This window comes from Haliotis rubra, unplaced genomic scaffold (genome assembly GCF_003918875.1).
Source record: "Haliotis rubra isolate DU_JTF1 unplaced genomic scaffold, ASM391887v1 Scf445, whole genome shotgun sequence".
NCBI classification, from domain to species: Eukaryota; Metazoa; Mollusca; class Gastropoda; order Lepetellida; family Haliotidae; genus Haliotis; species Haliotis rubra.
Window position 1 is genome coordinate 799,716 of NW_025767130.1, and position 72,089 is coordinate 871,804.

A 72,089-nucleotide genomic window follows, 5' to 3' on the forward strand; every position below is an offset into this window, starting at 1 on the left:
TGGTATGGGCAGGTATTGAGAGACTAGGGCCAGTTGTGTTTCAGAACACTGGGAGGGGGAATGGTGTGAATGCTCAGCGGTACATTGATCAGGCTCTCCAACCCCATGTTGTGCCATTTTTTGCCAGACATCAGAACCACATTTACCAGCATGATAATGCGAGACCGCATGTTGCAAGGGTAACACAAGAACATCTGCAACATCACAACATTGCTGTTCTGCCCTGGCCATCCATGCGTCCCGACCTAAACCCAATTGAACATTTGTGGGACGAAACTCAAAGACGACTGAACCAAGTTCGTCCAAGGCCAACAAATGCTGTTGAACTTCGAGCAGCAGTGCTACAGGCAGTTACCAACATCCCACTGAACTTTACCAAGAATTTGGTGCATTCCATGTACAGGTGTTGTGCTGCAGTGGTAAATGCAAATGGCGGCCATACACGGTACTGACTTTTGTGACCTTGATGCCTGTTCATTCAAGTCTCCGTGAATGTTACGGCACTATCCCAAACATTTGTCAACCAATCGATCCAGAACTATGCCAGTTGACTGGTTTAATGTACATAGAACACATAACTTTAATTAATTATGAATATGGTCTCTGAGAGGATCCTACCTCCAGCTGAATACAAACTAAATAAACACATGAAATAGTGTAAATGTTATTTTTCAAGCAGTGGAAATGAACTTTACTAATGTTTATGATGTCAATTTGTCGCACGAGAAACTTAATAAATACTCAACTTTATGGTTCTGGATAGCAAACACTGGTTTTGACCTACAGTTGCAAACAGACTTGACTTACCTTTGCTTCTCGGCATGCATGAACGAAGCATGAACTTTGTCATTAAAAATGACCATTTCCGTGTATTCGTCCTTCTAGCACTGGAAAATGCCATTGAAATATTCAAGATTTGTCCTGCTTGTCTTCACAGGTGAAATGGCTTGGATGTAGCCAGTGTAATTTTGATTTTCTTCCTGTTCATGTTTTCTCTATTGAACTGATTTATCTTCCATTGTGATTCGATACAGTCGGAGTCTGTCCTGTATAATCAGTTATCTTTACGTTATTTCACCTTTTTTTACATATATTAACCAACTCTACTGTGTGAACTTTAGCATGTGAAAAGACCATAGCATATCCTGATCGATTTTTACCCACTAGTTTGATTTGATAAACATGATTAAATATGCAATGGATGAATATTTACATAAAAGTTACTTGCACTAGAATAAACTAGACTTCTCACAAAGCAGCCTTGGGACTATTCTTGCCATACATTCTTCATCTAGAGACTCTCATGTTTCCAAGTCTTGGTACATTTCGTGCAATATCAAAATCATGCATTGCGTAATACTAAACCAATGTTTTATTGCCATTTGTCATGTCTGAAGATACTTTTGTTCAGTTATTTATTTATTTGAATAAATATTCACCGTGTTTTCTGTATATGGATAAATTTTTCAATAGTCAAATCCAGTTGATCACATGTCAGTGATGAGTGAGTGAGTCAGTTAAAATTTGATATTGAAATATTCATCCCTTATGATGGAGAACATGTCAGTAAAGGTTACATTTCATAAACTGTTAGTCCTTTCAGCTTTGGACAAAATGAATGCATATCTTGGTTGTTTAAGTGCACTGAATTAATTTTGTACAAAGTAGGACATTAGTTTTGTTCAAAGTAGGATATTGATGTGTGTCAGCTGTAAAACTGTTGTAAATATATCTTATGTTCATATAAGATGGCTGCAGTTTGAATAAAAACATTGACATTTCATTTTGTTAAGCCACATCATACAAATCCATCACATTTTACAGACTGTAACTTACAATATAGTATTATTGGAATCAGTGCTGAAGACGTTCGTAACATACCATTTTAATATTTGGAAAGGATAAGGACAAAGTTTTGTTAGGTGGCTGTAATAATAAATGTGACCTTAAGAGTTTCACTTTGCATACCTAGCTGGTGTTTGGAATATATAAATGGACACATTATTATTATGTTTTGCAGATGAAGATGCAGCTGAGAGGGTTTGGGTGATCTTGGCACAGTCAGTTTGGTAAGGCTCATCATCAGCTCAGGGCCCTTGACCCCTTTTACACACAGCCCAGACAGCAAAAGGGGCCTCTCCCAGGAAACACTGCCTTATCAAACCCACCAAGAACTTTCCGGAGAATATGTAGATTCCCCAACACTGCAGCCTTGTAGCATTACGCTCAGTGTCAGAAGGGCTGTATTCCTGGAAGGAAACCCGGCACTCTCCTGATCTGCGCAAAGAGATCAGAAGGTACCAAACCAAGGGCACCGAGACCATGTCAACAGTCTTCTTGGGATGCATGCAAGACATTTCAAATGTGAGGTCCGCATATTCAGCATGCTTTTCCTGATTCTTTCCGATCATGTTGCTGTCATAGGAACAGAAGATTCAATGTTATAAAGAAATTCAGTGGCTTTATCGTAAAGGACAAGATTAGGTTTGTCGGCGGGAGTCAACACCAGAACCCTCTCTGATGGAGCCAATTATTATTATTAGTTGGTTATGTTTTGTTTTGAAAGACTCAATTTATCAATATTTGCTAAATTATTGAAAAACAAGTTTTCGAAAATATATGGTCAACTGTTCAAGCGCTCACGCGGGAGAACATATCTTTCAGATTTGTTGCATCATAATGTGAGTCCCTTGCAGACGATCAGTCCACGCATTCAAGCAGAATATGCTTGATGGTGAAAACTCATCGCAAGAGACACACATAGGGGGTCGACTTGCCACCTTCAAGACCAGACTGCAAGCTGGTGACTTGTCTGACAGAGTACACAGATTGTGTATCTAATCTCACCGGATACTAATGTGTAATGTGTGGTGTGTGAACTGATGTGTATATAAGATGATGTATCTATGATGACTTAAGATGATGTATGTGATAGTATTTAAGATGATGTATGCAATAGTTTTTACGATGTATTTAATATCTAGATTATATATAATACTGTAAACTTTGAAACCTTTTGATTTAAGGAATGACTATGACAGAATGTTGATCGAACACGTTTATTTTTACACGACACATATTAATAATTTACTTACATCCGTATATATATAAGATTTTAAGTCACATCGGCAACATTTCAGCCATATCGTGACTAGAAAAATTATAATTTCACAATAAATTAAGGTATTTTAAAGAAAACTGTCAGCGAAGAACAGTAAAATTAACTGGAATATTACAGATATGAATTTCAAACTAGTATGTAAAATCTAAATCATTTTAATGACAAAGTGAGTGAGTGAATAATTATCGTCAATATTTCAGCCATATCGTGACGAAAGCAATTAATTATTGTATTATAGAACAATAAAATTGCTAATTAAAAGCCTGTTGACGAAGAACAGTAAAACTACCAGTGTATCACAGGTATTAAAGTAAAACTAGCATGTTATCATAAAACGGTATTTTTAAAGAGAATACAATTTAAACAAGAAGACAAAGTTATCAATATCCCCCCGCAATGGTAAAATACTCTTCATGATTATGTCTACGAGTTATGATTATGTCAAATGTTTAGGTGTGTATATAGAAAAGTGGAAGGAGAGTATTGAAAGGTTTTTAAAGTTCTGCTCCAGAATGGAGCACTATCATCAATTTCAGTCTATGTCAAACTTGTTGTCATGGAAATGCCAAAAATATTTTATTCAGAAATCCCAAACTACCAAAAGGCACCAGTACACCACAAGATCTATCTATGTGCCAAGTTTGGTGAAGAAATAGTGAACGGTTTGAGAGTTCTGCTCCGGAAAAGAGCACTACCACTAATTTCAGGCTAAGTCAAAACTTGTTGCCATGGAAACAACAAAACTGTTTTATTCAGAATTCCAAAACTACCAAAAGGCACCAGTACACGACCAGACCAATCTATGTGCCAAGTTTGGTAAAGAAATAGTGAACGGTTTTAGAGTTCTGCTCCGGAAAAGAGCACTACCACTAATTTCATTCTAAGTCAAACTTGTTGCCATGGAAACGCCAAAAATGTTCTATTCAGAATTCCAAAACTACCAAAAGGTACCAGTACACCACCAGATCTATCTATGTGCCAAGTTTGGTGAAGAAATATTGAACGGTTTTAGAGTTCTGCTCCGGAAAAGACAAATGTGCACGGACGGACGCACGCACGCACGCACGCAGGGACAGAGTCCAGTTTAATACCCCCCGCAAAACGCGTTGCGGGGGATAAAAAAGGCTATAGGCTACTAAGTACCATGGGGAATGTAACTTGAAACCACCGAATGTATGTATTTATAATAACCACAAAAAAGCGTATCTTTAAATAGAAATACATTTTCCGGTCAATGACTAGTTCCAAAGCATATACCTTTCCGCGAAGCGATGTGTGTTTGGGCGAATACTCCCACAACCATGAACGCATATCTGCTTGTTGCAGGAAACTAACATTCCGCGAAGCGATGTGTGTTTGAGCGAATACTCCTACAACTAGGAACGTTATGTTTTTCTCCAGAACAAAGAAATCCTGATATCAATTAATGAATATGATATGATTTTAGGAACTTCAAAAACCATTTTGATAGGCAAGGTGTAGATGGGCCTAGATGACCGAACGCCGATTAAAATTACTTCGACTTATCAATAAATCAATCCATCAATGTAAATATTTTAATAAACAACGATAGAAGTTGGCTCCAGTTCTTATTGCCCGATAAGAAAGGTTTGAAGAAATGCGTCACTGGCTTGACAATATTATACTTGTATATGTCATACGCATTTGTTTTGAGGCAATAAATTTTAAAGTTCTGTTTTCCCGCGTCAGGGTGCACCTGAATGTTAATTACTTAAAAGAAATGTGTGTGTAGCATAAACTGTAACTATGTAAGTGTTTGCAAAGAATTTTGGAGTGTAGGAATATGCATTTTAAGAAACTACTTTAAACACTTATAATGATTTATGTATATTTGCTGACATGGTCCCGTCACTCTGTGGCTGAAATAATCCCGATGCTTTGTAAAATGTAACTCACTCACCCACTCGCTCTGACTTAGAAATTGTAATTGTTAAATGTGTATGACAAATTTCCTTTTTTGAAAGTTGGTATTATTTTGTCTGTTCATTTAAGAAACTTCTTTCAAATTAGTACTTGAAATCGAGGATTACGTAGTAGGGAAAATAGTGCGGTTCAGAGACTGCGAGAGACAATCAGGAGTTGTACGTTTAAAGTTCCTTCGGATCCGCCACGGAAAACTGTAGGACTCGTCATCAGACTTCAGAGTTTTTAAATGAGTGAATGAGTATATTTTTACGTCGCTTTTAGCAATATTCCAACACTATAAAAGCGAGGGACACCAGATATGGGCTTCTCATATTGTACCCATGTGGGGATCGAACCCGTGGTTTCGGCGTGACGAGCGGACGGTTTAATCATTTGGCTACACGACCGCCCCAGCTATAATGAAAGGATTAGCATAGCAACACAGGATATGGATATTGGTGGGGTTTATTACCGGGAAGTAGACATTTGTGATGTTTGTAACAACAAATAAGGGCGGCACGCATAAGCATGCGGGTAACACTAAATTCGCAAATGGAAAATGAAAGAAATTGTACAACGAAGTGATATACATAAAATAAACCAGATTTTAGAGAATATTTTACGTTATTAATGATATGACAACAAATCCAAATGTAATTTAATTGAATGGACACCTTAGCACAAATTATTTTAATCAGTTTATTTTGTACTCATTGTTTCATGATACAAAGTACACATCCAGTCTTCGCTGTAGTTTCATTAATTATGAAACTGCGTCTGCGTACGCAAGTACACTAAGTCTGCCAGACAAATCATCCTTCAAAATGTCTATTCTGCTGTTAATGTTGCAGTACACTGGACTGGGCGGATTTCATTCCGTTCCTGTTCTGACCTCAGAGAAGACAACATCTCAAACACATTTGGATGAGCCGATCTTCTTAAGACGTCCATGCCACCCTTCTGTATAACTGCTGGTGCCAAATAAAGTCCTGTACATAATGTCTGCGGCACACAAATGTTCGGGGTTGGCGATGGTCGTCATCCCCAGGATGTTATCGTCATCACCGTCAGTTATGAGGACGAAAGGTTCAGCAGCGTCTGTCACTGCATATTTGTCTGGAATTACGATCTCTTGTCGGGATTTTGGGATCAGTGTCAATCAATGTCAGTCAATGATTGTCCAAAAAACTATGTGAGTTCATATCAGCTTTAATGATTTCAGACATATAAGTGAAAACACGACATATTTCGTAAAGTAGTTCAGAATTTAGTATAACCCAGAAAGTTAATCCCTTAAAACAACAGTCCTCCGGAGAGGGTACGTAAGTCCCAATACATTCAAAGTGGATTTAAACCTACTACCATTTTAATCGTAGAATATCTGTTCGTTTAATTTGTGGCTAGATTTTCTAAAATTGCTAATAGCTGAAGGGATGGTGTAAATCCAGCTAGGGTCCATGCAGGAAGCAAATGTACTGTAAGTCCCCATGGTCTCTAGTATGGTGATCTACCTTCAGCTGTTGGCGATATATAGCCTCTTTTTATATTGTGTTGTCACCTATAGTTCAAATATAGAGATTTAATTACTAGTTTTACATGTCTAACTGTGATATTCTAGTTGTTTTACTGTCCTTCGTCGGCAGGTTTTTATGATATAGATATATTTCGTTTCAATATTAAATGTTCTCGTCACGATATGGCTGAAATATTGCCGATGTGACGTAAAATATTAACTCACTCACTCACTCACTTAAAACAACATGCACAGTCAGCCCCCCCCAACATCAAAAGATTTTTACTGTAATAAGAAATGTCTACTTCCCGGTAAGACACCGTTGGTGGCCCTTGTATAAGTAGTGTCTGCAGCTGTGCACGGTGAAGAGTTATGAGGACGTGTTTTTGTTAATTGTAATGACACAGTGATGAACTTTTAGTTGTTACGGGTCATAAAAGTTTAAAGCGCTGAGCGTGGATTTGAATTCACATCTTGAAATCGACAGACCAACTCTGATGATTTGTCTCATAATTTTGAACACCCACAAAACTTGTTTAACAGACGATCATTATTTGGTCGTCTCATCCCGCTTTTTTCTACGAGGGGTGATCCCTTGTTGGTAGAGCAGCCATGTAATCAACAAGCGTGTGTAGTGAAATTTGAATTTCACATGTGCATATGGCTGTTATAAAAGCAAGTGGACCCTCCCCTCACCTCAACACCACCCCCCACCACCCCCCTCACAACACCCTTCCACCCCTCGTATAAAATAGCGAAAGGTGTCGACAACAATCAACCGGACTGTAGGTCGCTCAGCCAGGTGTGACCACTGACCGTCGACTCAACCGGCATAAAATCCAAATGCTGTCGACAGGCACAAGGGGTCATCTCCAAGATATTTTATGCTTTTTATTTGTGTTGAATGTGTCTTATCTATTGATAAACATCTTACGTGTAAAAGAGTATGACACCAAAAGAAAAGCTTAAATCAGCCATAGTAATAAATGTCTCAAAATATACAAGTGGCAGGACCACCCATGATCGACAGGACTGGATATTATTTGTAAATTGTTATGACATGCCGTTTACTTCCACAGTTTAAGTCCAGTTTAGCTAATAAACATATAATACTCAATGAAACGCTGATCATAATCAAAACATCAACCAACTCTGTGATTTTTCTGCAGAATTTATGTCCTCAAAATAAAAAAAAGTTGTTTAATAAACTATCATAAAAATATTTAACACAGTCCACAATTTGTTACGAGGGAGGAGTGCAATGAGAGGAACAGCCAGGTGTGCGAGAAACGACGAAGACGGCACAGCACAGGTGAATGAATTAACTGATTTATAGGCACTTGCCTGGCGTACATCCAGCTGTTCCTCTCAAATACAAGGATATATAGGCTGCAAGGGAATCGCATTATGGTTGGGTAAATCTGAAAGACCTGTTTTCCCGTGTCAGCGGGCATCTCATTGTTAGCTATGTGAGGGAAGTTGACCTGTACCATAAATTGTAGCTATGTAATGTGAATGACGGGCTGCTTGTTTTTGAATTTGGTGCTATGACATTTTCTACTTGTAAATAAAAATGTAAGAAATATATATTTTTGAATTTGTATTTAAAATATGTATGAATTCAGACTTGAGTGTGTGTGTGGGGGTGGGGGGTGGGGGTAGATGTAGGGTCCTGTGTCGATGGGGTTGTGATAAGGGTGGGGTTAGGGTTCGTGTTATAGAGGGGTTTGGTTGGGGTCGTGTTGCGGAAGGGGAGGGAGTGGAGGTTGGGGTGGGGGTGGAGTTAGGGGCCGTGTTATGGAGGGTTTGGTTGCGGTAGGGGTGGGAAGGAGGTTGGGAAGGGCGTGGAGTGTTATGGAAAGGTTGAGGTCGTGTTGCAGTAAGGTTGGGGAGGGGAGCGGAGGTGGGGGTGGAGTTAGGGGCCGTGTTATGGAGGGGTTTGGTTGCGGTCGTGTTACGGTAGGGGTGGGGATGGGAGTGGAGGTTACTGTTTCAGTAGCGCGGTAGTATGTTTATGTTGCTATTTCCACGATTAATGTGGGCTTTTCTGCGTTTTTCTGCACAGTGGGAAAGTTTTCTTTCGTAGGCCTGATAATGTGTCTGAATGGGGTATCCATGCTTCACTGCGGCATGTATCTCAGTGGGCTAGCACTATAAAACCAGCTTAAGTCTGGGCTAGTACAAGCAGCCGCACATACACACACGCGCTTGCACGTCGTCATATGAGCGGAATATTCTCAAGCACGACGTTAAATCCAATTTCACCTCACTACTTTACCCTTTGAATAGACGGAACTGTTTTATTTCAAATTTATGATAACTGGATAATTCAATTGTTTTCGCAAAACATTTCAATGCAAGCATTATAAAACGTTATACAGTAATGTGATTTTGCACAAGTCAATTTGTTCATATTTAAAGCAATCAGAAGAATCCGGTGAACAAATACCCTTGCCTTGGCTCCATATTTATTTTAACCCCATCACCCTGTATTTGCAAAGTGATGGTACTGATAAAATACTGGTTTAGGGCCCTACGACAGTATGAAGAGCCATGTGCCGTGCATTGTAAATGTCAGCTCGCGACGTAGCGTGTGCACGTGAAACAGAGGCAGAGAATGCATTCCACGTGCATCACAAACCAAAATACAGGATACAAAGAATTGTGGTTTCTTTTTCAAGCACTTTCACCACGAGAATGATTTACGAAAGTTGAGATGTCAGTTAGAAAGGGAATATCTACGTAATTTTCAGTCCTACAAAATAATGGTCACAGCTTCGTTTCTGTCACGACTCTCTGTTGGAGGACATCTTCATAAAGGTAAGCGGGTTTGATCAAGTTTTGTTGAAAGAGTTCCTTCCATTTCCCCATATTGAAGATCCGGGGTAGAATAGGTCTTCAGCAACCCATGTGTTTGCCATAAAAGGCGACTATGCTTGTTGTAAAAGGCGACTAACGGGATCGGGTGGTCAGTTTCGCTGACTTGGTTGACACATGTCATCGGTTCCAAATTGCGTAGATCGATGCTCATGCTGTTGATCACTGGCTTGTCTTGTCCAGACTCGATTATTTACAGACCGCCGCCGCCATATAGCTGGGATATTGCTGAGTGTGGCGTAAAACTAAACTCACTCACTCACTCTTTCTTCCGCAAATTAACAGAGGTAACAACGCGGTTTCACCCTATATATTGTAATTAATGTTTGGTGTTTTAGTTATTTAGTTAGAGTTCTCTACCATTTGTTGTGTTAGGTTTTGTTAATAATTTTAGTGTATGTTCATTTATAAATATTATTTGGGATGGGGAAACCGGGATACCGTATGGTTAGAGCGTCCGCCCGGAGAGCGGAAGGTTGCGGGTTCGATCCCCTACCGCGTCATACCAAAACACGTTAAAATATGGTACTTGCTGGTCCCTGTAGCTTAAAGGTGGGCTAGTACAAGCAGCCGCACATACACATACACACGCATGCACGTCGTCATTTGAGCGAAATATTCTCAAACACGACGTAAAACCAAATATCACCTCACCTCACATAGTATTGCGATGTCTGGATGTGACTTTGTGGACTGTGTAGATGTGTTGACATAGTCTCGTGGCTGAAATAACGCAAGCGTCACACATGCATTACCGACCCGTGAAGATCCGAGTTAGAATTGGTCTTCAGAAACCCGTGCGTTGAAAGTGGGAGTGGGCTTAGCTATAGCTAGTCCGTTTGGCTCAAAAGCGGACCGATGATTTGCAATGTAACTCGAAAACTAACAAACAGGTGTTCGAGAAGCACGTTCACAGGCAAAGGTATTTATTCATTAACCTGTGCTGTGCCGTCTCATTCCGTTCTCGAACACCTGGCTGTTCCTTTCTCTGCACTCCACCCTCGTAACAAATAGTGAACGGTGTCAATATTGTAATGATAGATTGTTAAACAACTTTTCTATTTTTAGGACAAAAATTCTCCAAAAAAACTCGAGAGTGTGTATGATGTTTTGATAATGATCAGCGTTTCATTGAGTACTTTATGTTTATTAGTTTTCGAGTTAGATTGCAATTCATCGGTCCGCTTTTGAGCCAAACAGACTATAGGGTAGAGTGGTGGAGGTGGACGTAAGGGTTAGATATAGATGTAAAGTGGTGGTATGTCGATGGGGGTGGAGGTTAGGGTTAGATATGGGGGTAGAGAGGTGAGGTGGGGGTGGAGGTAAGGGTTAGATATAGGGGTAGAGGTAGGGTGGTGTGTCGATTAGGTGGAGGTAAGGCTTAGATATGTGGGTAGTGTGGTGGTGTCGATGGGGGTGGAGGTTAGGGTTAGATATGGAGGTAGAGAGGTGTGTCGGTGGTGGGTTGGGTGTGTGTGCGAGGTTTGATGTTATCGAAAATAATATGCCATTAAATCAATGGACTTGTGTAGGTGTGCAGACATAGTCCAGTCGCTCTATAGCTAAAGTAATGCCGATGTGACCTAAAATCTTCACTCACTCACTCTGAAAATGGCAGTGTAATACCACAGTCAAAATAGATATAATGCATGTTGGAATGAACAATTTAAATTTGTTACTAACTGAAAACTTGAAATGAAGACTATTTGCAGTCAAAAAAACATGAAGCAATTCAAGCACCTCGTGGTAAACGCTATGTTGAGTTGAATTGAGCTTTACATCAAGCATAAAGTGACGAGGTCAAGTCCTCTCTCTCACTCACTCACTCACCACTCACACACATTTTAAGCCCAAACTCTAATTTTAAGCATAAAGTCTAAATGAGATAGTCTAATCTGAAAAAAACCAAGCAATCCGTAAACGTTATGTAAGTGCATGACAAAGTTCCTGTTTTTTAATTTGGTGATATGAATTCCTTAATAGAAAATAATAGTGAAATGTAGAAATATGTCTTTTAAGAAAATCCTTTAAACTTTATAACTGAAATGGACGTGTGTATATGTGTTGACTTTGCCTGATTCATAGTGCATGTTGACTTGAATTTTAACATACTCACTCGCGCAAGTCTTCATTTAGGGCTTTAGGCTACATTGCAGGGATTGCTATGGTGTAGGGAAAATAATGTGGTTCGGGGACTGTGAGGCAGACTACATTGCAGGGAGGGCTAGGCAGTAGGGAAAATAATGGGGTTCAGGGACTGTGAGACAGACTACATTGCAGGGAGGGGTAGGCTGTTGGGAAAATAATGTGGTTCGGGGACTGTGAGACAGACTATCAGGCATCAACAAGGCGCTGTGTCGGCCCGGGAAAGCGACATTTCGATTTTTAGTATACCCGGTAAAGTGTCAAACCAGGTTGTGTCGGGTGGGGTCTCCTCTTTGTGCAGTCACATTTTGTTCATAATTACTGAAGCATTCAGGCATGTCAAATAGCCAAACAAAGGATCATTTAGGGGCCGTATCAGTATAACCTGTGACACAACGTTAAAACGTTTAATTTTCAATACAGTAATATATTCAACACGCACGCACACACACGTTTATGTTAGCACTGAAAAACATTAGAATTAAAATCCAACCGAATGTGACATGGAATCAGCAAATTCCATTGATATGTCGGGTATTGCCGGGAAAGTGTGATCACGATAGTTGCCAAGAAAACGAGTTGAGCGTCCATATGTCTGGTATGTTAATAAAACATGTGAGAATTAAAGTAAAGATATTGAAAACAAATAGTTTGAATGTTGTGTTGTGTATGGTTTGCATATGATGTGAATGTAGGTTGTGTGTGCTGCGTATGTTATGAATGTAAGTTGTGTGTGCTGCGCATGTTATGAATGTAAGTTGTGTGTGCTGCGTATGTTATGAATGTAAGTTGTGTGTGCTGCGTATGTTATGAATGTAAGTTGTGTGTGCTGCGTATGTTATGAATGTAAGGTGTGTGTGCTGCGTATGTTATGAATGTAAGTTGTGTGTGCTGCGTATGTTATGAATGTAAGTTGTGTGTGCTGCGTATGTTATGAATGTAAGTTGTGTGTGCTGCGTATGTTATGAATGTAAGTTGTGTGTGCTGCGTATGTTATGAATGTAAGTTGTGTGTGCTGCGTATGTTATGAATGTAGGTTGTGTGTGCTGCGTATGTTATGAATGGAAGTTGTGTGTACTGCGTATGTTATGAATGGAAGTTGTGTGTGCTGCGTATGTTATGAATGTAAGTTGTGTGTGCTGCGTATGTTATGAATGTAAGTTGTGTGTGCTGCGTATGTTATGAATGTAAGTTGTGTGTCCTGCGTATGTTATGAATGTAAGTTGTGTGTGCTGCGTATGTTATGAATGGAAGTTGTGTGTGCTGCGTAATGTAATGTTATGAATGTAAGTTGTGTGTGCTGCGTATGTTATGAATGTAAGTTGTGTGTGCTGCGTATGTTATGAATGTAAGTTGTGTGTGCTGCGTATGTTATGAATGTAAGTTGTGTGTGCTGCGTATGTTATGAATGTAGGTTGTGTGTGCTGCGTATGTTATGAATGTAAGTTGTGTGTGCTGCGTATGTTATGAATGTAAGCTGTGTGTGTGCTGCGTATGTTATGAATGTAAGTTGTGTGTGCTGCGTATGTTATGAAAGTAAGGTGTGTGTGTTGCGTATGTTCCGTGTTGGGTTTAGGATTCAGTATTTATAAATGTCTGTTTGCTTCTTTTCATTTGTCATCTCTGCAACATTCATCGATCTACACAAAGAAATATATGGCCATTTTATCAAATGTAAAGGAACATAAAATGTAAAGGAATTATTTTATTCATTTGATGTACGAAATCAGTCTTCTAATAACCCAGTGAACATGATTTGCAGCGAAATAAAGAAATTGTCATATATCAAATATATCAGTTCCAATATATGCTGAATTAATAGTATTTATTTATATTAACTTCGGCACGGTTAAAAAAATCAGATCATTCAAGTTCTTTTGTCTCTGTTGGTCGTACTCAGTGCCGGGAAAGCGAATTAAAAATCTCTGACCCCAGATTATGGCTAGTAAAGGCCCATATAATTCGAAATGTCGTTTTCCCGGCCCCTAACCGACAAGACAATTTACAAACCCAAACATTGCCAAATCGTCAGTCAACCTGAAGTCGCCCAAAACCCCTTCATCCCATTACCCCTACAGCCCAGTATTCCAACAATTAGTTAAAACAACACACAGCATTTACCTGGCATAATGAATCGACCCAAAAGGGAGATTACAGGGTGGAGTAGGCAGTGCGAGTCTGAGCTACATAGGGCATACAATGTATCACGTATCACGTATTACGGATCATTGGACATCACGTGATCATCTAGCTGGACCAGGTGTGCTTGTTCAACTAACGACACAGCGTAAAGATACCACGTTCTCGGCAACCCTCATTGTCACCAGTTGCTGGTCTCACCAGTCTGAGGCGAGCGGCGGGAAGGACGGTTGGGCTGACTGTTGTGTGGCTGCATTTCGTATTGAGTGTACAATGGCTGGTCCTACATTCAACAGTTATCGATGCAGCAGCCACGAATATTCATTATTTCCCCGACACGTTCTCTACCGTTCACGGCTTCCTATAAACAGTCTCTCCGCCTCACACCCGTGCCTGTAAGTATTGGACAAACAGGCAGCCATGCTGTATATTCCCGTATCGTCTAGACTTGCAGTGTGTATTCACATGGTGTAAACACGACTGTATTGTGCCGTACACGACTGTAATATACCGTACACGCCTGTAATGTATCGTATGGACTGGGCTGCGTGGTGGGGGAGGGAGTTATCTGTGTATATCACCAGGTAAAATGGCGGCGATCATTTAGTAGCGCGACTCGTGTGTTGAGTCGTCGTGACCTAAATACCCCCGCCATCAAGCCAGTGAGCTGGTTGTGTATTGTCGCCTGTGTCAACCTGTTGAGGCGCCTCTCATCATATCTCCCGAATTTGGACCGAGAACGTGACGGTCTCGGTGTATCTACAAATGTTTATTGTTTTTCTCGACGTGTTCACCACCATTCCAACTCACTAACTACAGACGCTCAGCCTCAAACCCGCGCCTGTAAGTACTCGACTAACAGGCAGTCATATTCTCGTCACGTGCACTGACAGACTTGTGTGTATTCGCATAATTTAACGACTGTAATGTATCGGGTGGACTGGGGACGGAGTTACTTGTGTATCACGGGCTAAGATGGAGGCGATCATTTAGTAGCGCGGCTCGTGTGTTGAGTCGTCGTGACTTAAATTATCCGCCATTAAACCGTTGTGCTGGTTATGTATTGCCGCTTGTGTCAACCTGTTCTCATAATTTGAAACGTAACAGAATATTCCATACAAAAGCAGACGTCGAAGTCCGCCTGTCCGCAAGTTAACATTTTCTACTGACATTGAACACTGTTGTCTCCTAACGAGCAGAAAAAATGCGACTTTGATAGTAGGAACGAGTCTACAGAGTAAAGTTTTTTGTCGCATTTTTTCTGCTCGTTACTATAAATGATCTGTTAATTTGAGATGTGTCATCGCGATGTTCCACCCTCTCATTAATTGTGTTTACACTAAAGTGGGGGAATCGCCGCATCAATCTTAACTGACATATCATCTGTGTCGAGGTCTATAAAACCAACTCTCCCCTTCCCATAAAGAGGAATTTGTACTTACAATGTTTATTAATGCAGACTTGTTCTCGCCACTATATGGCTGGAATAATGCCGATATGTTCCAGTTTACTAGCATCAGAATAGGAATTTGAAGCAACTTACCTCATGCCACCAATAGGAAATCCCTCCACAAACTTCGCACATATTTCCATGTTCCATGGACAGCTAGATCCACACATGAGGTATATCCAATGTTGAAAATAGGTGTAGATCCAACAGCATTTATCTCAGCCAATCTTGATGTTTTGATGGGTTGGGACAAGTAACCCATTTAAGTTAATACTATCTGAAGTTAGTACTATCTGAAGTTAGTACTATCTGGTGTAAATCTCAATACTTTTGAAAAAAATATTTTATAGATCGTTTTCATTTTTTTTGTAAATAAGTAAAATAAGGAAGCCCAAGGGTGGGCAAATGGTGTTCAACTTTTGTATGCACAGTTTCCATATGTGCCTAGTATAGTATGTCATGAATTATGGTAAAATCACTGAGTCACTTTGTTTTGCTTATATAAATATAGTTCATAATCTCGTATTCCAACCAAGGCCTACATCATCTAGTAATATGTTGGGCTAATATAAATATAGATTTCGACTCTGAAGATAGGATTAATATCATAATCATCAGTTAATACATACCCCGGTGTGTGGTGATATTAAACATGTCAATGTAAACATGTTTTGTCCATTGAGTGGTATGGCATTACAATCATGAACGGCAGGTTATACTCACAAAAATTGTCCTCTGTATGATCCCATCAGAATACAGAAGAACCCATCACCGAAATTTAACACATTTGTCTTGTTTAAACAATGAAAATTAGCTTCCCTCCATTTCTAACATCAGACAAAGACATCCCACGCACGTAGCTTAGGTAAAAAAGAGACAGCCTTGATGTCACTCTTGGTAAATGGGTACTTGGCCAAATCGTCTTGTTATACTTTAACGTGGCTCGTGATCTTCGACGGGTTAGGTCGAATCTTACACGTTCTCATTCTTCACTTTGTAACAAGGATTTATTTCACTCGACATGAGCAGAACGCTGATGATGTTCGGAACACTCTGATCTGCATAACCACCCCATTGATCAAGTAACGTTTAGAATCCATCAAATCTTCGTACAGAGGACCTTCCATATCTACAGTCTTACTGAGGTTCGTCCAAAGAGATCTGACCTGTGAAGATCCGGGGTAGAATAGGTCTTCAGCAACCAATGTGCTTGCCATAAAAGGCGACTATGCTTGTCGTAAAAGGCGACTAACGGGATCGGGTGGTCAGTTTCGCTGACTTGGTTGACACATGTCATCGGTTCCGAATTGCGCAGATCGATGCTCATGCTGTTGATCACTGGATTGTCTGGTCCAGACTCGATTATTTACAAACCGCCGCCATATAGCTGGGATATTGCTGAGTGCGGCGTAAAACCAAACTCACGCACTCACCCAAAGAGATCATTTGAAGAGTACGACGTTCTCCATTTACTTAGTCACGTCAGCATTGTCAGGACTGTCTTTGTAGTAAAGCTGAGACTGTAGGAGAGATGTTTTAACGTTATTGGTTTCGTTGAGAAGCACGTTGACATAGGTCTTGTACGGATACAGATTACTGGAGGTGGTAATGAGTTTTCCATTCAGGGATACGTCGACTTGGGAAAACAGAGACTGGAGAAATAGGTTGAGTGGTCCTGTATTTTCCTCATTCACGAGAGGGGTGCCGTCTACTTTCATAATTAAAGCCTTAACGTGAATTCGCGTATGCATGAGATCGATGTAATCCATGCCTTGTCCGGAAATGTTAAATTCGATAGGACTCGAACAGTCGTGGTAGTCTTACTGTATTCATCCCTAAGGCGCTTAACAAGCTGGAAACGTGATGCTTGAACACACACACAAAGTGATGCAGAGACTTCCCGAACGTTCTTGTCACGTAACAGAGAACGTGAGGTAGAGCCTATGATAAACGGTCAAATCGGTGTAGTGACATCGCAGATGGTGGGATACTTCTTAATATGTATCTAATCAACTGACATAAAACTCATATTGTAAAGTATCTAAATTAGGCTGAATGGCACGTTTGGTGTAGACCATTCTATAAGTTTATTTCCTGTCGTATATATTGGCTGAATATTTATCTCTGGTAATTTTCGACGGATTTACCACTTCTAAAGTTTTTTGTTTGGGGGAATTTTTTCTGTTGTCACAAAGCACCATGTCTTTGACAGTCAACATTGATCAATTGTGAGTTGGTAGAATTCAGTGTGAATCCTCTGACTTTGCATGTTTCTTTCCCAGATTTTGTTTGGCATAATTCTTTGGTCCCCTGAACAAAACATTTGAAAGTTGTCTCCTTCCAATTCATCTGCGAGTTCCCCAAATAATCCACCAAGGGTGGATTGACATCACCAGGCCTAAAGACAAAGATGACCGAGTCAGTGTCATGGTACAAGACACGTTGTTGCAGCATGTTCAATATTTTGTACAGTTTTAGTCTTGCATAACAGGTGGTAAAAGTGCCAATAAAGATGTTGGTAGTCTCAATCTGAGGGATAAATTCAGTGTCACGAGTCCACTGAAATTGGGCTACATTGTCATTGAGAATATGAAAATCGTGTAGTCTGGTGATCAATGATTAGAAGGAGGTGTGGGCGTAGGATTTCGTCACAGTAACGTTGAGCTGTCAGGTTGCCCTGGCTCATCACCAAATCACTTCTCCTACAGCAGGTGATCGCTCCCCACATCATAAGCGACAGCGAAACGTTCACATCGACGTCTGTACACCCGCTTTCTTCCATCTCGTCGTTCCAATAGAAATCGTGATTCATCACTGAACGAGATTCTACGCCATTTCGGTAGGTTCCATGCCTGAACGTTGGTGCACCATTGAACTTGATGTCGACAGGGTTGTTGTCGAAGCACAGGGCCAAAATAAGGTCTCCTGGCACGTAAACCAGCCTCTCTCAACCTTTTCCAGACGGCAGAAAGCCTCCTCAATCCGGGTATTTGTCGAGTGGTCCTGGTCGCTGTAGCTGTGCGATGACGCAGATGATGTACCCGGATGTAGCGATCCTGCGCCGCAGTGGTCGCTCGAACTCGCACATGAGGGGCATCTGCTACCGCATTCTGCCGGCGATATCTCTCCCGGCGATATCTCTCCCAGAGCTGTGAAATGGTGCTTTAGTGAACATTCATGCGTCGGGCAACTGGCATGTTGAGACGTTTAGGTGCGATATGAATAAAATATTGTCAAAGGAACTTTAAATCGTAACTCACTAAAGTAATAAGTGTGATTTTTTTAACGTAGACGGAAACTTGTTGCAATATATTAACCCTAAGTTGACAGCAGTTTTCCCCACATCTTAGTAATAATATCATATAGTAATAAATATGAAATTTATAAAAAAAAACACAAAAGATATTGACACTGATAGACTTTTTGATGAGGTAAGGTGCACAGAATGATTAAAGGAAAAGAGATAGAGTACTGAAACATCTACTCTACATAAATAATGAATATACTTACCTTGTGTAAGTTATCTTTGTATTCTTCTTTGAACCGATGGAACTCCACAATGGTATCGGATCTTATCAAATATTCTACAACTGTTTTCATATGTTCTGTATCCAATACCACATCATGGCCGGTGTCTAATTTCTGAATGGTAAGTGTTTCAAATAGTCAATCGAAACTGAAATGACAGTTGTTTATAATATGACTCAACAAACAACACGTGATGACGTTGTGTGTCTTAGATTTAAAATTTCTAACTTCTTGAAAGAAGTCGATAAATAATACTTTTAATTTCGAAACTGTTTCGAAAGTTCACAATCGGGCATAATCACACCAAAAAAAATAGCAATATATATCCAAAAGGTACTGTATCAAAGTAGCACTAAATGTTACTCTTTAAAGTACCATATATCACTATTTTTATCCATGTGTCGTCGGTGTATTGTGCCTTGTGAATCGCATTTCCACACATTTCACAAAAGTTGAATCATGTCAAATGAGGTTCAGTTATGGTTTAAATCTCCTCGATCACCATATCCGATTCTGGACCCTCACCACCAGATTCAATACTCTTATTATTGTCTTGAACAGTACAATCAAACCATAACAGATCGTTATACATATATCCAGCATTACTCTTTTTTCCCATTATACACAACATGAGTAGCTTTGAGGGCATCACACTCAAAGCCACTGTAAATGCCAAGCGTGTTCAGATTCCGAGAAACCCACGTTTTCCTCCGAGTTATGTCGTTAATTAACTCGGGTGAATCTCTTATAATAATGCGGCCGAGATTTCGTGTACTCGGTCGACATATATCATAAAAGAACACAGTCCCGGGAGAGGATAATTCATAGTTGTGGGAGATGAGGTGCCGTCAAAGCGCTGTTAAACAAACAGAAAAACATAGGAAAAAAACAGTCAAACCAAATTAGCTGCAATTAATAACAATATTATAACGTAATAATGTTATCGTGTTTCCAGAAGTAAAACAAATACCGAAATACTCACATAGTAAATGACGAATTCATTCTGAAGTCGCGAAGAGGTACTCGTAAGAGAGACGCCACTTAAGTGTCTTCACTCCTGGACGTACTGGAGAGCTGCTCCAGAAACTACAAATGAAATTAAAATGAAAATAAAGAGGAAAGATAAACACGACTCATTAAATATTGTAATCCAATGATCCTTCGTTCGTAAAATTCTTTTGTTGACTTTTCATTCTGATAAAAGTTACCTAAGAAATGAAAAAAAAGTACTTCCGGGTAATTCCAAGTTGTATCGAGCGATGACTTGCTGGAGGGAGAGGAAAAGGAGGTGCGGTCAACGCTGTTAAACATACAAAACACAGGAAAAAACAGTCAAACAAAACTATACAATCCTTTCACAAAATTAATTGCAATTAATGACGACATTATAACGTAATAATGTTATCGCGTTTCCAGAAGTAAAACAAATACCGAAATACTCACATCAGTAATGACGAATTCATTATAAATGCAGATGATATTACGAGATGTACTGAAGTCGGAAGCCAAAACGCATCGAGCTCTGTCCGGTACAATGCCTCTACACGAGTTAAGTGTTTTGTGCGCTGAGACAGCAACCTTGATGTTGACAAAATCTTGTATTTTGGGGAGATTCAAGGATTGTTGTCTCCGAGTACATTCTATCAGGAGAGAACCAGATCGGAGCTTTGGAACATTGATCAACTTGCATTAAAAGCTTTTTCCAGTTCCTCAAGTTCTTTAATGATTAGGTCATCCCAGTCCATTCCGATCCTGAAAAAAATAAGTATATATAACATACAGTTACTGCAGTAATACTAGTTTTTTTTATGATTGAAACATTTTTTTGTTGAAAGATTTTTACTTGAAAAGAACTGTATTATTCAACTTGCATCATGTATCAAGTATCAAACATTGGAGGCAATATACTTACATCCCTCCACAGTCTTCTGCTACAAATTCATCCGTATTTTGGAAGGAAGCCATGGTGGTATGAAAATGTCACGTTTTTCGAGTGTCTTTTATACTCACTAGCTTCTTGTGCGTACATTACCTTACTCTCTGCCATTCTTGAACGTTTCGGAGTGAAGACACTGGTTGTTTTTCTGAATGTTTGAATTCAGAAAAAATAAGCCAACTCCACCATGTAGCAAAACAACATCTGCTTCTTTTTTCTTTAGTAAACATCAATGTTTGGATGCTACAGAACACTCGCTTACTCCAAAACACCCGGTCACAGTCTCATACACAAAGCACAAAGTCTGCCTCACACACAAAGGAATTGTTGGCCTGTTGGCCAGACACCTTGCAGAACCCCTCACCCCCTCGATACACATTTGAATGGGGGTTATGCTTAACACTGAGAGTAGTATAGTGTGATGGCGTGCGGCGACAAATTTTAACATAGACTCCTATAGGAACGATAAAACTGGTTAAATCACTCGATAAGTAATCCCTAAGCCGTAGGTAAACTCCCACCCCGTTGTAAGTACATAAGTAAACATCCAGCTCGCTGTACGTAAACATTTAAATATCAGACCATCGCATGAATTAATCAAGCGCTTAGCGTCTATCATTTCGAAATTATATTTTCTACATAAAAGTAGTATAAGGGCCTTTATGGCGGCAAAATCTATTTTTAGCTATGGGGCTTTATAGGGTCAAAATCTATTGTTAGACTTCACATAGTCTATATTTAGATGATGAGTCACTGCTCTCTATTGTATATTGAGATCTATTGTGTGCACATCTGGTGTGTCTATTTTTAGACTCGGATGGGTAATATAAAGTCCCCCAAACAGCCCCATGTCATACACAGTTCAGTCACTACACCTAGTGATTACACATTGTGGATATACTCCATACCAGTGTATTTCTTATTGGATTACTAAATAACCTTGGATTATACTGTGTGATTCACTGGATTTATAGCTTCAATAGCTCAGCCTCTCAGCTTCACATCTCTGGAGTGATTAAACATTGTGGATATTTCTCACATGATTACAACACATCTTTGGTTTATACTGTGTGCAATTCAAAGGATATATACTCCTCACAAAAAAATAAGCAACAAGTATTTTCAGTGTAATATCTTTATCAATTTCGATAGCAATTTTTGCCGACATGTTACTGAAAGGTAAATATTCAAAGAATACATAACCTTTAGTGACTGTCAAATTAATTTATCTGATAACATTGACAACATAACCCGAACACAACCACACTCAGAAACAACATGCAAAATGTGTGGGATGAATGTGCACCACTCTTCACACATGCACCCTGATCATTGTAAACCTACCTGTAATCATTCCTCTGGCACAACAAGCGGGTCCTAACTTCATTTTAATGGGTGATAATGCCCGTCCATGGATGATAATGGCCGAGAATGAGTTGTTAACGATGTTGTTTAGATCAACAACATCACACATATGGACTGGCCTGCAAGGTCACTTGATCTTAATCCCATTGAACATGCTTGGGACATTATTGGAAGTCGTGTTTACGGTCTCCATGTGCACCCCCAGACTCTGGATGACCTTGAGCAGGCGTTACAGAGAATGGCAGAACATTCCACAACAGCAACTTTAAAGGCTCATTTGGTCAATGCAAAGACGTGTAGAAGCTTGCATTTGTGCTCATGGTGGTCATACGCGTTACTGAACACTGCTTCACTGTCCAAAACTGACTTGAACCTTAATGTTAACATTTTGCTCCATCAATGCAGCACATTTTGCACGACTGTTTCGCGGGTACATGCTTTTGATGATTTGTAAGTCTATTATTGCTCAATACCATTTCATTTCATTTTGTTAATCGTGTGTATACATATTTAACCTTTCTATTGCATCATTCCATGATTTGAAATTTCAATAAATGAAAATGTAATGAGACTACAAATTTGTGTTGCTTAACTTTTTGTGAGGAGTATATATTTTCAACAGAACATCAAGGTAAGTTACCCTTCACATTTGTGGAAACATACTAACATCTAAATAGGGAATTGAAACAACTTACCTCATGTGATCCATAGGAAATCCCTTAGCACAAGCTTCACACATATGTCCATGAACAGATCGATTCACACACATATCCATTGTATCATGTATCCAGCAACACAATCACACATATTTCCATGAACAGATAGATCCAGTCCAGCAGGTGTATCCAATATTGAGAATATATTCAACAGCCTTTTTCCCAGCATGTCTAGATGTTTTGATGGGTTGGGACAAATAACCCATTCATGTGAAGTAACAGGTGTGATATGACTGTACTCCACAATCAATGAATCATTTGCCCACCCTTGGGCACCTTTATTTACACAAACACATATATGAACAAAAGTTAATATATACACAAAGATAACAAATTAAACATAATATAAACATAACACTAACTAACACTACAAAAACCTAATATTCTCTAATAATTATCTCTAAAATGTCCAATAAGGACTCTTCATGTGGAAGAGCCCATATTCGATTCTCCACCTCCCCCCTTCTCCACTCTATATGTGCCTGGATGACTTCGGTTAGACTGAAAAAAAATAAGGAACAAAATAAGATAAAAATCCTGTATATGATAATAATACATTTACTTCAGGTAGTAATAACTTCAATGTATCTAATATACACTTATGAGGAGGAGAGAAGGCTGTCATCAATGTGAAACAATGAGCCCACTGTTTATCAGAAATTGTGTTTTACAACATTACCAATGATTAACTGAATATTTGTAAAAAAAAATATAACTATTTTATAGCATACTTACTCTGTATCCCAATCCGTGATGTCAGAATAGTGTGGGTAGACTGGGGAAAATTCCTCAATCATGTCTTAGCTGAAATTCCATAATGAAAAATGATTTTAGGACTGTCATTTTACACTAGTCTTAGTGTCATAAGGATTCATGTGAAATGATAGTCAGAAAACATTTTGTGATGATGAAATTACTTTCACAATAATTATCAAAATGTAACATAGAAATACTTACAGTTCCCAAAATTCTTCTGCCATTTTTTTCTTGTTAGGTACAACAGTGAATGAGCCAGGGGGTGAAGTGTGTAGGAATGGGGACCAGGGGTTTAAACATACTAAGCCAATGCTCTATCAAACGACCAGGCATTTTGAATGGCCTCATCTCTAAGTGCATTGACAAACTGTGGTTTCAAAACAAATGCTACGATTGGCATGTTACTGGCAAAAAGACTCTTCCACATACTGTCTGTCGTCCACAGGGGGTGAACTTATCTTCGTAACACCGCTAGATAGTTATTTCTATCATTTTTCCTCAAGAAACGACGCCTTTCATATCGAGTCACTGGTAATCTTTCCTTTAATAACCTATTGATAATACCATTGATGGCAAGAATCTGTTCTCTGTTCATTTCTAAGATGTCTTGTCGAATCTCCTCAATGTCTTGAAACATTAACATGAACCTTAAAAATTCGTAATGTTTTAACACGTACCTAGCCATACTATTTCTAGCAAACAAACTCTTATCGTGGTTGGGATCTCAGTGAGATTAGTATTTGAGTAAACCTCTATTTATACTATACATAGACAACCAAGGCAGACATAACTCTTAACATTGATTTATTTCCAATAGTCACACATTTTACATCACACTCTTGGTTGCAAATCCACATGACTACCCCAACGGGTCACCTCTTTCTGAGGTACTCCCACCAGGGCCAAATACGGACAATCTGGAGACCATTTTTCATGTTCGGCCCAGGGATCATCATCTACTTCCCAGTTCTTGAGAACGAGACCACATTGAAAACACTTGCAAGCGTCCCCTCTGATTAAGTACACAAATCCTGCCTGAGCCATGTGACTAGGACTCACGTGATAGGTCAAAATATATTGTTAGACTTTACATAGTCTATATTTAGATGATGAGTCACTGCTCTCTATTGTATATTGAGATCTATTGTGTGCACATCTGGTGTGTCTATTTTTAGACTCGGGTGGGTAATATAAAGTCCCCCAAACAGCCCCATGTCATACACAGTTCAGTCACTACACCTAGTGATTACACATTGTGGATATACTCCATACCAGTGTATTTCTTATTGGATTACTAAATAACCTTGGATTATACTGTGTGATTCACTGGATTTATAGCTTCAATAGCTCAGCCTCTCAACTACACATCTCTGGAGTGATTAAACATTGTGGATATTTCTCACATTATTACAAAACATCTTTGGTTTATACTGTGTGCAATTCAAAGGATATATATTTTCAACAGAACATCAAGGTAAGTTACCCTTCACATTTGTGGAAACATACTAACATCTAAATAGGGAATTGAAACAACTTACCTCATGTGATCCATAGGAAATCCCTTAGCACAAGCTTCACACATATGTCCATGAACAGATCGATTCACACACATATCCATTGTATCATGTATCCAGCAACACAATCACACATATTTCCATGAACAGATAGATCCAGTCCAGCAGGTGTATCCAATATTGAGAATATATTCAACAGCCTTTTTCCCAGCATGTCTAGATGTTTTGATGGGTTGGGACAAATAACCCATTCATGTGAAGTAACAGGTGTGATATGACTGTACTCCACAATCAATGAATCATTTGCCCACCCTTGGGCACCTTTATTTACACAAACACATATATGAACAAAAGTTAATATATACACAAAGATAACAAATTAAACATAATATAAAACTAACACTAACTAACACTACAAAAACCTAATATTCTCTAATAATTATCTCTAAAATGTCCAATAAGGACTCTTCATGTGGAAGAGCCCATATTCGATTCTCCACCTCCCCCCTTCTCCACTCTATATGTGCCTGGATGACTTCGGTTAGACTGAAAAAAAATAAGGAACAAAATAAGATAAAAATCCTGTATATGATAATAATACATTTACTTCAGGTAGTAATAACTTCAATGTATCTAATATACACTTATGAGGAGGAGAGAAGGCTGTCATCAATGTGAAACAATGAGCCTACTGTTTATCAGAAATTGTGTTTTACAACATTACCAATGATTAACTGAATATTTGTAAAAAAAAATATAACTATTTTATAGCATACTTACTCTGTATCCCAATCCGTGATGTCAGAATAGTGTGGGTAGACTGGGGAAAATTCCTCAATCATGTCTTAGCTGAAATTCCATAATGAAAAATGATTTTAGGACTGTCATTTTACACTAGTCTTAGTGTCATAAGGATTCATGTGAAATGATAGTCAGAAAACATTTTGTGATGATGAAATTACATTGATGGCAAGAATCTGCGTAGAACTGGTGCTGTTTATTTAATAAATTCCCTCAAATTTGGATTGTCTTTTTGCATACGAAAAAAGTCACATTCCCACACACAAACGAGGTTGTAACCACTTGCCCTGATGTACTTTTCTCGTGATATAGTTCTTTCCAATCGCTGCGTTGGTGTTGTTGAGGTTGAAGAATGGTTTCGCTTAAACACCGTACAACCCGATTTTGGACATCCATGCCAGTAACACCCGTAATATTCGAAACAGGTCTTCGTGTTTGGATCGTATCCATCTACCAAGTAAGGCCCAACGCGTTTTTCACAACCAGCGTTCATCTTGTGCGATATTTGTATATTCTCGGTGTATGATACCCAGTCTAACCAATCATACGAAGCTGTATATCTTTCACACGATTTTGTTGGAGTGAACGTCCCGTTTTTCGCGGGAAGCCAGCGTATGTAACGCCCCACGGGCAACTCCTGTCCTAAACAGAAGAGGTATAATGCGTTGCTGTCTAATCCGATGAGATTACCACAACACTTGTTTGGATTACCCCGCAAGTAGGTTTCACTTGTTCGATGGAAGCGTGTGAATAATAACGACGGACCTCCGCAAATATTTTCCTTAACAGTCTCGTGTAAGTCACTGTCCTTTTCATTGAACAGAGCGAATCCCACCCCAGAATCCTTGGCTGTTTTGAACAAAAGTTTTCGAGCAACACCGGGTATGGAGATGGCTTCACTGAAAATATCTACCCCTATTTCTTTCCAATAAAACTCCTTGAGGCGTGAGATGGCCTCCACACCTGGTTGCACATCCATATTGTTGTACCACACTAACAAGTCCTTTAACGTTTCCATTTTGTTTTCTTTCCACACCTTCTGCAGGTATGCATAATTTTCTTCAATCGTGTTAGGAACTCGTTCGAGTTTCAGCGTTGTGAGTATATCCACCTCGGTTTTGGTTGGTTGTTCTCGTCGGAGTTTGTCGTAAGCCCCTCTGTTTGGATCCGATAAGGTATTGGTCTTTTTCAGGTCCGACCAGAAAGCGTCGACGGGTGGAAGCCCGGGTTCATCCAGTCGTTTAACATCATCCAGAATGTTGTAAGGAAAGAACCCTTTACTCTTTCGGATTTTCATAGTTTTCAAAAAGTTTTCGTAACTAGTTCTGGGTGGAAGATATTGTGAAAGGTCCAATATTCTAAACTTTTCGGTTGTTATGCAGATGTATTGGTTGTTTCGCTTGATGATGAAGTTGTTGGATTGAGTACCAACCAACCCGAGGGTACGTGCTAGGTAGGATTTAACGAGATTTAAGTCATAGTTAGATGAGTTAAACCCCAAAACCGGAACCTGTCGACAGTAGCGATATACGGATTCGCGGAGTTGAATCAATTGTTTGAGGTGTAATTGATCCGCCTCTGTCCATTCACCTCTGCTGAGAGGTGTTGTAGGTGACACCCCCACATCTTCTTCTTCCAGCTCTTCCCACTCATTGTATTCGGGGTTAATATCATCAGACTCCCTTACTTTTTGCAGTAGCTTGTGGTAAACGTTGTGTTTTGACAGGCGATCTAACATTGCCTTCGAGGGTGGTTCGATGTTAACGCGGTCGGATGTTTCAACACTTCCCGCTCGATGTTCGAGGTCTTTAATCCGGGTGTTAAGCTCCTCGAGAACAGAGCGCAGTTTGTGTTCCGTTCGTTTTCGAGCCTCGTCAGCTATCTGAGACATGTAACCAACCATATCACTCAGTAAAGTTCGCATATCCGCACTCACCATACACCGTGGTTCTGTATAACCCGGAACATTGCTACAAACACTAACCGATATCGGGTGATGTTTTTGTGTCCACAAGGTGTTACTTTGATCATCATCACGATGGTGATGGTTCCTCAGCAACAATGCTTCCATGTCAAACATGATGAAGAAATCGTAACACCTAATTTCCCCAGGAATATTGATATCACACATATCCCGCACCTGTTCAAAAACCGTTTGCTTTGATTTCATATAACCACCTGGTAATTTCAAACGAGTTCGTTTTGAACACGGGACTTTTTCGTGTCGTCGAGCGGCGGAAGAATTCTTGAAACAAGCATCACAATGTCTGCATTTATAACGACGCGCGTATGTGTTGAGGTTTGTTATGTAGGACAGGTGACCGTCATAACAATTCATGTTTAAATCCGTAACACCCGGTGTGTGAGTTTCTCTCGTTGACAAATATAATGGAGTGCACGAATAGCCAAAATCCTCTAAGGTGAACACATTCACGCGAACGTTGAACACTCTCTCAAACGCCGCCACATCATCGGGAACTTTAAGCCCAGGAAAGTCTTTCGGTGATTTGTAAATTTTGTGCTTTTTAACATTTCGAGTCCATTGGCGAAAAAGTTGTAAAGTCCTCTTTTCGTGGTTAATATCGGAGGGTAATCCTTTCTTCTTTGCTAATTTTAAATGGGTTGCTAAACAACGAAACGCACACAAAGAGTTATGGTGTCGTTGTCTTGTCAATAACACACATTTCTTTTTCCGTAACCATGAGGGAATAGTCCGATCGTTCTTCCCTAAAACGTAGGACGTCAAATACACAGAATATACAACATTAGTCACAAACACCGGCATCCATTTGGTGTTGGGTCTCTGCGACAGCACGTGATCATCAACGCTTTTCCGCTTGATCTTTTTCACTACTCTGCGTAGTGATCTGAAATCATTAACAGCTTGCGGTCTTTCAAAAAGTTGGTTATTTCTATAGGCGATGAAGTATCTATATTCTCCGGTTTCAATGTTTGACAAAATGATGCCAAACGCCACATTCACCTTGAAAGAGCGTTGTTCGTTTGAAAATATATAGTTGAGGTGGGAGGAAAACTCAGTAGATTCGGCGTCATAACCGGTTAGTGGGAAGTTGTAGGTGTGATAAACACCGCTTTGTGTGCGATGCTGACGGAGTATTATATCTCTATGCACATGATAATTCTCCAAGAGCGCTCTGTCGACTACTTCTCCCCGATCATCGGTCCAAGGTCTTTGTTTTTCCTCAGCACCCCAAGGTTCTGGTTGTAGACGAGGGATGATGTTATCATCACCATCATCGTTGGTGTCGTTATCGTCGTCGTCGTCGATTTGTTGACCCCCGACTTGTTCATTGTTGTGTGTTGTGCGATGATGGTTCCACATCAGACGTCTGTTGGGGAATGATTCCCCACAGAGGCGACATTTAATTCCTATTTTATTGGGAGACGATTTGCAAACACGGGAATGCACACTTAGCCCTCGTTTTTGTGCAAACCTTTTCCCACAGTCTGCGCAGGTGTGAGTCGAGGGGTTGTGGGTGGTGTTGCACAGACTCGTGTGAGTGTTAAATTTGTTTTTTGAGGTGAAAGTTAAACCACACGAGTTACACTTTAAAACGCTGATTTTGAATTTGGGAGCGGGATTCACACAACCGCTATTCACGTGAGTATCAAATCCTCGATAATTATCGAACCTTAAATGACACTTTACACATTCAAAGAAACGTTTCTCTCGCCGCCTGCATCGTCTGTAATGTTTATTAAACTCACTACGACCCTTCACCCAGTCATTGCATAATTTGCATCTGATTAATACGATCGAACTAACACTACTACTACTATCTTCTTCTTTCGAAGTGGTTGCCATAGCAACTGGTGGTGTGGTTTTTTCCCTTCTCGCATTAAAGCCTCATCCCGCTATCGGGATGTCGACAAACGCATTGATGTGGGTGATGAGCTTCATCGCGTCCTCTGCTGCGAAACACACTCCATTATCTCTCTGGTAAACGTCCCCCCTCGGACTGGTGAATTTCCTCACATCTACATACCAGTAGCTGTTTAGCTTACTGTATGCTATCTTAAACCACGGGTGTTTTGATAGCGTGAAGCCTTTGATCAGTCCGGCGCGATTCCGCTTCCTATACTTCTTCTTCAACTTGCTCAGCTCTCTTTTCACGCGGCCAACCCTTGATATCAACTGTAATAATAATAGAACTGAATGAGATCAATAGTAACAGTTTATGGGGATATAGTAACAACCGCTCTATTCACACACACCATATCTCGGCTTCATCCCACCACTTCACATATATCTCTATAGTAGTGTCTGCAAGTGAATTGGTTTATAACACCCACCGTTAGAGCGGGAAATAACCCCATTGTTAGATAAACGAGTTGAAGGTTAACGCGGCTTATGGAGGATATAATAACAACCACTCTATTCACACACCATATCTCGGCTACGCCTCACCACTCACGTATATCTATAGTAGTGTCTAGTAAGTGAATGGATATAACAACCCGTTGTAAGAGCGGGAAATTAACGGTGGTTTATCGCGACGTTTCAATGTAAATCATAGTGTCTAGGTAAACAATATAGTCCCATCGTTAGAGAAAATGGAATTGAAGAAAGGTTAACTCGGTTTATGGGATAAATGTTCCACACCCTTCCGATTACTACATCATCAACATACCTTTTCCGCGACGTTCCGGGGCATTTTCAACCTCTTCGGTTCTTCCTGCGAATTTCTTTTACTCACCCGCACATAGCGGGAGTCCACTTTTACCTTCAGCGCCGTCGAAACGGTACCTTTGATGGTGACCCACTCGTCTAATTTTGGATTGATGATGACGTGGACATCATCATCATCATCATCACTGTTTAGCGAGTAATAGTCGGTGTTGTCGTCGTCGTTCAACACAACAACAGTATCATCGGAATCTTCCGAATCGGGTTGGGGATTTAAGTTTTCACAACCCCACGGGGTTTCATCCCCCCTGTTGATTGCGTCATTTGGTTTGGGTTTGGGTGTTTGTTTCTTCACAACGTCGGAGCTTTCATCACCACTTATTTCCTCAATAACTATAAAATCATCCATCTTGGATTGTGTTGTTCTTCGTTTCGCATGGGGTAGCGCATCGCTCTCGACGTCTGCGATCTCTTCTCGGCTCTTTTAGTGGAAGTAGTTGAGACGTCCATGCTGATGATTAATAGATGAGTGACTTCGGTGATAAACAACCACGTGTAGTATGTCTGTCTCTCTCTCTCTCTCACGCACGCACATCACCACCGCGGAATACCTATATATATATGAGCAGTCGAATACCATGACACCGCAGTTCTTATTCATTGGTTTTTATTGGAATGTTTGTGTGTTCGAGATATATTCGTATGTATCCACAACACTCCAATTCTTATTCATCGGAGTTTTATTGGTGTGTTTGTGTCACCGAGATATATACAAGTGTATCCATGACATCGCGGTTTTTATTCAACTCTGTTTTAATGGGTGTATGTGTGTCACCTATATATTCGTATATGTAACCATGACACCGCGGTTTTTATTCAACTCTGTTTTAATGTGTGTGTGTGTGTGACCTATATATATTCGTATATGTAACCATGACACCGCGGTTTTTATTCAACTCTGTTTTAATGGATGTATATGTATCCATGACACTGCTGATCTTATCCTTTGAGGATTTTTATTGGGGTGTTTGAGCACCTATAATGTATAATGCAGTCACAACACCGTATTCTTCTTCTGTTAATTCCTAATCAATGCGCGGGTACCCGCACCGGTGGTTTGATGGGTATCATATTGTGTATCGTAAGCAATCACCACTGACCGGATGGTTATTTTACGAGAGGAGCAAGATAGATACTCTGTCCCACGACCCATTAACATGGTCGATTTGATACTAGGTCCAGCCAAAGTCCACTTTGTGATCACCGATGGTTTTGATGGGTAACACGATGTGGTATCGCAAGCAATCAGCACTGACCGGTTGGTTTATTTTACGAGAGGAGTAAGATAGATACTTAGTCCCACAACCCATCATCACGGTTGATTTAATTCTAGGTCCAGCTCAAGTGCAGTTGTGATTGTTACAAGTCTTAATGTTTTGTTTAGGAGGGTGAGTGGATAGAGAGTATCTCTCTCACACACACACACACACACACACACACACACACATACAATCACCACACCTCGGGCGAAAACCGAAGAAGCTCCCATCACCACGAGATTCAACTCTGAAACCTCGTCATGAACTCCACAACCAAACCCCCAACCACCCAAAAAAAAGATCCCTCTGTTTGTGTGGTGAGACCGAGGGACGCCTACGGCCACATCATCGGGGTGTCAAGAGAGAGAGAGAGAGAGAGAGAGAGAGAGAGAGAGAGAGAGAGAGAGAGAGAGAGAGAGAGAGAGAGAGAGAGAGAGAGAGAGAGGAGAGAGAGAGGAGAGAGAGAGAGAGAGAGAGAGACAGAGAGAGAGAGAGAGAGAGACTGGAGTGGAGAGAGAGAGAGAGTTGATCGAAGCGATGAAGAAGAAAGCTCGATTTAGATTACTCTGTGTGTGTGTGTGTGTGTGTGTGTGTTTGTGTATGTATGTGTGTGAGAGTGTATTATATTATATAAAGACTCAACTTAACATAATAGTTTGTTGTTATTTGACCACTCTGTTGATCACGCGGTGGGAGGCAAGTCAACACCACATCAAAAGATCACATAACCAAGTCTTATTATTCGAAGTTCAGTAATCACGCGATGCTATGTTACCCCCCATCTTAAAGTGGTTGAATTTATGCGAGAAGTTGATGTGGTGTTGACTACCATCCCCAACCGATAGACGCCTGGTTAAATAAACTAAGCTCAAAGCAATACAAAAACAAGAATATGCACAATGATTATTTATCACACACACACACATTTTACAAACCAATCATCTCCACATTTACAAAGAATACACAATCACAAACAATGTCAATAGGTAAGTCTGTTGGGGGCTCTCCTACACCTGGTGGATCGCCTCAAACGTTGTGGTTGTTGTTGAGGTTGATGAAGAGGGAGTTGATGTTGTCGTTGTTGAGGGGGTGCTTGATGATGGAGCTGATGATGACGTTCTCGGAGTTGAGGGGGTTGGGGTTCTTGGAGTTGTGGTTGCTGTTGAGGTTGCTGCTGTTGCTGTTGAGGTTGTTGCTGTTGTTGAGGTTGCTGCTGTTGTTGAGGTTGTTGCTGTTGTTGAGGTTGATGCTGTTGCTGAGGCTGTTGAGGTTGTTGTTGATGTCTGCGTGGATGGAAGCGTAGAATGAACCCGTCCAGCACGAAACGGGTTATTCTCTCCCTCGCGAAGAGCATAAACCCCATGACAATCCACAGAACCGTGTCCTCCAGATAAACGAACAGGGCTGGAAGAAGTATATAGTGATGATTACACACAAACACACATCAGTGGTGGTGATAGCTATTCAGCATGGTGATGTTCGATCACCGGTATAGAGTCAGGGTTGCACCCCGTGGCCCCACTCACTTCAAAAATATCAATTTCGATATCGTACGGATTATTTGTGGTGTTACGACGACAACAACTTCGTCTACTCCAACAACACTTGGAACGGTGTCGACACCCACGCACAGTACACACCGATGATGATCCAACCAAATCCCAGCACCCCCACAACCGGCGGCACCCACGACTCGATTCCTGTAAGACAATTATGTTTGTATAAGTTCGTTTTTTAATTACGGGTGATATGATTAAATACTCCTACAATACAGCGATGATGGTGGTGATTACGATTCTTACCTTTAAACGGTAGTAGTAGTAGTTATATCATCCAATTCCATTCCTGAGTTTAGCGGGTGATGTGACTTTGGTTTCATTATACGTACATAACACATCCTCACGGTAGAATTGCGATGATAACATATAGCTGTGGTTACGCCGACCGCGATTAATAAAACACCAACACCACAAAGCGACCACCACCATTTTGCGTCTGTAACATAACGCTGTTTATTGCGTGATTACAATCATTCCTGTGAAAACGAAGTATTTTCAACATTATCGCGGACTTCTTCGTACATATGGTAAGATTCATTAAACCCGGTGTCGTCCCATTCCATTTTTTCAGATAAAGAACCCCGATCGTGAGTATATGCATCAAACACGGATCGTAGCTCGCTCGCGTTTGGTAATTGTTGTCTCATATGGATATAGCTGATTTTACTTTTCATACGATGAATAACAAAGAATATCAGAGTCAGAATTAAAGACAAAATCACTAACACAACCATATCAATAGTTAAGTTATACATATTTACTCCATTGGCGAGTGGTGTTGTCGGAGTATGTGTACCTGACGCATTATATATCTCAACCGTTTTATCATTACGCTTTCCTGACTCAACTTTAACATAATAGTTTGTTGTTATTTGACCACTCTGTTGATCACGGTGGAGGCAAGTCAACACCACATCAAAAGATCACATAACCAAGTCTTATTATTGAAGTTCAGTAATCACGCGATGCTATGTTACCCCCCATCTTAAAGTGGTTGAATTTATGCGAGAAGTTGATGTGGTGTTGACAACCATCCCCAACCGATAGACGCCTGGTTAAATAAACTAAGCTCAAAGCAATACAAAAACAAGAATATGCACAATGATTATTTATCACACACACACACACATTTTACAAACCAATCATCTCCACATTTACAAAGAATACACCATCACAAACAATGTCAATAGGTAAGTCTGTTGGGGGGCTCTCCTACACCTGGTGGATCGCCTCAAACGTTGTGGTTGTTGTTGAGGTTGATGAAGAGGGAGTTGATGTTGTCGTTGTTGAGGGGGTGCTTGATGATGGAGCTGATGATGACGTTCTCGGAGTTGAGGGGGTTGGGGTTCTTGGAGTTGTGGTTGCTGTTGAGGTTGCTGCTGTTGCTGTTGAGGTTGTTGCTGTTGTTGAGGTTGCTGCTGTTGTTGAGGTTGTTGCTGTTGTTGAGGTTGATGCTGTTGCTGAGGCTGTTGAGGTTGTTGTTGATGTCTGCGTGGATGGAAGCGTAGAATGAACCCGTCCAGCACGAAACGGGTTATTCTCTCCCTCGCGAAGAGCATAAACCCCATGACAATCCACAGAACCGTGTCCTCCAGATAAACGAACAGGGCTGGAAGAAGTATATAGTGATGATTACACACAAACACACATCAGTGGTGGTGATAGCTATTCAGCATGGTGATGTTCGATCACCGGTATAGAGTCAGGGTTGCACCCCGTGGCCCCACTCACTTCAAAAATATCAATTTCGATATCGTACGGATTATTTGTGGTGTTACGACGACAACAACTTCGTCTACTCCAACAACACTTGGAACGGTGTCGACACACCCACGCACAGTACACACCGATGATGATCCAACCAAATCCCAGCACCCCCACAACCGGCGGCACCCACGACTCGATTCCTGTAAGACAATTATGTTTGTATAAGTTCGTTTTTTAATTACGGGTGATATGATTAAATACTCCTACAATACAGCGATGATGGTGGTGATTACGATTCTTACCTTTAAACGGTAGTAGTAGTAGTTATATCATCCAATTCCATTCCTGAGTTTAGCGGGTGATGTGACTTTGGTTTCATTATACGTACATAACACATCCTCACGGTAGAATTGCGATGATAACATATAGCTGTGGTTACGCCGACCGCGATTAATAAAACACCAACACCACAAAGCGACCACCACCATTTTGCGTCTGTAACATAGCGCTGTTTATTGCGTGATTACAATCATTCCTGTGAAAACGAAGTATTTTCAACATTATCGCGTTACTGCGTGATTACAATCATTCCGGTGAAAACGAAGTATTTTCAACATATGGTAAGATTCATTAAACCCGGTGTCGTCCCATTCCATTTTTTCAGATAAAGAACCCCGATCGTGAGTATATGCATCAAACACGGATCGTAGCTCGCTCGCGTTTGGTAATTGTTGTCTCATATGGATATAGCTGATTTTACTTTTCATACGATGAATAACAAAGAATATCAGAGTCAGAATTAAAGACAAAATCACTAACACAACCATATCAATAGTTAAGTTATACATATTTACTCCATTGGCGAGTGGTGTTGTCGGAGTATGTGTACCTGACGCATTATATATCTCAACCGTTTTATTATTACGCTTTCCTTCGATGATGGAGGAGCTGAATGATGATGGTTTGAGGGTGGATATATCGAGGGTTGAAGTAACCGTTCCTGCGATGTAGATGGAGTTGATAGACACGGTAATGCGGCTGGCGGTGAACATAGCAGTTGGGGTGGAATTTGTAACTGGAAGCATAAAATCATCATCATCATCATATATAATATATATATATATCATCATATATATATATATATATATATATATATATATACTATATACGAACTTAATTCGGAAACTCAAAAAACTCGATATTTACCGTCGATGAGTGCCTCGGTGGTGGATGAGAGCCGGTCGTTGATAGTGGTGGTGTGGGTGTGTTTTTTATCAGTGGTGTCTTCAGTTTGCCTTTGGTGTGAGTCTGTTAAGAAATTGATACGAGTAAACAACAGTCGCAGTTGGTTGAATATCGTCTTACAACATCACATAATAATAATAATAAACAATCACCATCACATAATAAACGATCAATACCAACCAGATGGAGTGTGGGAAGAATCAACGGCGATTTGAGTGGTTGAGGTGGAGTCTGTGGGTGTTGAATGGAGGGATGAAGATGGTGAAGTGGTCTTCCTCTGCGGAGCTGAGGGTAAGTCCGTTGTCTGTGAATAATTAATATTATCTTATATTATGTACCCACTATTAAGACAAGATCGAATCATAAACATCGAGGTGTGTTAGTAATCATAAACACTCACCGATTGACACACATCTCTGTGTAGGATGTTGATCGTGATGAATGGTGGTCTCACGATGTCTTCGCAAGTGATGTGAGAATTTGCGAGCTCGACATACCTCAACCCGGGGTAGGCTCGACCGTCGATCATGAATGGGGAATCCCACCCTTGACCCTGCACACGCACAACCGCAGGATGGTATCCACCCACCAGGTTGCGGGATCCGGTGCCGAAGCACTGCATGAAATTCCGATGACGAATCACGCATCGTTTAGGAATGTCTAGCGAGTGTGAAAGTACAACGCTCAAAACCAAAACAACAATAACACTTAACGATTCCATTGCTGAGGTTGGTGTCTAACGGTGATCAGTGGTGAGTGGGTCAATGGTCCGCGGCAGATAACGGTGTGGGGTCGTGACCTGAGTCCAGTTCATTAGTAACGTCATTATCACCTCTCTGATTGGTCATTAGACCCCGCGGTGATCTCATTACGGGTGTATCCTGCATTCATTGGTTGATGCCGTTCTTATATCATTCTTTATGAGTTGGTGTAATGTGAGAGTGTTGGGAATGATATGTTATTCTTATGCTTATTGTTCTTTAATGTTTGGTGATCATCTATGGTATGGTGAAACAATAGATCATACTGTAGGATATCTTGTGATAACATCAACACTCATACCAATAATATTACTTACCTATATATATATACTATTTGCGGTGAATACACGTTAACCACGTCTCTAAGTGATACGGTGTGTTGATGAAACGATGCGCGAGTGTGGAAATATTGTTACGCCTAAATTCACAACATCGAAAACTGGATCAGTATCAATGATAAAACGAGAGTGCGATGAAAGAACAGTGTGGTATTTACGACTAAATTCACCTCCGCTTCAACAGGTGTTGATGGTGGGGTTTTGACATTGAGCGATATAATAAAAATATAAACCACTTGATAATTATTGTGTTCGCACATTCGCGTTCATCGAACTGATTGGGGTCAACATCAGTAGATGAAACGAGTGGTGCGCGAACGAAGGGACACAGTGGTTGAATGGATAGTGTGTTGTTTACGACTCAATTCAACTTCAGTTCAATGCGTCTTGTTTGAAAAGAATATAGATTGTGTGATATATAAGACACTTAACTAAACCCTTGGTCGCGTAGACGATGCTCAATCGTGGGGTGAAGATGTCTGCATCGAGTAAGAAACCCGACGCATGCGAGGCTGATTCTACTATGAATATGTCGGGAGATTCATCCGACGATGATGAGTTATCCAAACCTTGGTTCATGACTCTCGAACATTTACTAGAGTTTCGACCGGTGCAGTGTCGCAAAATTGATAGTTCGACTGGTGTGAGAACAATTTATCGATGCAGTCACTGTTCCTTTAAATGTTACGATAGAACAGATTCTGAATATCACAGAAATCTCCACAAACGCTACAACAATGAAGAGGTTACCTTTTCCACCACTCAACAATCATTACGTGACAATGACTATACAAACAAAAACAATAATCAATAAAGAAGAAACAAACAAACAAACAACTCCTTTAATACAATATTATCCCTCATCGGGGAACGCGTCTCCGAGTGTGAGTGATTATCAGTAATCAAGATGGTGAAACAATCAAGGACTCTCTCGCTCTGATTATTTCACTAAACAGCGGTAGTACTCGTCGGCGATAACTCACTGATGAAATTATTACCTCGATACGCATCCGCGGGTGGAGTAAACACCTCGTGTTGGTGTCGACTACCAAGCGGATAATTAACACTGATGATGTAAGTGTTAGTACCGACTACCAAGCGGAGAATTAACACTGATGATGTAACGGTCATTCCAACAAGGAGAAACACAATTATCTATCGCATGAAGAATATTGGATGTTATTCCGATGGGGGGTAAATTAGGTTCGTTAGTTCTGATAAAAGGTGTGGGAAATAAGGTCGGTGTATTTGTTCTCGTCACGTTCTGGTGATCTTGTGTTCGATGGTGCGTTCGAGTGATCTCGTGTTCGGATCATAACACCGAGGCGTGAAATGAGGTCAAAGAGTGTTTGCCCTCATTTACATAAGTAAGTCGGGCTATGTTAAATCTCCATAGGGAAATGTCTGTATAGAGAACCCCATAACACTACTGGCATTCATAGGAAATCCTTGGTATAGAGAGTATTGAGAATATATTCAACAGCCTTTATCCCAGCATGTCTAGATGTTTTGATGGGTTAGGACAAGTCACCCATTCATGTGAAGTAACAGGTGTGATATGACTGTACTCCACAATGAATGAATCATTTGCCCACCCTTGGGCTTCTTTATTTTACAAAAAAGACATACATATGAACAAAATTAACAACATACACACACACACACACGACAAAAAAAAACATCAAACAAGTTGAGACAGGTTTTCAATTTTATTACAATATATTCAAAAAATGCATGATAATATAGCCTTATCAGTTCGCCATTCATATAGTTTATCATGACTCTAAAGGATTGCATATATCGACAAACTCATGTATACACTGACCTGATCCATAATCATTCATGTAAACCAACTACGCATAACACTTATATTGTCTCTGATTTTCACATTCAGTCCATAATTATTTTTAAGGTGATGACCCTTTCGCTTGTCAAATAATTTTCCCGAACCCACATCTCATCTTCGTGGAAAGGTTTCGGGTCGTAATGGACAATGGTGTTGACATGATCAGTGAAATGGTAACTATAGCTCTTGGGATAGAGACATGTGTGTTTATGTTGCGAGGGATGGTCGATTTCACATCACGGACATGGACACTTATTTTCTTTCATCATCATCTCTATGCCATCGCGCAATGCTGCGATATAGTACGCATCGAGGATATGTTTGAAATCTTGTCTGTGTTTCTCTGCCTTTATTTCCTTCGGGAGCGGCATCTTAAAATTATAACTCGACAGCTGAATATTATAGGGTCCATCGACATCAATTTTACTACTTCTAAAGCAAACGATACTGCTGTCAAATTGTTGCTGTAATAACAGTCATCCTCGTAGACAAAGCGATCGGGGCGATCTTTGATGCAGAAATGATATTTCGTTGCGGTTAACAACACACACACACCAAAAAAAAACCCAAAGAAAACAATATGTACAAAATAATGAACAAAATAATACAACAAATTATACAAAACTAACACCAACTAACACTACAAAAACCTAATAATCTTTAAGGGCTATTTCTAAAATATCAAGTACTGACTCGTTTTGGTCTTTATTTCACATATTGGGTTGAATTGTACAGTCATCTTTACGAAACCTTTTTTTCGGTCTGGGATTAGCGAACGGTTTCATTGTTGTAGCGTACTGAGTATTTTTTATATTTCTAAAATATCAAGTACTGACTCTTCAGCTCCTCCCTTCTCCACTATGTTGGCCTGGAAGACTTCCCTTAATCTGAAAAAAAGAAGGAAAAAATAAGATAAAAACCCTGTATATGATGATAATACATTTACTTCAGATAGTAATATCTTTAATGTATCTAATATACACTTATGAGGAGGAGGGGGAAGATGTCCCCTCAGTGGTGGTGGAGACGGATGGCATCCGGCAACTACTGTGCTGCGTGTGGTAGCAGGCACGTCCACCCCTGTGATGATACAGTCATCATCACTGAAATGAGAACAATATACCTAAATTAACACGAAATGGTTAGAGGTCATAATCACACCAAATCAATAAATAAATTTTGATTTAAATTAATACTTTTACATCATGTATTACATACAATAGTATTAAAGCATTTTCAAATTAATATTACTTACTCAACAGAGGTGCTAATGCCCTCAGTAGCCTCCAAAAAGAGGCAATTTTGGTACGGCAGGGTATTATCCATAGCCCTGTTTCCCTTCATACCAATCTCCAGGCTGTCGCTGTTCGTCTGACTTTGAGCATTGCCTTAACACTGTGCAGTTTGTATATCCCCCCTTCTTCTACTATCCAACAATCCGATCTTCAAAACCTGTATGATCAACTTCCGAAGCCATGCCTCATCATGGGCGATCTTAACGGACACAACCCGCTTTGGGGAAGTGCCCACATTAATACTAAAGGTAAAATCCTTGAGGAATTCATTTCCGATAACAATTTATGTATTTTCAATGACGACTCAGCCACTTACCTACATCCAGCTACGGGAACATATTCTTCCCTGGATCTGTCACTCACCGACTCAACGTTATATAATGAATTTGAATGGATGGTCCATGATGACCTGTGTGGGAGTGATCATTTCCCAACCATTCTCAAAACAATAAACCCTGGTGATGATCCACCTTTATCAAGAAGGAACTTCGCCAGGGCTGATTGGTCATTGTATGAGACTCTGTGTGTTGAACGTTTGAAGTATGACCTATTTCAGAACATTGAAGATCCTATACAGCTGTTTTCTGATATGCTCAATGACATTGCTGACCACACTATCCCCAAGTCCTCTGCAATTCCACATATTCGTAAACCATGGTTTACTAATGAGTGTAAACAGGCCAGAAAAAGTAGGAAGAAAGCTGAAAAGTTTTTTCGCAAACATCCTACTGTCCATAATTTAGACAAAGTTAAAATTTTGAATGCCAAGGCTCGACGCGCATTTAAACAGCATAAGCGTCAGTCTTGGAGGAACTATGTTTCCAAAATAAATTCACGTACACCTATGTCCAAGGTGTGGAACATGGTCCAAAGAATAAAGGGCAAAGGTTCTAAATCTACTGTGCACCATCTGAAGGATGGTGATAATCTCTTAACTCATAAAACTGACATAGCAAATAAACTTGGCGAAACGCTTGCCAAACATTCTTCATCATCAAATTATGTCCCTGAGTTTCAAAAACACCAGAAACAACAGGAGAAGAAAAGAATAAATTTTAACTCCGACAATGGTGAAGATTATAATGAATTATTTTCACTCGATGAGCTACATACCGCTCTTGAGCAAGCTCTCATGATACAGCTACAGGGGCTGATGATGTCCACTATCAGCTCCTAAAGCATTTGCCCGAATCGTGTTTGGTAACACTGCTCAATATATTTGATATGATATGGACTACAGGAATTTCCCAACTTCCTGGCGTAATGCCATTGTAGTCCCCATTCCAAAACCTGGCCGGGATCGTACTGATCCGTCTAATTACAGACCAATCTCTTTAACGAGTTGTGTCTGTAAAACCATGGAACGAATGGTAAACAATAGATTAACATGGTATCTTGAAACCAATAACCTTATAACCAATATTCAATGTGGTTTTCAGGAAAATCGTAGTACCATTGATCATTTGGTACGACTAGAATCCTTTGTTAAAATGCAATAGTAAATAAACAACATGCCGTATCGATATTCTTTTGATCTTGAGAAAGCGTACGATACCACCTGGAAGCATGGCATTTTAAAGGATTTACATGATTTTGGATTGAGAGGCCGTTTACCTCTTTTATATCACAGTTTTTAAAAGACAGGCAATTTCAGGTCCGAGTGGGTTCAACCCTGTCTGACCATTATAATCAGGATCAGGGTGTCCCCAAGGTAGTATTTTGTCCGTAACTTTATTTAGCATTAAGATCAACAGTTTATCCAAGGTTTTAAACGATTCAATTGATGGATCACTTTTTGTGGATGATTTTAACATTTCTTGTCGCGGTAAGAATATGCATACTATAGAACGGCAACTGCAGTTGTGTTTAAATAAAATACATAAATGGTGTCTTGAAAACGGCTTTAAATTTTCTAAATCCAAAACTAATTGCATACATTTCTGCCGTAAATATAAACCACATAAAGACCCAGAACTGTTTTTAAATGGCACTCCCATCAAGGTTGTAAAAGAGGCCAAGTTCTTAGGTCTCATTTTCGACTCCCATTTAACTTTTCTTCCAAGATATCAAATCTCTCAAAACTAAATGCCTGAAGGCACTTGATTTATTGAAAGTCGTGTCTAATTCAAGGTGGGGAGGGGATCAAGCTACGCTCCTACACCTTTACAGATCACTTGTCCGCTCGAAGCTTGATTATGGCTCCATCGTTTATGGTGGAGCCTGCAAAAGCAACCTAAAACTCTTAGATTCAGTCCACCATCAAGGTCTGAGACTTTGTCTTGGGTCCTTCAGAACATCTCCTGTTGACAGTCTCTACGTCGAGGCAGATGAGCCTTCTCTTACCCAACGCCGTATAAAATTATCATTACAGTATATTACCAAGCTATATTCTAACGAGTCTAATCCTGCGTTTCACTGCATCTTCACTCCTCTTTATGAGGATTTGTATAACAAAAAGCCTTCTCTTGTTCCGCCTCTTGGGCACAGAATTAAACCATTCCTTTCTGCTGCCGGCATTGAGCTGGAGAATATATCTCCTTCTCGTCTTCTTTCTTCTCCTCCTTGGCAATTGGTGAGGCCAGACGTTGACTTAACATTAACCACATTTAAAAAATCTGAAACTAATGATTTACAGTATAAACAAGAATTTAGTCAATTAAGAAATAAATATAATACCTATAAATCCGTATATACAGATGGATCCAAGGATGGTGGCGCGGTTGCTTGTGCCACTGTCATTGGGTCCAAAACAATATCTTCCAGACTACCCAATGACAGTTCAATTTTCACAGCAGAAGCAAACGCGATACTAACAGCTCTTAAATATATTAATAAACACCGTAAATATAAACAATATATCATCTTTTCAGATTCTCTTTCGTGTCTTCAGGCTATTAAAAATCTTTCTTGCAAACATCCACTTTTATTAGAAATTATTGAATTGCATAATGAGCTTGCTACTGGCCAATGCGACATCGTCTTTGTTGGTTACCCAGCCACGTTGGCATTTCTGGGAACACGATGGCTGATATTGCTGCTAAGGCTGCACTCAACAAATCTGTGACACCACTTCTGCTCCCATACTCTGATTACAAAGCTTGCATTAGATCTTACATCCGTGATCTGATGCAAAAGAATTGGGACACCCAAGTAGGTATCAATAAATTACATGAAATAAAACCCTATATCGGTTACACTCACTTGGGTTGTCAGTCCAGATTTGAAGAGGTCATCATACGACGATGTCGTATTGGCACACAAGATATACGCATGAGTACCTATTGAAAGGTGAGGATCCTCCGTTTGTATCCCTTGTGATGAAAGAATCACGGTCAAGCATGTCTTGCTTGACTGTGTTGAATACTCCATCACAAGGGATATTTATTTCAAAGTAAAACTATGAAGGATCTTTTAGTCATATAAGTTCTCATTTAATTATTGCCTTTTTAAAAAATTAGACTTGCTAACTGATTTGTAAATAGATATATATTTTATTATTGGTAGTTTAAATTAGTAACTGATATTGTTAGTGGCTTTACCCTCAAAGGGGTTGAAGTATTGTAAAATTATTGTCCTCCTGAGAGGGTACGTAAGTCCCAAAACATATAGTCAATTTAAGTGTACCAGGTTTTTAATCGTAGAATATGTGTACTTTTAATTTATGGCTAGGTTTTCTTCTGTCGCCAATGGCTGAAGGGATGGTGTAAATCCAGCTAGGGTCCATGCAGGAAGCAAATGTACTGTAAGTCCCCAGGGTCCCTAGTATGGTGATCTACCTTCAGTTGTTGGCGATCAATAGCCTGTTTTTTATATTGTATCGTCTTGTATAGTTCAAATGTTTTAGATTTAGTTACTAGTTTTATATCTATATCTGTGATAATCTAGTTCTTTTACTGTCCTTCGTCGGCAGAATTTTATAATTTCACTTAAATTGTTGATATATTTATAACTTGCTTTAGTCACGATATGGCTGAAATATTGCCGATGTGACTTAAAATCTTAACTCACTCACTCACTCCAAAAAGAGGCTGTCATCAAAGTCACTGAAATTACCATATGAAAAAACTTCATACACCTTGATCACTTGGTATCCTTTCTCAATTGCTTTCACTATTTCAGGTGTACACCAAGTTCCTAGGATGGCTTTCTAGGTGGTAATATCTTAACCTTGGCAATTCCAAAATAGTGATCCAAGGATTTGAAATTCTTGTGGATGATTTGGGAATGTCCAATAGGGTAGAGACTTGTAAAAAGGACGTGAAGGACGTTGTCACCCTCTACGTCCACCAGTGACACATCACACCCTCTAGCCACAAAGAGCTCCACCACATCTTTGTGTCCCCACCGTGCTGCCGCCATCACCGGTGTCCAGTTCCACCGTCCTCCTCTCCTGTTGATGTCCACGTGACCCACTGACAGGATCCGCTTCACTCTCTCCAGGTCACCTTCCCTGCTGGCCCAGTAGATGCGGTAGTCTGCTTGTGATGGAGTCGCTGCAACACGAGTAAACTGTGTACAGCAGACATCTTCGTCACACATCTACAATGTTTTCATCATGTGATACGTGACTCGGACATTGCTACATCATTTAAACAATTCCATCATGGCTCTCTGCTCATCTGAATGTTCACAAGTGGTCTGTTGCTCCTTGTCAGCACAGGTACAACACAAAGGAAACTTTAGCTTGCCTTCAGATCGATAGGGGAGTACTGGATGATAGAGTTTTCTAGGCGGTAATATCTTCACCTTGGCAATTCCAAAATAGTGATCCAAGGATTTGAAATTCTTGTGGATGATTTGGGAATGTCCAATAGGGTACTGACAATATTTGTTGACCCATGGGTAGAGACTTATAAAGTCCACGTAATGAATTTCTTCACATGCTTTCACCTTGTAGTGAAGGGTACTGGCATTGGTCCTGCCACCAAAAAAGGAGTCACGTGGCTCTAAGCGATCCTGTATGTCCAGTGCACTGGCAAAAGCCTTTATGTGTCGTTTATCCTTTAATTGTTGGTGGAAGTCGTGTTTCCAGATGATAACCACTTTGTAGCCTTTCTGTTTCAGCACCTGTGATTTCTTACAAGTGAGAGCATAAAGTTCTTCCACAGACTGTTTGTTCCTGGGGAGTATGGTAGAGGATCTGTCATGTGGAAAGCATGTCTTACAACCATGGTAGCAACAACTATGGAATTCCAGTACTGTTTGTTTTTGGACAATAACCATCCACTCGGTAGTTGGTTCCAGGCACCTCATGTTCACCTCCATTCAGGGCATGTTGTATGTCGATATTTTCTGAATGGATGATCTATTCTAACCACTGAATTGAAACATTACTGTATTGTCTATGTCCAACATACCCCGGACATGGTACTTGTGCAATGGCGCTTGGAACTGATTCTGCTTCGTGGACGATGATACCCCTCTTTTGAAGTTGTCTTTGTGAAATCTATTTACCACACTCAAGCTTGACATCATATGACCCATCTTCTTCTTCGTAGGGTCTGGACATCCAGTTTGTGATAGTTTGCCCATCAGTCAGTTTGACATGTTCGTGACGTTTCAGAAACTTGGTTTTAAATACACTGGCCCAAAAAAGAAACGCATAGGTGAAAATCCAGTGTTATCAGTGATGCTTTAATAACTTAAATTACACAAAAAGTAATGATAATAGAGCAATAAAATTCACACAGGTATTGGGACATGTGTATCCAAAAACATACAGTCATTCACAGTGGTATTGAGAGTCTCGATGGCACAGTCACAAAGTCAGTATCTGGTGTGACCACCACGAGCCTCAATCACTGCTCTGCATCGCCTGGGCATAGACTGTATAAGACGTCGGATCCGCCATTGTGGGATTCTTCTCCACTCATCCTGCAACGCATCAACAAGCTGTTGACGTGTCTGTGGTTGCGGCTGTCGGCATCGTACACGTTGATCCAATTGATCCCACAAATGTTCAATTGGGTTAAGATCCGGAGATTTTGAAGGCCATGGAAGAACTGTAATGTTGTTGATGGCAAGGAAATCTGTTGTAATGCGTACTGTATGCGGTCATGCTGGAAATTTTCTCTTCTAGGGTCAATTACGGGAATAACATGACGTACCAGGATTTCATCACGATAGCGCACAGCATTCAAATTCCCTTGGACATGCACCAGCTCTGTTCTGTCATTCACAGATATGTCTTCCCACATCATTACACCCCGCCGCCGTGTCTGTCGACCTCAGGAACACACTGTCGAGCATATCTTTCATTTTGACATCTGTAAATCCGCATCCTGCCATCATGTCGATACAGCAGAAACCGTGACTCGTCGTTCAACCAGATCCTCCTCCAGTTCCAGAGGGTCCATGGCCGAACGTTCCTGCTCCATTGAAGACGTGCATGACGATGGTGGTGTCGCAGAACAGGTCCTGTATGTGGTCGCATCGGTCGGATTCCATGCTCTCTTAGGCGATTCCTGATGGTTTGTGCAGAGACTCGCTGCAGCCCAGGAACATTGTCGGCGGTGTACGCTGCAGTGACGGTCCGATTTCGCAGATGAAACCCGGATGAAGCAGTCTTGCGCTGGAGTTGTCACCCTTGGTCTCCCACTCCTAGGACGATCTCTGGTCGAGTTGTGCTGCATGTAGCGCTACCAAAGACGGGAAATCGTACTATGCCTCACGTTAGATGTCTGGCAACTGATGACTGGCTTTCTCCAGCTTCCAAGTGTCCAATGGCTCTGTTTCTGCTTTCTTCGTTTAGTTGTGGCATCTTGAGGGTCGCATATACAGAATTTCGGAGAATGAATCGCAACAGGTCTGCTGGCTTTTTATACCCATCAGTATCAAGATTCAGATCCCGTATTTGCACGTGCATCATGCTTTCAGATTATACCGGGATTTTTTCAAGGTGCTGTGTTCTGGCGAATAATCACCAAAGGTTGTGTTTGCGTGTGTTGGATAATTGTATGGGCTATATTCACACTTAACATTAACATTCACAGTCTTTCTTTTTGGGGGTTCTCGTCACGATATGGCTGAAATATTGCCGATGTGACGTTAAATATTAACTCACTCACTCACTCACTCTTTTTTGGGCCAGTGTATGTTCATGCACAAAGAGGCTATAGTGAGTTTGCAAAGGGATCAACAACCCCAATGATCTTTCCTTCCGTTTCCTCGCCTGTGGCCTCCATAGTAGAGGAAAAAGTAGGAAATCATGACAACAATACCAGTTACCTCCCAATTTCAATGGAAAGCGATGAAGCGTGAGCGGGTGTACAATGGAGTGAGGTACTTGAATGTGCAGTGGAGCGGGGAAGACTCCCTAAAGATGTGGTAACAGTGGGTACAAAGGAAGGTATTGAAATGAGCGGTAATGAATGGGAGTGGTGATGAGTGTTTGTCGTCTGGTGGTGGGTTGGATATGGAAACGTTCGTCTGCTTTAGGATTGTTGATTGCTAGCAAAGCCCTTCCGGTTTCCATACCAAAGGAAGGTTGATGAATCAGTCTTGTGTATGTCTCGTTGTGCTGTGTGTGCGCGCATTTTACTCCGCATGAGATGTTCGGTATGATAATTTACTCCAGACAAATCATGTACAGTTACGGTTTTCTTAACAAACTGCTGTGTCCGAGTTGTAGACAGCAGTAATGCTAACTACTTTCTCGAAACTTATATATGTAAGGCACATCTCTCCGATCAAATGATAGAAAGTGTCAATAAAAACACGTTAACATTTGTCATTTTTTCTCTCTCTATTTAAAAGAACCTCACGTGTAAGTCACAGAGAGAGAGAGAGGACAGGGACTTATCGGGTCTTTCATAGGGATGAAATCTGGTAATTTGATCCACCTCAGGATCGCAGCAGTTTAGCAGTTCCATATCATCTACTGCCTCCAGAATATCTTCTTGCTTCTGTACGAACGCCTCGGGAGAAGGCTTATGGTCGTCTCTCCCTTAAAATTGCGTTTGCTTATGTGTATATACGGTTTTGAGCTAGATGGATCTGGGTTCACATTCACCGTGTTGTTATACCAGTAGGTGATCTTCTTTGTAGCTCTATTCATTGCCATAGTCAAGTAGATGTTTGCGGAGATAGATAGGTAGATAGACTGGTTAGCTGACTCGGTGTTTGGCTGGCTGGCTGGTTGGCTTGGTGTTGGCTTGATGGACTGGAAGGTTGTCCTGGAGTCCGGTTGTCGATGACAGCAAAAAGTGAAGACAACACCGACGGTTATCCTTTTTTATCTGCCTTACCGAGTAGTGAATGACAGTTTCGTGTATAATACCTTGTGCATACGAAAGAATGAAATTAAGTCTGTATATAAAGGTAACCGATTTCATTGGATACTCAGAAATTTCCAATCGTTGATAGTTTTCGAAGTTCTAGCAGAAATCATGTTCCCACACGCACGATCATTAACATTTTCTTTACAGTTTAAATGTTTTTGTTCAGTTGCAGGTGGTTTAAAGTTTGAATATTTCATACATTTCTTGGTTACAAATGATATCCGTTTCTTCATTTTTACGAGCATCGAGAATGGCGTTGAAGTTACTACACGACTAAAGTTTCAAGTATTTCCAGATCATACATTTGCATGCATTTTTTTTTTCCTTTCAAGATGGAGGAAAAAGTTCGGTTAAGCACCTCTCCAGATTTCTTCACACTATTGAAGAACATTTCCCCACTGACAGTTCTACCTTGACTATATGTTCAAAAGTATTTAAACTTGCTAGTCATGTTGATTGCTTAATTTTGCATCGTATTAAACATAATGGATTTCGTGTCACTGTACACTTGAACTCCGTTTATCCGTTACACTCGAAATTGTCTGGATAGCAAGACGTCCGGTTACAAACAAGCAAACATAATGTCCGTGTATATATTGATAATGTATTGTATGTATATCAATAAATATACCCAATACCTGTCTATAGAAATATGACAAGATCAAATTATCAATATTAACAATGAATAGGCTTAGACGTGTGCTAAACAGTACTGAAGAGTCACATACACATGCATATATCTTTCCCTCTGGAGAAGCCGAACATTATATTTCAATGGGGATGCTCTAACCTGCTCTTGGGGGTAGGCAAGTGCACTTACAGAAGGAAAGTTTCGTTTCAATTAAAATTTGTCTGGAAGGAGTTTTCCTCATATACGAGGTTCCAGTAAATGATGTTCAACTGTATCTCTTCTCTAATATCACGTGTCAATCACCTAAGAATGAATACCATATTCAGTGATTCGCCGATGACTATACCCGGAGGTCTCAAATTATTCATTTAGTTATCCAATCAGAAAAGTTTACACTTTGAGTTCGCTTTGAGGTGTACGCAACTGATATAAAGGTTGTTAGCTGAAATTTGGAAGGATGCATTCGGTTGTCTGTTAAGAGTTTCATACAGCCTCTGACTTTTGTCGGCGAAACGCGCAGATCTACCTTGTTAAATCTTTTTCAACGACTTTGAAGGAACAGGTAAGTGAGTTTACATTTAATTTTGAACATTTAAGTACTATGTTACTGTAGCTTTACGTTTGTTTAACAGGTGTATGTTTATTCTTACAGATATATTTATATGGATAGTGTATCGAGTAACACGTAAACATTGAACCAGGAGAGAATTGATATGTCTTCACACGCAAGCTGTCCGGTCTATGCTTGCATTTTATGTCAGAAATCATTCGGATCCAAACTTGCCTTATATCGTCATCAAAAAGTTGTTTTGAAGAACCTAAGCGATTCCCGTGCAATCACTGTGACGTTGTATGTATGAGAAAAGACAATTTACAAAAGCACATACGAAGATCGCATAGAGAAACGTTAAAATGTCACAAGTGTGGAGGCACCCGTGAAGGGCCACCTCCTCGTGGTGGGTGCTGGGTAACGCTAAGAGCCCTTCAACCCCCCCCGTTGTGGACCCGGGGGCATATTTGGTCCACCAACCCGTTTGCCGTGGGTTGCGCCCCTGTGTCGGTGGAGGACGGGAGGCTGGTGGTTGAGGGCACTGGTTCCAGGAACAGTGTTCCTTTGCCCAACACACCACTTCGCCCCTGACTTCACCTAGACGGGTGGTTGAACTGGCCCCGGTTCAATCAATCGGCTGGTCACGCCAAGCCCTGTGTGTACTACAATTATGAATTGTTACACAAAATTTTTGGATTTATATAATGATATTTTTAAGTCTTGGCCAATTTTGATATGATAATTTCAAATACAATATTTCATGTATGTTTTTGCCTAGAGTCGTATGCCCAGAAGGCGGTGGCTCATGGGCCAATCCGGTAGAATTTATCTTTTCAAGATTTTTTCTGCTTGAGTATACCCTCCTAGTATCCCTGGTGCCGTCTGTTGGAGACCCATAGACATGAGGCATCGTCCTTGTTGACACTCCATGGTGGGTGGGGAGCTAGGAGGGTGAATCATATATACTTTAACCATGGCACCCCCACTCAAAAAAACGCTCACATGAATCAGATGATTCATTGTCTTCAGAGGATGAAGCTCAAAGTATTATCACCAACCCTGAAAATTGGCCTCGCTTTGTAGTCATGTGTGCCCCCGATGGTGGCCCTGTTAAACTGAATCCCTTTGCTGTTGCAAAGGGTATCGAAGGTTTGGCCGGAGACGTTAAAGAAATAAAAAAGTTGCGATCTGGCTCCCTGCTAATCGAATGCAGGAAACCAATCCAATCCAACATTCTTCTGAAAACAACATCTTTAGCAAATGTTCCTGTGGAGGTGTCCCCTCACAGGACATTGAATAGCAGCAAAGGCATCGTCCGTGATAATGGACGTTGCCTATCAGACATGAGCGATATTGAAATCGTTACCGAATTGCATTCTCAAGGGGTAACTCATGTCAAACGATTCACGGCTAAAAAAGAATAATGAAACCTTGAAAACAAATACTTATTTGTTCACGTTTTGTATGCCAGTTCACCCACAATCACTGAAAGCAGGTTATTGCAACTTGAGGGTGGATACTTTCATCCCCAATCCTTTAAGATGCTATACTTGTCAGAAGTATGGTCACGGGGCCAAGTCTTGCAACAATCCAGCTGCATGTCATCGATGTGCTGGAACATGCGAAGACAGTATCCTTTGTGACAAAACACCTCTTTGTGTCAACTGTGCAGGTTGCCATCCTTCTTCTTCCAAGGAATGTCCTTCCTGGAAGTTGCAATCAAAATTTCGCGAGTGAAGCATGAGCGAAACGTGTCCTTCTTTGAAGCTAAACAGATTGTTCTTGCTCAAGAACATTTAGGTCCAAGTTATGCTGCCACTGTTTCGGCTTCGGTTCAGCCCTCTACACCAAAAAAATGTTTCATATACTTCAGTAGGTTGCCAAACCGACTATACGTGGGCTAGGACTTCTGCTCCTACCTTGGTAACTGCTGAAATTCAAGCGAGACCTTCAAAGGTGACTTCAAGTGCTCAAACCATGCCTTTGCAAACTATCACTCCGTCTAAGGCACTTTCTGAGACAGACACATCCTCATTTCAGAAGCAACCATCTGACAAAAATGTGAAAGTAACTGTGAAGAATCAATCCAAACCAAACTATGAAAACAAAAAAGAATCAAAGTCACAGAGCCCCAAAAGGGTCGACTAACCAGGTCAAACTTTACAATAAGTTTGGATCCCTTGAGGACATGGATGTGTCCGACCACAGCCATGGTAGGACACATAGCTTGTCACCCTCAAGGAAGGTGAGGGGTAGATCTCCTGTCCATCCGCCAAAGAAATAATGGCTTCACCTCTAATTCAATGGAATTGTAGAGGAATTAGGACTAATTTAAACGAGTTACATCTATTAGTCCAAGATTTCAAACCATCAGCGTTCTGCATACAAGAAACCCATCTGAAACAGGCAGATAATTTTGACCTACGTCAGTTCAGTGCATATCATTATTTCTCTCCTCCTGGCGATAGAGCGTCTGGTGGAGCATCAATTTTGGTGAGGAACAATATTATACATAGCCCTGTGCCACTTAAAACAAATCTCCAGACCGTTGCAGTTCGCCTTACATTACAGGTTGCTTTTACTTTGTGCTCTCTATACATTCCGCCTTCATCAACTGTTCAACTTTCAGATTTACAAGCTCTTTATGATCAACTACCTAAACCCTGTTTAATCATGGGGGATTTAAATGGCCACAACCCACTCTGGGGTGGTATTAATACAAACACCAAAGGTAAATTACTGGAGGATTTTATTTCAAATAATGATTTATGCATTTATAATGACGGTTCACAGACATATTTACATCCTGGCACAGGAACATATTCAGCTCTTGACTTGACTGTTGCTGACTCTAACCTACTGAGTGAATTCGAATGGTCGGTCCATGACGACCTCTGTGGAAGTGACCACTTCCCAACAATACTGACACCTGTGAATCCATCTGATGTTCCTCCATCGTCAAGATGGAATTTTAGAAAGGCTAACTGGCCTTTATATGAAGCTCTCTGTGTTGACAATCTGAAACCTGAACTTTTAATGACATTCCTGATGCCATAAAATGTTTTGCAGATGAACTAAATAACATAGCTGACGAGTGTATCCCAAAGTCCTCTGCAATTCCTCACGTACGAAAACCATGGTTTACCAATGACTGCAAACAGGCTAGGAAGGCCCGGAAGAAAGCCGAGCACTATTTCCGTCGCCATCCTATGGTCCACAATTTGGACAAATTTAAAATTTTAAACGCCAAAGCACGACGCACTTTCAAGCAAAGTAAACGTCAATCTTGGCGAAAGTATATATCAAAGATTAATTCGCGCACACCTATATCAAAGGTGTGGAATATGATCCAGAAAATCAAGGGTAAGGGCTCTAAATCTAGCATCCACCATCTAAAAGATGGGAACACATTATTGACTAGTAAATCAGATATTGCAAATAAACTTGGTGAGACGTTGGCCAAACATTCTTCCTCAGCAAATTATGTACCTGAATTCAAAAATATCAAAAACAGCAAGAAAAGAAAGCTATTAATTTCAATTCAGATAACGGGGAAGACTACAATGAAACCTTTTCGATACATGAGCTTCATACCGCTCTTGATCAGGCTCACGATACTGCTGGCACCCATGAAAGGCCACCTCCTCGTGGTGGGTGCTGGGTCACGCTAAGCGCCTTTCAACCCCCCGTTGTGGACCCGGGGGGGATATTTTGGTCCACCAACCTGTTGGCCGTGGGTTGCGCCCCTGTGTCGGTGGAGGAAGGGATTCTGGTGGTTGAGGGCACTGGTTCCAGGAACAGTGTTCCTTTGCCCAACACACCACTTCGGCCCTAACTTCACCTAGACGGGTGGTAGAATGGGCCCGGTTCTACCAATCGGCCGGTCATGTCGAGCCCTGTGCATTCTTTGTATTTGCACAAATTCTATTTTGGACTGTATTTATTGACTTTAGGTCTCGGCTCTTTTTTGTCTATACATTACTTGATTTTGACATGTGACCTATTCATTTGCCTAGAGTCTTATGCCCAGAAGGCGGTGGCTCATGGGCCAATCTGGTGGAAGAATTAATCTTTTAGTTTTTCTGCTTGAGTATATCATCCGAGTATCCTTGGTGCTGCAAGTTGGAGATCCACTTGTTTTTAGCATTGTCCTTGTGATACTCCGTGGTGGGTGGGGAGCTCGGATGATGAAACTTATACACTAACTATGGAATACAAAACCCCCCCTAAAACGAAACAAGCGTCAACTTGACAATGATGATGATGACGAACGTCCTTCCAACTCAATCGACTATTGGCCACGATTTCTGGTTATCGAGACTGTAGACAAGGCTCCACTCAAGCTGAACCCTTTTGCAATTTCCAAGGGTGTACATGGCATTGCAGGTGAGGTTAAAAACATTAAACGCTTGCGTTCAGGCTCTCTGCTGGTTGAATGCAGTAGAAAACAGCAAGCAAATAACCTGATGTCAACAGAGTTATTTGTTGGAATTCCAGTTTCTATCACTGCCCACAGAACTCTGAACACTAGTAAAGGCATAATCAGAGACAGAGATCGACTGTTGGCTGATATGTCAGAACTAGATATTGTTTCTGAGATGAAGGATCAGGGTGTGACATATGTTAAAAGATTCACAACCCGCAGAAACAACGAATCAATCCAAACAAATACTTATCTGTTCTCATTCTCATCTCCAAATCCTCCGAAGTCTGTCAAAGCAGGTTACTGCAATATTTCAGTTGACATCTACATTCCAAATCCTTTGAGATGTTTTAGATGTCAAAAATATGGGCACGGGGTTAATACTTGTACAAAGCCCATAACATGCGCCCACTGTAGTGAGACTACTCATGTCACAGAAGACTGTACCAGTGACCTTAAAAAGTGTACAAATTGTTCAGGAAATCATTCTTCTTTCTCCAAAGACTGTCCAATCTGGAAGAAACAAATGGCAATCAATAAAATTAAATTCACCCAGAACATCAGCTTTGCTGATGCCAAAAAACTTGTGGAATCTGCAGCACCGACTGAATCATATGCTTCAGTCGTCAGAACACATTCTGAAACTATGTCAAAAGTAACCACCTCGTCGATCCATTGCCAAACAGATTTGACGTGGGTCAAAACTACTAATGCTCAGTTTGTTGCACCTGAACAGTCTACTCAGACCTCGACCTCTTCTATCACCACTCACTCACTCACTAATGGTCCACCAGAGCCCTGTAGTCAGATTTCATCTGTATCCGGAGAACATTATTTGTCTCACTCACTCACTCAAAAGTCTCAATCAACGCCAAACATTCAACCAATCGTTAAAAACAAAGGCAAACTGAAGCAAGATTCAAAGAAACAAAGTGGCAGAGCCCCCAAGGGGTCAGATGATAAAATCAAGTTATTCAACAAATACGGATCACTTGAGGACATGGACGTGTCCGAAAACGTCCATTCTAGGGCACATAGTTTGTCGCCCTCGAAAACGGTGCGGGGTAGATCCCCAATTAATCCGCCAAAAAAATAGGTATATCTACCAATATCGTGCAGTGGAACTGTAGAGGACTCCGGACAAATTTTAATGAAATACAGCTATTAATCCAGGATTTAACACCATCAGCGTTCTGTCTGCAAGAGACGTATCTGAAACAGACCGATAACTTTAACTTACGCCAGTTTCAAGCCTATAATTATTTTTCCCTCCAGGTGATAGAGCCACTGGAGGTTCTACTATCCTTATACGACAGAATGTTATTCACAGCCCTGTTACTCTTAACACTAATCTCCAAGCTGTTGCAGTGCGACTTACTCTGGGTGTAGCATTTACGTTATGCTCTCTGTATATTCCGCCTTCATCGAACCTTCAGCTGACTGATCTTCAATCACTCTATGATCAACTCCCAAAGCCATGTGTTATTATGGGTGACCTAAACGGTCACAACCCACTCTGGGGCAGTACTAACACTAATACTAAAGGCAAAATAATTGAAGATTTCATTTCCAATAATGACCTGTGCATATTTAATGATGATTCAAGCACCTATCTGCATCCTGCAACTGGCACTTATTCTTCTCTAGATTTGTCTCTTGCAGATTCTACCCTTCTGAATGAATTTGATTGGTCTGTTCATAATGACCTTTGTGGAAGTGACCACTTCCCAACTATACTTTCAGAAATAACTCCATCTGATTCTCCATCGTATACAAGATGGAACTTTTCGAAGGCGAACTGGTCTTTATATCAAACTTTATGTCAATCTAAATTGCGACCTGAATGTTTCAGTGATATAACTGATCCCATTCAGATTTTTGCTGACGTTTTAAATGAAATAGCTGACGAGTGTATACCGAAATCCTCTACAACTCCACATGTACGGAAACCATGGTTTAATACAGACTGTAGACAAGCCAGAAAGGCGAGGAAGAAGGCAGAACATTATTTCCGCAACCATCCAACGGTCCATAACTTAAATAAATTTAGAATACTTAATGCAAAGGCACGTCGTACCTTCAAACAAAACAAACGACAATCTTGGAGGAAATATGTCTCCAATATTAATTCACGTACGCCAATGTCTAAGGTGTGGAACATGGTTCAGAGAATAAAAGGCAAAGGCTCCAAATCTGCTGTTCATCATCTTAAAGATGGTGACAATTTAATAACTGACAAATGCAACATTGCAAATAAAATTGGCGAAACTCTTGCCAAAAATTCTTCATCGGCAATTATGTCCCTGAGTTTCAGAGATATCAGAAACAACAGGAAAAGACTAAACTTAATTTTGACTCGCATAACGGTGAAGATTATAATGAAGTGTTTTCATTACATGAGTTACATACTGCTCTTGAGCAAGCTCATGACACTGCAGCGGGTGATGACAATATACATTACCAGCTACTGAAACACTTACCGGAACCGTGTCTGATGACACTTTTAGATATATTTGACAAAATATGGACGTCTGGAGAATTTCCTCCTTCATGGCGTAATGCTATTGTAGTCCCAATACCAAAACCTGGCAGGATCATACCGATCCGTCTAATTACAGACCGATCTCTAACTAGCTGTGTTTGTAAAACCATGGAACGTATGGTGAATAACAGATTAACTTGGTATCTTGAAACCAATAACCTTATAACAGATATTCAATGTGGTTTCAGGAAAAATCGTAGTACCATTGATCATTTGGTACGTTTGGAATCCTTTGTTAAGACTGCTATAGTCAATAAACAACATGCTGTATCAATTTTCTTTGATCTTGAGAAAGCTTATGATACGACCTGGAAGCATGGCATTTTGAAGGATTTACATGACTTTGGTTTGAGAGGCCGTTTGCCTCTTTTTTATATCACGGTTTTAAAAGACAGACAATTTCAAGTCCGAGTGGGTTCAACCCTGTCTGACCATTACAATCAGGATCAGGGTGTCCCTCAGGGCAGTATTTTTGTCTGTCACTTTATTTAGTATCAAGATCAACAGTTTATCCAAGGTTTTAAACGATTCAATCGATGGATCGCTTTTTGTGGATGATTTTAATATTTCTTGTCGTGGCAAAAAATATGCATACCATTGAACGGCAATTGCAGTTGTGTTTAAATAAAATAAATAAATGGTGTCTTGAAAACGGCTTTAAATTTTCCAAGTCCAAAACTAATTGTCTACACTTTTGTAGAAAATATATGCCGCATAAAGACCCTGAACTATCTTTAAATGGCACTCCCATCAAAGTTGTTAAGGAGGCCAAGTTCTTGGGTCTAATCTTTGACTCTCATTTAACCTTTTGCCGCATATTAAATCCCTTAAAGCTAAATGCCTAAAGGCCCTTGATTTGTTGAAAGTTGTTTCCAACTCAAAGTGGGAGGAGATCATACTACCCTCCTCCACCTATATCGCTCATTGGTCCGCTCGAAACTCGATTATGGTTCCATTGTATATGGTGGAGCCTGCAAAAGCAACCTAAAACTACTGGATTCTGTCCATCACCAAGGCCTAAGACTTTGTCTTGGGTCTTTCAGAACCTCTCCTGTTGACAGTCTTTACGTCGAGGCAGATGAACCTTCTCTTAACCAACGGCGTATAAAATTATCTTTACAATATATTACGAAATTACATTCTAACAAGACTAATCCTGCTTTTCACTGTGTCTTTAATCCCCTTTATGAGGATTTGTATAACAAAAAACCTTCTCTTGTTCCGCCTCTTGGGCTCAGAATTAAACCATTTATTGCTGCTTCCGGCATTGAGCTGGAAAATATAGCTCCTTCCCGTCTTCTTTCTTCTCTCCTCCTTGGCAATTGGTTAGGCCACAAGTTGACCTAACATTAACAGCATTTAAAAAGCAGAAACTAATGAATTACAATATAAACAAGAATATCATCAATTAAGGAGTCAATATAATACATATAAATCCTTGTTTACAGATGGATCCAAGGATGGTGGCGCGGTGGCATGTGCCACTGTCATTGATCCAGAACCATATCTTCTCGTTTACCAGATAACAGCTCTATTTTTACAGCAGAAGCAAACGCCATCTTAACAGCTCTTAAATATATTAATAAACACCGTAAATATAAACAATATATCATCTTTTCAGATTCTCTTTCTTGTCTTCAGGCTATTAAAAACTTATCCTGTAAACATCCACTTTTGTTAGAAATTATTGAATTGTACAATGAACTTGCTACTGGCCAATGCGACATCGTCTTTTGTTGGTTACCCAGCCACGTTGGCATTTCTGGGAATACAATGGCCGATCTTGCTGCTAAGGCAGCACTCAACCAATCTGTGACACCACTTCTTATTCCTTACTCTGATTACAAAGCCAGCATTAGAGCATACATCCGCGATCTAATGCAGAAGAAGTGGGACACCCAAGTAGGTATTAATAAATTACATGCAATAAAACCCTACATTGGTTACACCTACTTGGGTTGTCAGTCCAGATTTGAAGAGGTCATTATGCGGCGATGTCGCATTGGCCATACTAGATATACCCATGAATATTTATTTAAAGGCGAAGATCCTCCGTTTTGTATCCCTTGTGATGAAAGAATCACAGTCAAGCATGTCTTGCTTGACTGCATTGAATATTCCATCACAAGGGATAATATTTTCACATCAAAACTCTGAAGGATCTTTTAATAATGTCAGTTCTCATTTAATTCTTGCATTTTTAAAAAATTAGATTTGTTGAGTGATTTGTAAATAGATATATATTTTATTATTGGTAGTTTAGATTAGTAACTGAGATTGTTAGTGGCTGTACCCTCAAAGGGGGTTGAAGTATTGTAAAATTATTGTCCTCCTGAGAGGGTACGTAAGTCCCAACACATTTAGAGTAAATTTAGGCTTACCACGTTTTTAATCGTAGAATATGTGTTATTTTAATTTATGGCTAGATTTCTCTTCTGTCGCCAATGGCTGAAGGGATGGTGTAAATCCAACTAGGATCCATGTAGGTAGCAAAAGTAATGTAAGTCCCCATGGTTCCTAGTATGGTGATCTACCTTCAGTTATTGGCGATCTATAGTCCGTTTTTATATTGTATTGTCATTTCAAATTAACATATTTTAGTTTAATTGCTGGTTTTACATACATATCTGTGATATTCTAGTTGTTTTACTGCCCTTCGTTGGCAGGTTTTTTATATCATACACATATTCCATTTCAATCTCAAATGTTCTCGTCACGATATGGCTGAAATATTGCCGATGTGACGTTAAATAATAACTCACTCACTCACTCACGATACTGCTTCTGGAGCTGATAACATACATTATCAACTCCTGAAGCACTTGCCAGAGTCATGTTTGGAGACACTGTTACATATTTTTGATGATATTTGGACAACTGGAAATTTCCCTTCGTCGTGGCGTGATGCTATCATTGTGCCCATCCCTAAACCTGGACGTGATCATACAGATCCCTCTAATTATAGACCAATTTCACTGACAAGCTGCGTTTGCAAAACCATGGAACGTATGATCAATAACAGACTTGTTTGGTACTTGGAAACCAATAACCTTATAACTAATATACAATGTGGTTTCCGAAAAACCGTAGTACCATCGATCATTTAGTACGTTTAGAGTCTTTTGTAAAAAATGCCATGATTAATAAACAACATGCAGTGTCGATCTTTTTCGACTTAGAAAAAGCATATGACACTACATGGAAACATGGTATTTTAAGAGATTTACACGATTTTGGATTGAGAGGCCGTTTGCCTCAATTTATATCCAAGTTTTTAGCTGACAGGCAATTTCAAGTCCGCGTGGGTTCTACCCTGTCTGACCATTATAATCAGGATCAGGGTGTCCCACAAGGCAGTATTTTGTCTGTCACACTTTTTAGCATCAAAATTAACAGTTTATCCAAGGTTTTAAATGATTCAATAGATGGATCACTTTTTGTGGATGATTTTAATATTTCTTGTCGTGGTAAGAATATGCATACTATTGAACGGCAACTGCAGCTGTGTTTAAATAAAATACATAAATGGTGTCTTGAAAACGGTTTTAAATTTTCCAAGTCCAAAACTAATTGTCTACACTTTTGTAGAAAATATAAGCCGCATAAAGACCCGGAACTATCTCTAAATGGCACTGCTATCAAAGTTGTGAAGGAGGCCAAGTTCTTGGGTATTATTTTTGACTCACACTTAACGTTTCTACCACATATTAGAGCACTTAAAACTAAATGCCTGAAGGCTCTCGATTTGTTAAAAGTTGTTTCCAACTCAAAGTGGGGAGGGGATCAAACTACCCTCCTTCACTTATACCGATCATTGGTACGATCTAAACTTGATTATGGTTCGATCGTATATGGCGGAGCCTGCAAAAGCAATCTTAAATTACTTGATTCTGTTCACCACCAAGGTCTAAGACTTTGTCTTGGGTCATTTAGAACCTCTCCAGTTGATAGTCTCTATGTTGAGGCAGATGAGCCTTCGATTTCCCAACGCCGTATTAAATTATCCTTACAATATATTACTAAACTATATTCAAACGAATCTAATCCTGCATTTAATTGTGTCTTCAATCCTCTTTATGAGGATTTGTATAACAAAAAGCCTTCTCTTGTTCCGCCTCTTGGGCACAGAATTAAACCATTCCTTTCTGCTGCTGGCATTGAGCTGGAGAATATATCTCCTTCTCGTCTTCTTTCTTCTCCTCCTTGGCAATTGGTGAGGCCAGAAGTTGACTTAACATTAACCACATTTAAAAATCCGAAACTAATGATTTACAATATAAACAAGAATTTAGTCAATTAAGAAACAAATATAATACCTATAAATCCTTATATACAGATGGATCCAAGGATGGTGGCGCGGTTTGCTTGTGCCACTGTCATTGGGTCCAAAACAATATCTTCCAGACTACCCAATGACAGTTCAATTTTCACAGCAGAAGCAAACGCCATCTTAACAGCTCTTAAATATATTAATAAACACCGTAAATATAAACAATATATAATATTTTCTGACTCTCTTTCTTGCCTTCAGGCAATTAAAAATCTCTCTTGCAAACATCCACTTTTAATTGAAATAATCGAATTATATAATGATCTTGCTACTGGCCAATGCGACATCGTCTTTTGTTGGTTACCCAGCCACGTTGGCATTTCTGGGAACACAATGGCTGATCTTGCTGCCAAGGCAGCACTCAACAAATCTGTGACACCACTTCTTATTCTATACTCTGATTACAAAGCTGCTATAAGATCTTATATTCGTGATCTGATGCAAAAGAAGTGGGACACCCAAGTAGGTATCAATAAATTACATGCAATAAAACCCTATATCGGTTACACTTACTTGGGTTGTCAGTCCAGATTTGAAGAGGTCATTATGCGACGATGTCGTATTGGCCACACTAGATATACGCATGAGTACCTATTAAAAGGTGAGGATCCTCCGTTTTGTATCCCTTGTGATGAACGAATCACGGTCAAGCATGTCTTGCTTGACTGTGTTGAGTACTCCATCACAAGGGATATCTATTTTCAAATCGAACTATGAAGGATCTTTTTACTAATGTAAGTCCTCATTTAATTATTGCTTTTTAAAAGAATTAAATTTGTTAACAGATTTGTAAATAGCTAAATATTTTATGATTGAAAGTTTGAATTAGTAACAGAGATTGTTAGTGGCTGTATCCTCGAGGGGGTTAAAGTACTGTAAAATTATTGTCCTCCTGAGAGGGTACGTGAAGTCCCAAAACATTCAAAGTAAATTTCAACTTTCCGTTTTTAATCTTAGAATATTTGTAATTTTAATGTATGGCTAGATATGTCTTAATTGCTAACGGCTGAGGGGATGATATAAATCCAGCTAGGGCCCATGCAGGAAGCAAATGTACTGTAAGTCCCCATGGTCCCTAGTATGGTGATCTACCTTCAGTTGTTAGCGATCTATAGCCCATTTTTAGATTGTGTTGTCCCCTATGGTTAAAATGTTTTAGATTCAATTACTAGTTTTACATTTATATATCTGTGATACTCTAGTTGCTTTACTGTCCTTCGATGACAGGTTTTATAATATATACATATTCCATTACAATGTAAAATGTTCTCGTCACGATATGGCTGAAATATTGCCGATGTGACGTTAAATAATAACTCACTCACACTCACAAGTGTGGACTCCAAAGTAACAGTTTCTTGGCCTTGTGCACAGGCCCCCACTGCGGGTCAGAAAATCGATAAACTAGGCCCCGGTTTAGTATCAACACCCCCTACTAATACATAAAGCTTCATCACGGAAATACGGCGACATGATCGAAAACCGGACAATTACGCACACGTCAATCAATATATCCTATTTTAAAGGCCTCACCAGGATCAAAACCTTTTGTCCATATTTCCTATGTGTGTAGGAGGCATATACACGTGCTCTCCGTGGGGGTGCATTTGTTGGAGGGCACCCATGAAAGGCCACCTCCTCGTGGTGGGTGCTGGGTCACGCTAAGAGCCTTTCAACCCCCCGTTGTGGACCCGGGGGGCATATTTTGGTCCACCGACCCGTTTGCCGTGGGTTGCGCCCCTGTGTCGGTGGAGGACGGGAGGCTGGTGGTTGAGGGCACTGGGAGCCTGGAACCGTGTTCCTCTTGCCCAACACACCACTTCGCCCCTTACTTCACCTAGACGGGTGGTAGAACTGGCCCGGTTCTATCAATCGGCTGGTCACGCCAAGCCCTGTGCATGGTGATTATTTTATGCACATTTTTGTTACTGGGTCTTGGACATTTCGATTTTCTATGTACGAATTACTCATATATTACAATGCCTAGAGTCCTATGCCAGAAGGCGGTGGCTCATGGGCCAATCTGGCATTTTGACCTCCGGGTTCTGTTTGTCTTCAGGGATCTGTCTAGGGCAGAACCAGCCTGACTTATACCCTGTTTGGCAAAATCAGCTATCTGTGTCCATTTTGCTGGAGTATAGCATTCCTGTAGCCTTGGTGTTTGTAGTTGGCTTCCACTACATCACTGTCCTTGTTGACACTCGATGGCGGGTGAGGAGCAGGGATGTTGAATAATCTTTCTTACATTATGGCTACCTTACAATTGACTGGTTCTCGCTCCAAAACGAAAAGACGGCATATTGATCCAGATGTTTCACTATCTTCCGATGAGGAGTCTCATCCACATACTGATTCTTGGCCACGATTTCTGGTTGTAGAAGGAGCTGATGGTGGTCCACTAAAAATCAATCCTTTTGTAGTTTCCAAATCCATTGAAGGAATATGTGGCACAGTGAAAAATGTCACTCGTCTCCGCTCTGGTTCCTGCTTGTGGAATGTTCAAGGAGACAACAGTCTGAAAATCTCCTGAAAGCACATCAGTTTGCGAACACGGAGATTGTTGTGTCCGATGCATAAAACTTTGAATTCGTGTAGAGGCATTGTCCGAGATCGCGCGAAGTGCCTTTCAGACATGTCCGAAGAGGAAATTGCTGTAGAAATGACATCTCAAGGTGTAACGTCAGTTAAACGTTTTACCAGGAAGGATGGTGACAAGATTCTTAACACCAATACTTACCTGTTTACGTTTGGCCTATCAAAATCCCTTCATCTATCAAGGCTGGATATTTCAACATCGGTGTGGATGTTTACATTCCTCATCCACTCCGTTGTTTTAATTGTCAACGTTTTGGACATGGAGGCGTAAGTCTTGTCGCGAACACGCAAGTTTGCTCCCGCTGTAGTAAACAACATGATAGCACGGACTGCACTGATGTAATCAAATGTGCAAACTGCAGTGGTAATCACATGTCCTCTTCTAAATCGTGTCCTTCTTTTTCTTACGCAAAACAAAAATTCTGAAAGTAAAATATACCAATGATATTTCTTTCACAGACGCAAAGAAATTAGTGGCACATACATCGGACAATCCTTCTTCTTTACAGACATATTCTACTGTAGTCTCTTCTTCTCCTCCTCCGCCTCTTAAAGTTGACAGTTGTTGTCAGACAGCCATAAGCTGGGTATCAACCCATCAGAAAACATTGTTTCAAATCAATGCTAAAGACACTGACACTTCCATTTCATCAGCTTCGCAAACTGAAACTGCACCAGAAATAGCAACTACTTCTGGACCAGTCACTGACCCTGACTGTCTTCCTGAACTGAAAATGAACAGAAAAATGAGTGCAAAAGAAAGAAAACAGCGGAAACAGGAGGCACGGTCTCTTAAACATATTGAGGCATCTTCCCCCATACTGACCCCTGTGCAGGTTCATAATACCTTTGAACCTCTCGATATGGAAGTCACTCCATCGCAGACATTGCAGCGTAGAGAACATTCCCCACACTCGATCACCAGTTAAGCCTCCATGAGTGGCCATGACCATATAATACAATGGAATTGTAGAGGACTTCGGAACAACTTTAATGATCTCCAAATTTTAATACAAGATTTCAAACCATCAGCAATTTGTTTGCAGGAAACGTTTCTCAAAGCCAGTGGTAAATTTGACTTAAGGCAGTATGCTTCATACCATTGCTTTTCACCCCCAGGAAATAAGGCTACCGGAGGATCTTCTGTTATGGTGAGGCAGGGTATTCTTCATAGCCCTGTTCCTCTTAATACGCCTCTTCAGGCCGTTGCAGTGCGCATAACTTTAAGTGTAGCTTTTACATTATGTTCTTTGTATATTCCACCAACATCTTCACTTCAACAGTCCGATCTTCAGGCACTTTATGACCAGCTCCCAAAGCCATGTGTCATCATGGGAGATTTGAATGGCCATAACCCACTTTGGGGTAGTAACGACATAAATTCAAAAGGAAAATTACTTGAGGAGTTTTTCTTAAATAATGATTTATGCATTTTCAATGATGGATCTACCACTTATTTACACCCTGCAACTGGTACTTATTCCTGTCTGGACCTATCAGTTGTAACTTCTAATTTACTAAGCGAATTTGAGTGGTCTGTGCATGACGACCTCTCAGGTAGTGATCATTTTCCTACCGTTTTGAAATCTGTGACACCATCTGATGTCCCTCCGTCAACAAGATGGAATTTCACTAAAGCTGACTGGGCTCACTATCAAACTCTTTGTTCTAAACATCTAACACCTGATGTTTTGTTGATGCTCCTGACTCTATACAACACTTCTCCGATGAGCTGCACAAAATTGCTGATGAATGCATTCCGAAGTCCTCTCCAAATCCTCACATACGTAAGCCATGGTTTACTGTTGATTGCAAACAGGCTAGGAAGGCACGGAAGAAGGCTGAACAATATTTCCGTCGCCATCCAATGGTCCATAACTTCAATAAATATAAAGTATTAAATGCTAAAGCCCGGCGTACCTTTAAACAAAATAAACGCCAGTCTTGGCAAAGGTATGTTTCAAAGATAAATTCCCGTACGCCGATGTCAAAGGTGTGGAACATGATCCACAAAATTAAAGGTAAGGGTACCAAATCAAGCATACATCATCTCAAAACTGGAGATCAGTTGTTAACAGATACATCTGATATCGCAAACAAACTGGGTGAAACACTTCAAAAACATTCTTCCTCGTCTAACTATGTTCCTCAATTTCAAAAATACCAGCAACGGCAGGAAAAGAACAAAATCAATTTTCATTCGGATAATGGGGAAGATTACAATGAAATCTTTTCTATTCATGAGCTTCATACTGCTCTTGACCAAGCGCATGATACTGCAACAGGAGCTGATAACATTCATTATCAGCTCCTGAAACACTTACCGGAATCCTGTTTAGAGACACTACTGAATATTTTTGATGACATTTGGACATCTCGCAACTTTCCTTCCTCCTGGCGTGATGCCATTGTTGTACCCATACCTAAACCTGGACGTGATCATACCGATCCCTCTAATTATAGGCCCATTTCTTTGACTAGCTGCGTTTGCAAAACCATGGAACGCATGGTCAATAACAGATTAACGTGGTACTTAGAATCAAATAATTTAATCACAAATATTCAATGTGGTTTTCGTAAAAATCGCAGTACCATTGACCATTTAGTTCGATTGGAGTCATTCGTAAAGAATGCCATTATTCACAAGCAACATGCGGTGTCAGTATTTTTCGATTTAGAGAAAGCTTATGACACAACATGGAAGCACGGCATTTTAAAAGATTTACATGATTTTGGTTTACGAGGCCGTTTGCCTCAGTTTATATCCGAGTTTTTAACTGACAGGCAATTTCAAGTCCGCGTGGGTTCTACCCTGTCTGACCATTATGAGCAGGATCAGGGTGTCCCACAAGGTAGTATTTTGTCTGTCACATTGTTTAGTGTTAAGATCAACAGTTTATCAAAGGTCTTAAGTGATTCAATCGATGGGTCACTTTTGTGGATGATTTTAATATTTCTTGTCGTGGTAAAAATATGCATACTATTGAACGGCAACTGCAGTTGTGTTTAAACAAAATAGATAAATGGTGTCTTGAAAACGGCTTTAAATTTTCTAAATCCAAAACTAATTGTATCCATTTTTGTAGAAAATATAAACCACATAAAGACCCTGAACTGTCTCTAAATGGCTCTCCCATCAAAGTCGTTAAGGAAGCCAAGTTCTTGGGTTTAATTTTTGACTCGATCTAACTTTTTCTTCCCCATATCAAGTCCCTCAAAACTAAATGCTTGAAGGCACTTGACTTGTTGAAAGTCGTTTCCAATTCTAAGTGGGGAGGGGGATCAAGCTACCCTCCTACAATTATATCGATCATTGGTACGTTCCAAACTTGATTATGGCTCCATCGTGTATGGTGGAGCCTGCAACAGTAATCTAAAACTTTTAGATTCTGTCCACCACCAAGGTCTAAGACTATGTCTTGGTTCCTTTAGAACTTCACCTGTTGACAGCCTCTACGTCGAGGCTGATGAGCCATCTCTTACACAACGCCGTATAAAATTAACTTTACAGTATATTACAAAACTTTATTCCAATGAGTCAAACCCTGCATATAAATGTGTCTTTAATCCCCTATATGAAGATCTGTATAACAAAAAGCCTTCTCTTGTACCGCCTCTTGGTATAAGAGTGAAACCTTTCCTTTCTGCTGCTGGCATTGAGCTAGAACATATTGCTCCTTCCCGTCTTCTTTCTTCTCCTCCTTGGCAGTTGGTTAACCCACAGGTTGACCTAACTCTGACAAAGTTTAAAAAATCAGAAACTAATGAATTACAATATAAACAAGAATATAATCAATTAAAAAAGTACATATAATACATATAAATCCTTATTTACAGATGGGTCCAAGGACGGTGGCGCAGTGGCATCTGCCACTGTCGTTGGATCCAGAACAATCTCTTCTAGATTACCAGATAACAGCTCTATATTTACAGCAGAAGCAAACGCCATCTTAACAGCACTCGAATATATTCAAAGGCATCCTAAACATAAACAATATATAATCTTTTCTGACTCTCTATCTTGCCTTCAGGCTATTAAAAATCTATCTTGCAAACATCCACTTTTAATTGACATAATTGAATTGTATAATGATCTTGCTACTGGCCAATGCGACATCGTCTTTTGTTGGTTACCCAGCCACGTTGGCATTTCTGGCAACACAATGGCCGATCTAGCTGCCAAGGCAGCACTCAACAAATCTGTGACACCACTTCTGATCCCATACTCGGAATAAAGCCAGCATTAGAACATACATCCGCGATCTGATGCAAAAGAAGTGGGATGCCCAAGTAGGTATCAATAAATTACATGCAATCAAACCAACTATCGGTTACACCTACTTGGGTTGTCAGTCCAGATTTGAAGAGGTCATCATACGACGATGTCGTATTGGCCACACAAGATATACTCATGAGTACCTATTGAAAGGTGAGGATCCTCCGTTTTGTATCCCTTGTGATGAAAGAATCACGGTCAAGCATGTCCTGCTTGACTGTGTTGAATATTCCATCACAAGGGATATCTATTTCAATGTCAAAACTTTGAAGGATCTTTTTTATAATGTTAATTATCATTTAATAGTTGAATTTTTAAAAGAATTAGATTTGCTTACTGATCTGTAAATAGTTAAATATTTTATTGTTGGTAGTTTAGATTAATAACTGAGATTGTTAGTGGCTGTGCCCTCAAAGGGGGTTGAAGTACTGTAAAATTATTGTCCTCCTGAGAGGGTACGTAAGTCCCAAAGCATTCAAAGTAAATTTAAATCTACTGTTATTTTAATCGTAGAATATATGTTCTTTTAATTTGTGGCTTGAATATCTAAAATTGCTAATAGCTGAGGGATGGTGTAAATCCAGCTAGGGTCCATGCAGGAAGCAAAAGTACTGTAAGTCCCCATGGTCCCTAGTATGGTGATCTACCTTCAGTTGTTAGCAATCTATAGCCCGGTTTTATATTGTATTGTCAACTATAGTTAAACTGTTTTAGATATAATTACTAGTTTTTAAATTATTCTTTGTGATAATCTAGTTATTTTACTGTCCTTCGTAGGCAGGCTTTTATAATTTACTATTACTTACTATGTGTACCAATTAATTGTTCTCGTCACGATATGGCTGAAATATTGCCGATGTGACGATAAATTTTAACTCACTCACTCACTCATTTGTTGGAGGTTTTTTAATTGCCAAAGACCGAGTTGCTGTGCCGGAAGTATACCAAACTAGGTCGTCAGCGCCGGGCTTTACGTCCTCCGGCGATCTGATTGGCTAACACTTTTGTACACAATACACACGCCATTTTTTTCACCCACGTGTTGACAATGTCGACACGATGCTTGTTTTGTCTTCAGATCAGCTGAAAGCGTATGGTGTTATTGAAACGGGACACAACTTAGTTGTGTTAGGGCAGGCAGGCACAGGAAAAAGTGTTCTTATCAAGGAAACAACGGAGAGACTAAGAAGTAGGGGAGTATGTGTATCAGTGATCGCTAGCACTGGTATCGCTTCGTCCCACATAGGAGGCAATACGCTTCATTCCTGGGCTGGTCTTTTAGATGGAAGATACAACAATGACGAACTTGTTGAACTGTTTGCTACACCTGGATATTCTCAGATGGCAAGGAGGATCAGTGACACGCACACACTCATTATTGACGAGACGAGCATGGTCAGTGCCCGGACTTTCGAGCAGGTATGTTGTTGTTGATATCGTCAGACAGAGATGGAGGAAAGCTGTATTTGTGCTTCTATAACTTTTGAATATGTCACAAGTGAAGGTTTATTGTTTACTTGCCGAAATACCCTGACATTACACTTGACTTATCCAATTATTTTTATAATGAAAATAAGGATTAAGGTTAATGTCATTGTCACCCTCTCTATGGAGAGAAAAATAAACATTGTTTTTAGCCCTTAGATGAGCAGAACTATGTTGTGATATATGAAGTATGAAATCTATGTTTAACTGTCAGTATAATACAGGTCTAAAGTTATTTATGACATTTACTGTAACCGCATAAAAATATAATGATAAACTTATAAAATTACTGCAAGTTCATCAGAGTGAAATTGTCTTTATTATTTAATGAACTATAATTCATGAGAAATCTATGTCACACACTCAAATTGTCGTGAATGACCTTGACATTAATTAACACTGAGGTTATGTACAGTGTGTTTCATAGTTCTGGCTTTACATTGTGACACACATCTTTCTGAGTGAAAAAGGGAGATAACTGTTTTTAAGTTAATAATAATAATAAGGGGGCATTTGTAATGCGCTGAAGTCCACACCACGGAGGGGCATGCTCAAAACACTGCAATCTGATTATTATTACCCCGTATAACACAAGCTACAAGGTTACAGTCACATGACTTTATCTTTACGCACAGGACCACACACCACCACACAGACATTATAGTTACAATTAAGATTTATGTTAACTTATTATGCATGCATAAAAATGCTATTGATTTATAAGGCGTTTAGCTTTATAGGTTGTGTCTTATTACAGTGTCAATGTCAAATTACTTTTTCTTTTCCTGATAATTATGTATGGGTTTTTATTGTATTATGGAAATCATAGATTGATGTCCCTTCTTTCTTTTGCAGTTGGAATTTGGTGTTCGGGGGTTTGCAAATTGTGGCAGTTGGGAACTGGTGGCAACTTTCTCCGGTTCCAAATATGGAGATAAAGGATGACGGAAAACATTGCTTTCTCTCCGATGTCTTCAAAAGGACATTCAAGCACAAACAGACCCTTTCCAAAGTTTTGAGGCAGTCTGAAGTCCAGCTCATAAAATCAATAAATGAACTGGAGCGAGGATGTGCATCTCAAGAGACATATGACTTTATCCAATCTTTATCACGACCATTTGTGCCTAAGCATGGAAGTTCTACATTCCTTTTTGGAACAAACTTTGAGGTGGACTGGCACAATGCCAACAAGCTTTCTGAACTGCCAGGAGACATCAAACGGTACCACTCTGAAGATAGTGGAAATGGCGACAAACTTAAGAGAATCACAGCCAAAAAAATCTTATGCCTAAAAGAAAATGCTCCTGTATTACTGTTAAAAAATTTAGGTAAGGGTGGGTTTGTCAATGGGTTGATTGGTCATGTGCAATTCCTTGAGGCAGATGGACCCACAGTCAAGTTTCAAATGGCACCTTGAAGCTTAGGAAAGAGACATTTGGTGTCTATTGTGGTACAACCAACATTGCAGAGAGGATTCAATTCCCCCTTACCCTGGCATTTGCCATGACCATTCACAAAGCACAGGGAATGACATTGCCCAATCTGGTGATAAATTGTCGCAACATCTTCAGCCCGGGACAGTGCGGTGTTGCGCTCGGTAGAGCGGTTTCCTCCGAAACTATTCAAGTTGTGGGCTTCTCTAAGGAATGCATCAAGAAGCACCAAGCAGAAGTTGAAGGGTTTTACAAGGAGGCAGGAGAAGCTGTACAGGACGATTTGACTTGTTGCCAGCATGTAAGTACAACCTGAACCTTCATTATTCACTTTATTTGCAATATTTATTTTATTTGCATTGTCTTTGTTATAAAGGACATGAGGGAAAATGACCATGAGATTATATGTGCAATAAGACTTCATTTTCAATAAAATCAACACATCCAACCATCTTTTACAAACCTCTTCATTAAGTTTTAACTCAATCCCAAAATTCAATACATTACCACTTACCTTATACCCGGGACATTTTTGGTTAGATGTGAACATTCATAGCATATGAAGACATCACTTGCATAAGCGCACTGCCACAATGAGTAGTTAAGTGGATATTTCCAGTATTCTTGCTGCAGGAACAAATGGCACTCTAATGCAACATTGAATGTCAATATTGTTTCTTTTCCAGCTTACATTTTTACACAGGGTAGATGGGAGGACCGAGGAAACGTTTCAGTTTGATGACTCTGACGACTCTGACTTTGATGAGGTGGTGCTGAAAGAAATAGATCGCATCGAAACTTCGAACAATCCCAAACATATGGTATGTGGCATATCACATTTTCAATGTGACATTGATTCACAAAAGTTAGGGCTCAATCACCTACCATTATCTGTTGTATTAACTATTTTCATGAAAAGCATTGTAGTGACAGTTTGGCTCATCTGAGGACTACTATAAAACTTAGCAGGTAGAATCACAACATGCATTTAACAATGACATGAGGAAATACCAAGTGTTTTTGTTGTTAAAGTTTATAAA

General features: G+C 40.2%; 1 protein-coding gene and 2 long non-coding RNA genes across 3 annotated transcripts; 1 reads left to right on the top strand and 2 right to left on the bottom strand.

The window, feature by feature from the left end:
- The first annotated feature begins 5,098 nt into the window (after positions 1-5,098).
- On the top strand, positions 5,099-21,269 carry LOC124289634. Its single transcript, XR_006901723.1, has 3 exons — positions 5,099-5,109; positions 7,535-7,539; positions 21,043-21,269. It is a non-coding gene; the product is annotated as an uncharacterized LOC124289634 (long non-coding RNA).
- A 7,046-nt stretch (positions 21,270-28,315) lies between these two features.
- Positions 28,316-31,377, bottom strand: LOC124289632. The gene is made up of 2 exons (XM_046726238.1): positions 30,440-31,377; positions 28,316-29,943 (listed from the first exon to the last, which is right to left on the bottom strand). The coding sequence occupies exons 1-2, from the start codon at positions 30,842-30,844 to the stop codon at positions 29,656-29,658; spliced, it is 693 nt and encodes a 230-aa protein (XP_046582194.1). The 5' UTR covers positions 30,845-31,377; the 3' UTR covers positions 28,316-29,655.
- A 3,031-nt stretch (positions 31,378-34,408) lies between these two features.
- On the bottom strand, positions 34,409-37,358 carry LOC124289633. Its single transcript, XR_006901722.1, has 3 exons — positions 36,446-37,358; positions 36,227-36,328; positions 34,409-35,220 (listed from the first exon to the last, which is right to left on the bottom strand). It is a non-coding gene; the product is annotated as an uncharacterized LOC124289633 (long non-coding RNA).
- Positions 37,359-72,089: the final 34,731 nt, after the last annotated feature.

Bases quoted from the DNA above. Each gene is read 5' to 3' on its own strand.
- LOC124289632 (XM_046726238.1), bottom strand. From the start codon at position 30,844: ATGGATGATTTTATAGTTATTGAGGAAATAAGTGGTGATGAAAGCTCC. The intron at 29,944-30,439 runs GTATGTTGATGA...TTATTATTACAG, and splicing joins CCCGGAACGTCGCGGAAAAG to TTGATATCAAGGGTTGGCCG.